This window comes from Lygodium microphyllum, chromosome 19, assembly GCF_053477565.2.
Source record: "Lygodium microphyllum isolate KBCC chromosome 19, Lygodium_microphyllum_v1.1.10, whole genome shotgun sequence".
NCBI lineage: Eukaryota > Viridiplantae > Streptophyta > Polypodiopsida > Schizaeales > Lygodiaceae > Lygodium > Lygodium microphyllum.
Window position 1 is genome coordinate 29,152,636 of NC_141153.1, and position 72,089 is coordinate 29,224,724.

Below are 72,089 nucleotides of genomic sequence, written 5' to 3' on the forward strand. Positions count from 1 at the left end.
AGATGATGGAAGGCTTCACCACCACGATCCCTCACCCTCACACACTCACACTTCCTCCCTCAAGAACTCACAACAAGCAAAGAGAAGAGTATGAGAGAAAAAAAAAGAATCCACTTTTGCCACACACCAAAGAATGAGCTCTTCGTTCACTTTTTAACTTTATATACAAAACCTTAAATCCCTTTTGGGCGGTCATCCCCTTTTTTACATGGCCGATTGTAGCCTAGGCCCTCTTTCCCATAGTCCTCTATCTTCCTAGCTTCCTTTCCAGTGCCCACCTATCTTTAAAATTTGCACACAAGGGAGCCTGGCGCTCTTTTACAAAAAGTACCTTGCATTTAAGAATGCACTTCCGCCTTTGACACTTAGCTTGCACGTTTCCACTTTTTTCACTTTCTTTTTGTGTTGAGGTTAACAATTGACATAATCATTCCATGTTGCCCATCTTCCCAAATTATTACAAGGCAATAAGGATACTACACTCATGATAATTAAAAATGCATAATTAAGTGTGGCATACCTTCAATTGAGTAGTGGGCTAATGGAAGCTCTTCCTTCATTCGTTGCTTGTCTCAACTGTGCCAGCTGGTACTCTTGTGGCACACCAATTAGACCTCGATAGCTTACTTTCTCCTCCTCTTACAACTTGCAGTGGTGTTGTGGTAGCAATCACAATGGCCCCCCTCTCCTCATGGAATCTTGGGAAATGGATGAAGAAAGGGGTGAGAAGATTATGGTGTGATTTGTGGTCGAAGGGGAAGAGGGTGGAGGTAGGGAAAGTAAACAAGGGTGGTAAAGATGGGGATTATGGGTGGAGGGAGAAGGCGGGTGTGGAAGGGATAGAATTTGTGGAGGAGGTATCGGTGGAAGGAGTGGATTCTAGTGGGAAGCAAGGAGGGTTTGGGACAAGGGTAGAGAAGAAGAATGGTGATAGGTGTGGTAAGTGGGTGGAGAGATTTGGGTTATGGATGGAGGAGATACGGTGAAGAAGTGGGGATAAGAAGGTAGAGATGTTTGTTGTGGTGAAGACAGCGGGGGATTATAATATTGGGGGTTAAAGGCCATTTGTGCCTAATTGCTTACATTTACTATGTACATTGTACATGCACACCTGTACACCACGAGTGGCAAGCACCCATCATTCTCTTTATTATTTATTATTTACACGACAATAGAATAAGGAAGGAAGGTCACACATTGTGACTATTAGAGTTTCCACACACTGGTCTCTCTCTTCTTGCTTGAATATCCATAGCTCTTGCATTGTTCTTGCTCTCGCTTGTGCTACCACTTCCGGCTCCATCTTTCAACTAGTATTAGAGTTGGCATTCAAGGAGCTTCACTAACATTCACTTCAGTCTAAGAATAAGGCTTCACTCAAAGTTTCCATGGTAAACACTCATTGAGGTATACATCAGTTCCGTTGCTTTTCCAATCACTCCCACCCTTTCCAACATTCATCAGGGCCTTTCTCTGAAACATTTGAGCTTTGCAAAGTGAGCATTGAGCTCAATAGCAGTAGTAGTTTACCAATAGCACAAAGTATCTTATTACATTCATATAAGATTTTTTGCATAAGGTTTTGGCCTATCCCATTAAGTAGAAATCATATGTTTTGCCTATGTTTCAATGTTTTCTTACAACGGTTGAGAACTAGGCTACGTATAGACTGAAATACATACAATCTAACTCAAAGGCTTTTGAGCAGCTATGTGATGAGAGGGGGTATTAAGCATCAGGTGATCGCCCCATACACCCCACCCTAGAATGGTATTGCAAAGCACTTTAACATGACTATTCAAGAAAGAGTCCATAGTATGCTTTGTCATTGTTGTGTATTTGATTAATAAAACCTATGCACTACTCTTGGTAGTAGAGTTTCAGAGGAGGTATGGTTTGGGAAACCTTCCTTGTAGGCATAATCTTTGGATGTGAGACTTTCTACCATATTCCCAAATACAAGCGCAATAAGCTAGATCCAAAGTTTGTCAAATGTATATTTCTTGGATACGGGGATGTATATAAGATGGGCTATTGTCTTTGGGATATCCCCATGATTGTTATGAGCCCTCTATGGATTATATCATGGTGATAGACTCTGTTGAGCCACTTACGTGGATTTAGCTTTCTTGATTGATGGAAAGCGTACATTGCCACACAAGTGGGTGTACACCCTAAGCTAGCATATAAGGCCAGATTAGTTGCTAAGGGCTTTAAGTAGGAAAAGGGAGTTGATTTTGATGAGGCATTCTCTTTTATGGTGAAAATGACTACCCTATTCTTGGTCTTGCCATTGGTTGTTGTGTTGGATTTGGATCTTTACCACATGCATGTTAGGACGGCTTTCTTACATGGGACTTGCATGAGGACATTTATATGCAATAGCTTAAGGGCTTTGTGGAGAAAGGCAAGGAATACCTAGCATGCAAATTGAAAAAGAGTATCTATGGGACTTCTCTACTTATCCCAAAAGGAGTACATACACATAATATTTGATTGGTTCCATATGCATGATGGTAAGCTTATTAGTTGTCCTTTACCTTCTAATGTGAAGGTTAGTTAAATTGATTGTTTGCAATCTAATTATACAAGGGCCGAGATAGCCAAGGTTTCGTATGCATTTGCGATGGAAAAATTGATGTATACCATGATAGCCACTCATCCTAATATAGCATTTATAGTGGGAGTTGCAACATGTTATATGGCTATATTTTGCAAGTAATATTGGAACATTGTAAAGGTATCGTGAGATATCTTAAAGGCACTATAGATATATGCATTTGCTATGGTAGCTAGGATACAAGAGTTGTGGGTTACACTAACTCAGATTATGCATGATATGCTAACAATAGGAAGTCCATCTCTAGGTACTATCTTTACCTATCCTGGAGATACTACCTCTTGGATATCTAGAGTGCAAAAATGCATGCCCTTGTCTACAATTGAGGCTAAATACATTGCAGCCACACTTGCAAGGAGGCCCTATGGTTAGACTATATGGTTGTAAATCTTAGTATGACTATGACTTCTACATTGTAGTCGAATTTGATGAGTGACATTTAGTTGGCCCATAATCAGGTCTTCCATGTGAAAACAAAGCACATTGAGACACACTATCACTTCATCATAGAGGTTGTAGAAGATAAGTTCATTAAGCTTATCAAGATACCTACAGATACAAATCCTGCAAATCTCGTTGATGTATGCTATCACTTTATCAAAGAGGCTATAGAAGACAAGTCCATTGAACTTGTCAAGATACCTATGGATATGAATCCTATAGATTTGCTTACTAAAAGTCTCCTAGTGGAATGATGTGCCTTCCTTTTAAGTGGTTGATAGGCATAGAGTAAGATAACAACTTTCCTTGTCCTATTGTGCTCTATGTACAAGTTATATTTTTTTTCTCCTTTTTTCTTTCACTTCCACTGAGGCACATTCGCCTTTAAGTTGGAGGTTATGAAGGATTAAAGGTTACATGTGTCTAGCCGCCTATATTTACTATGTACACTATGCCTGCACACCTGTATATTACATGTGGTGATCACCCATCACTATCACTTTAAACTTTACTCTTTGCATGACAATAGAATAAGGGAAGGTAGGTCACACATTGTGACTATTGGAGTTGCCACACACTGGTCTCTCTCTTCTTGCTTGAACCTCCATAGCACTTGCTTCTGCTTGTGCTTCCACTTATGGCTCCACCTTTCATATAAGTGGCATAAGAAAGTGGTAGAAGAGAGTGAGGAGAAGAGATGGAGAGGATACAAAAGGAGGTGGTGATGGAGTAGGGTTGGTGGTAGTGAAGATTTGTAAGACGGTATTTTAAACCTTATAATGGTATTTAATGCCCAGGGGGAGCTGGGTTGATGATAGACACTGAAGATCTCCAGTTCACATCTAGGCAAAGCTAGTAGGTTGTAAAGGGACGCAATAAGACCATGTGGCTATTTTGAACCACCATGAGGTGGAAAATTTCACCATAAGTGGCGATGCTTGTTGCTATTGTGGAAATAGAAGAGAAAATCTTGGCGACAACAGGGCATAATGATGGGACAGTTTAGGATGGGGTTTGCACGTCATGGTGATGCTAAAAATCATTGGTGGCATGAAATGCTTGGCTAGGTGGTGCTTTGGTATCAGTGAGAGGTGCCACAAGTAGGAAGGCTAAGACCACACTATAGAAGTGGAGCCACAAGCGTCCCTCAGCAGTGATAAAAGGGGTTGGAGGCAACATGATTAGTAAGCAAGGGCCTAAGATTAGGGATCCTCCCTCCCCCCTTTCTACAAAGTTGGTAAATAATTTTTTTAATTTTAAAAAAATATAACGATAATTTTTTTCTGAAAGGCCCAATAGATGTGTGTTTCCATGCAGGGACCCTTATTTCTTACTGGCGAGTGTTCACAGACATAAGCTCCCCATTCCTCCACTATGGCTTCTCAAATCTTTTTAGTGTATGGAGATATCTATCCTTCTTCCTCATGTCAACCACAAGTTAGCCCCTCTCTCACATGCCCAAAGACTTTATCCTCTCTTCCTACTCTTAAGACCCCCTATTTACATGCAAAAAGGTCCTTTAAGTGACTGCATCGAATAAAGGTCAAAATAATAAAATTGTTACTTCTAGAATCCTTCTCCCAATGAATCAATGCTCCTTTTCCTTGTTGTATTTCATATTTTTTTCTTATCTTCATTTACATTGCATTTCAATAAAAGACTTTGCAAGCAACAAATTTCATTTCACTTAGAAGTAATACAAATCCAAGCGCTCGATCATTAACCAATAATTAATAAAGAACTAACTATTTGCATACATTTTGGAGTCACCATTGGTGTAACTCCTCCTAATCTGTATTATAACATGCTTGAGTAACCTTGTGACAAGGTGTTGTTTGGTCTTAACAACAAAATAAAAAATGTATTTTGCTCTACAAGCTCAATGCCTAGATTTAGGACACAATCCTTACTAATTCAAGGGCATTATGCACTTAGTCATAATTATCTCTACTAGCTGACTTGCATGCATGGGGACCTTCGACAAATTTATCTACTGCACATGTAATAGAATAACTCAAAGCACAAGTGTAGTAATCATGCTTACCAACTTGCCTCATTATAGTCATGATGTCTCAGCAAGCACATTCCGTGATCCATGCATTGTTCCTTGGTTGCTTCATGTCTTCATGTATATCTTCGTATGTAATCTAAATAGGGAAATAAGAAGATGAAGAGTGGAAGTAGAGTAAAGTAAGCTTCTCAATATGTCTGTCACTCCCTCTCAACTCTATATCTCTCACATTCCCTCAACCTCACATCTCCCATGAAAGGAAATAAGAGGATAAAGGTATAGCCAGAGCTTCTCTCCATTAAGTCCCTTCCTCTCACTCACACTCACTTCCTCCCTCTCTTTCACTCATAATAGCATGAAAGAATAAGCAAGAACGATGATGACCACAAGTTTGCAATAGGTTGGACATGGGTATCCATGTGCTTTGGATACGGATCTAGGTGTAAGGGATGGAATGCCAAATCAGCATTGCACCTTAGAGAGAGTGTAGATAAACACATTAGTGCTACTATTTTCTAAAGACGGTTTGATATGGTCTTTATGTTTGTGATTAAATTACGTGAATGGACCTTGTATTAAGAGCTTAATTAAATAAGTTATTTTTATGTATTGAACTAAACATGGTAGATAATGAAACAACCAAGCAATTCCCTCATAAAAAAAGTGGGAGTGCAGATTCCCGATGGATCTGTCCTATGGTTAGTTGGTCTCGAGGTTGAACCAAGATTTTTTCTTTAAAAGCGTAACTTGGAAGATTTTAGGAAAGAGCTAAACGATGAATGTCCTAGGAAATATTATACATCTCAAGATCATGTCATTTTAGGGGATTGGGGTGCATGGTAACCATGAAACACATTTTAGTAGGCATGAAATGCAAAACATGTTTCGCTAATGAAATGTTTCAGTATGCAACATTTCACATATATGTTTCATTCCAAGGGGGCAAAGAAATTTCTATCAAAACTTGCTAAATATATGTACTTTGAATGTGTTATTTTGATGTTTCATGTGGCGTTTCACTTAGCACCTACCCAAGGGTGAAATGTTTCATGTTGAAAGGCAACATTTTGAGCATGAAATGTTTCAAGGGTGAAACATTTCACGATTACCTTGCTGGGGTGAGACATTGCCTTAGGGATAGAGAGGTTGATGCACTAGCTTCCCCTCATTTCTCACTCTATTTGATTCAAGTGTGACATAGGTCTGCTTCAGTTCGGGCTAATTTACACAAATAGCTATCATGATTGATGATATGAAAATTGTTAGGTGACCTTAATATTGTTTAGGATCCTTATTTTCAGGGAGATTCTCATGGGATTGGGGCGAAGCTTTCCCTATAAGGTAGACTCGAACAATCCTAGGCAATAAAGTCCCTAATATTCCAAGGAATTCTAGATGGCATCACCTAAGTTTGTTAGGCTATCAAGGGAGCGTTTGATAGGTACATCACACATGGGTGGGGGACAGGGGATTTTGGCTTATAAAAGGAATTGATATTGGAGGCCAAAAAATTCATTCATCTTCAAGGTTTCAAAAGAGAGTGGAAGATATATTTAGTTGACTATAACTTACATCTCATTCCAAGTTAGACACCACATTATCAAGGTACCATTATTTCCACCAAAGTCTAGCTTTAGTGATAAGGTAAACATGTTTCCATAGAAGTTGATGCAAGGAACATAATCCAAACTTTGAAAGCCTTTGCAACTTAGATTAATACAATGTTGAATGCATGAAAATAAGATATATGAGGATGCGGCACTCACTAATGTATAGGGAGTGGAAGAATGACATTAAGAGGATCAAGCCGCTTAAATAACCAAAGAACCTTTATGACCATTTCTCAAAGTTTCTTAAAGATAAACAAATTCAACGATGATTTTTTTTCACATTGAGCTTGTCATGGCATGCATATTATCTTCACACATTGAGTCTACAACATTACATGAATTTGACAGTCCATTAGCTACATTTAGAAATTGTTATTATTATTCTTCTCATGTCTCTCTATAACATAAATAATCATTAATAATATATACATGCACATATATAATACAATAATTATATATATATAATTAGATATATTTTATTTATACTTAATTGATATATTAATGCTTAATCAATTACAATATTATATCATTATACATATTCCTCATTACTTATTGAGGAGAGAGGAAACAGGTTTTGGGGGGGTGATGAGAGGCTACCACATGACATCCACAAGACCTTCTAGTAATAAGTTTAGAATGTGTGTACAAGTAAGAGAGATAATAATACACACATTCATATGTCTCTTAGTGTGCGTGTATATGCATGTGTGTGTGTGTGTGTGTGTGTGTGTGTGTGTGTGTGTGTGTGTGTGTGTGTGTGTGTGTGTGTAATACATGTGCATCTATTTATGGGGTCTCATAAATGTATGTCCTCTCTCTTGCTCTCATCATTTTTATTTTCTCTCCTTTCTTTTACTCCCTCTTGTCTCTCATCTTTCTTCATCTCATATGTGTGCATGTTGCATACACATGTTTTTATGTGTATGCATGTGTATATACATTGCATATATATGTATATGTATAGATTTGTTTGCAAATATATATGTTTGTATATGTGCTATGTGCATATTTGTAAGTGCATTTTAATAAGCACGTGTCTATTCTCTCTCCTTTCCTCTCTCTCTCTCTCTCTCTCTCTCTCTCTCTCCATTTTTTCTCACTTATATATGTTTGTGTATATGAGCATGTATATAATACATACATGTGCATAGATATGGATACGCGTATACTTATATGTATTGTTCCTGTTTTTTTATATTCTATGTGCACTTTTTGATATTTTTTGAGAATGTACACATTGTATGCACATGTTCAACTATTTAAATATCCTATCATTTAAGATGAGAGAGAGAGAGAGAGAGAGAGAGAGAGAGAGAGAGAGAGAGAGAGAGAGAGAGAGAGAGAGAGAGAGAGCAACAACAACAACAAGAGAAATATTGTAGAAAATAAATATAACCCCCACTTGCCCTTCAAGAAAAAGCCATCTATTTCTTGAATAATAAACTTCTTATGCTTGTGCCACATAGGCTTGGGAGCCTTTTGGTTGGTGGTCTAGGATCCCTAAGGCTAATATATAGAATGGATTGGAAACTACTTGAACTAAGTTTCTCCAAGCAATGTGAATGAATATCTAATTACTTTAATAAGTTAAAAATGAAATTGTTACCTTTATGCTCTCAAAAATTTATGTTCTTAAAACCTTATACTCCAACAAACTCTTGCTTTGATACCACATGTGATGTACCCACCCCTGGCTAGGCCAATGTAAACTATGTTTAGAATTGCTCTAATACCTCTCCATAAGCAATATATTTCGGACCCCATAGGATTCACAGACTTAGTTGGTTCGGGAGTATAAGAGTTTACCTATAACAAAACATTAGGGCCTCAATCCAAAGGATCAACCTAAGGGTTTCTAAACACCTAAAGTTTCTTGGATGGTAGTCAAATTCCAACCTAAGAAGGGCCACTTTATAACCAATCCAAGGTGAGAGTGGGCTAATTTCAAACTTCCATGGCCATTAGGACCACTACTGAACCACACTCTAGTTTCCTAAAATGATATTAAGCTGTGTTCGATTCAATCGAAGAGGAATCACATTGTAATAGCTCTATCTAATATAGAAAAGCATCCAACTTATTAGATCCACCTAGTGATAAATACTCAATCATCACGATTGAGATCTTTCACTTTTCTTGATGGTTTATTTTAGGCATTTTATTATCAAAGAATGTTATCATATTGTGAGAATATATAAAAGCAACATTCTTTTACTATCCCATTACAAAATGTTCACTAAACAGAATTTAGGCACAAGACATAAACAATCAAAAATAAAAGGCGATTCTTTTTTATTAAGGTTCAATTCCTTATTATGAGCCCTATAAACAACCAAACATTAAAAGACATACTTTTTTATTAAGGTTCAATTTCTTTATACTTTATGAATCCCATAAGGATCTTGATTTTGATAAAGCCATCTCAATCCTTGCAAGGACTCCCAATCCCTCAAGGTTGTTTTACCTCTTGATTAGTATTTGAGGGCATCCATCCTTATCTAGTAGATACTAATCACAAAGTTCTAAATCCCTGGCATATGTTACTAAGGGTTTTACTACCTCAAAGCCTCTCGAAGCTCCTCTATCTAAGGTGATGCAGCCACAACATGCTTAGCCTTTTTCACTACTTAGATCTCGGATGGGCCTTCTAGGTTGATCTTAATCATTCAATACTCCCATTGGACCTTCTAGGTTGATCTGAATTATTCAATACTCCCATTGGACCTCGAGGTGAGTCCAATTGTCAATAGCTTCATTGATCCTACAGATTTAGTAATCGTACATTTGTTAGTCCCATGGACCTAACAACCATATATCCTCTTAAACCTTCTTATTAATTCATAATCAAAATCATGAAGCAATCATACCACTTAAACTCAATTATCATGACTATATTTGGTATGGTCTAAATAATTGATGATGTTCTTTAAGACCATCACTAGAGTATTCTCTTCAAACTCTCTACAAGTACATTCTCAAACAACCTCCTTTACTTAGCGACATCTCTTATGGACCATGGTTTAGAGTAAATTTGATAGAGCTTCTATGATATTATGGAGAATAGAGAAAAAGATGGATGTAATTTGATAGAGCTTCTATGCAAGGGCGGAGAAGAGGAAAAAAAATTGATGGATTTTGATAAAGCTTTCACATAGTAGTTGGAGAGAGAGAGAGAGAGAGAGAGAGAGAGAGAGAGAGAGAGAGAGAGAGAGAGAGAGAGAGAGAGAGAGAGAGAGAGAGAGAGAGAGAGAGAGAGAGAGAGAGAGAGAGAGAGAGAGAGAGAGAGAGAGAGAGAGAGAGAGAGGGGGTCTCTAGATTTGCTTACGCTTGTCGCATGGTATTTCCTCCGAGAGAGAGTGTGTCTCTAATTCTACCATGGGTTGTTTTTATAGATAGAAAGGAGGGTTTGCCTTAAGCTTGAAGCAAGCTAAGAGTGTGTCTCTAATTCTACCATGGTTTGTTTTTACAGATAGAAAGGAGGGCTTGCCTTAAGCTTGAAGCAAGCTAAGAGTGTGTCTCTAATTCTACCATGGGTTGTTTTTACAGATAGAAAGGAGGGCTTGCCTTAAGCTTGAAGCAAGCTAATTTGAATGGTTTTTGAGAGATTTAACCCAAATTTGAGACAATTCACATGTTTATGAATTTAGGAGAAAAAAATAGCAAAAATATGGGATGTCCATACTATACATAGAACAAAACTTTAAATGGCCATAACGTTTGATCGAGGACTTGGAATTACAATTGTTTGAGCCCTTGCGATCATAATGATGAGTTCTATAATTTTATTGCTTCATCTTAAGTGTTTGAGTAATTTTTAAAAAGCTAAAATTTAATCTTCATGTTTTACTATTTAAAATTCTCATTAATATTTTAAAAGAACAATACTTTCAAAATTTTTGAATGTTATTACTTTAAAATCTTACTTGTCTGGAGCAAAACACACAACATCCTTGATTACTCTTATCGTTGAATATTACATAACATTGAAAGTGCCAAAGAGGGCACATCATACATTGTGTGCATTAGAGTATGCATATTGGGATGCTACCCCTCTCCTTTTACAAGCAAGGGCGCCCTTGGGATTATTAGCTTGTGGGAGCTCTAACAACCCTTCGATAATCTTATGTGAGGTGATACATAATATCCTATTATGAGGACAATGGAAAGGGTAGTTGACTTTTCCAAGATATGCAAGTGGGCTTTTTATTATGACAACCTTCTTTTGAGATAGGAAAATGACGATTAGTTGGTAGGCCAAGCTCCCTCTCCTACTCTTATTCCCTATTTTCATTGTTTTTGTGAAATCAATAAAGAAAGAATCGAGAGCGATGGCTCTCTCTTTTATTGCGAGCACATTACAATGATCTTGACATTTAGGACCTCAACTCATGGCAAGATGGAGGCAACCATCTCAACGCAACCCCATGCATTGCCGATGGCTATGATTTGATGAGAGTGGCCCATTATGGATGATTGTTTTGTTCTTCCCCCATCTTGTAGCAGTAACTTCTCATCCCCATGTACTCAAGGCAAGAGATATATTTGTTTGGCTACTTAGACAAATTACTCAAACACCTTATCTTTGGCAAAATAGATTGCTATTGGAGTGGGTAGTGGAGCAATTGTGGGACATTTATCTACATGTGATGGGCTAGAATACATGGGCAACATTTAAAAGGGACCCAAGACAAGGTCCATTTGCTAGTATGTCAAAAGGAGGTGAGAGGCAACCTTGGAAGGAGGAGAGTGAGGATACCACAAACGCACCAGGAACGTCACTCCATGCTAGTGATAATCTCCATGGTAAACTAAAGTGCTCTTAAATTTTTAGGGTAGATGCAAGTTGCAACACACAAGTCTATAGAGTATACACATATTTAGACTTCATGATATGGACTTCACAAGAAGTTTTTTACATTTTCCCATGTGAGAAAAGGGGCCATTTTTAAAGAAATTATATTTACAATGTTCAACGCCATGAACTTCTACTTAGGAGGCATCGCAGACACGGCTAGTTGCTATTGGGAGTAGGGGTTTGTTGGCCTAAGTGTTGCTAACCACACCTAGCTGGGTATGTGATTCTCTTCCACTAGAAGTTGAGCATGTTGTTGAAATTAACATTATAAATTGAGAATTATAGTAGGTAAGTTGTACCTTGTACCTTGTATGTGCGTGCTGGAAGGATGCTCTTGTCTTCGGCAAGGCATGTTGTCGGGATTCACAATGTGAAGTAAATTGTACAGCTTGTCTGCGCGCGCTGCGACGTCCAAGTATGGTCGTCTTCGGCAAGACAGTCCGTGGTATTGGTCGCGGACCAATTGTGGCGTGGGGCCGCCCGCGGCCGCGGGTGAGGGCCCAGAACGCGCGGGGAAAATTTGAAAGAAACCTCAAGGCTCTCTCTCGAGTCTCAGACAAGCTGCTGTGTTTGAAATAACCACACGCGACAACGAACTAAAATGCAAACATCCGACATGATGATGATCATCAGAGCCACCACCATGGATAGATGCCCCCGCATGGCGCATGCCTTTGCCTTTGCCTGCATATCACGCTTCGCCGTCGAAGGTCCCCTCCTTCGTCCCGAAGAAACAATCCATTTCTGTTGAATCCTTTGTCATCACCTGGCTTCATCGGAGCTTCAACGACGTTCGCCGCCGCCTCCTCCATGGCTTCCTTGCAGCCTGGCATGGTCCTCAAGCTCCTCGAACACATCGACTCCACCGCAAAGCCTGCCGGCGAGCACCGCTCCGTCCTGCTGCAAGTCATCGGCATCGTGCCCGCCCTCGCAGGTAAGGACCTTTTGCCTAAGCAGGGATACCATGTCAGAGTCTCGGACTCCTCCCATGCCGTGTATGTCTCTTTGTCCGACGAAGATAACGAGCTCATCTCCAGCAATAGACTTCAGCTCGGACAACTTGTCTATGTCGAACGGCTGGAGCCTGGAACGCCTCTCCCACGCCTCGTCGGTGTAAAGCCCCTCCCAGGAAGGCATTCGTGTATTGGAAACCCCGAGGACCTGCCTCCCGGGCTTTTGCAGGACCGTTCTACCGTTCGAAAGCCTATCTCTGCGTGCAGTGCTTCGAGCGAGGGGGTTTTGTGCCCTGCCGTCAGGCAGTCTCCCTCCAAAGTTGTAGAAGCGTTGCTTTCTTCTGCAAGAAGCAGAGCACAAGTGCAGAAATCAATGGAAAATTTGAATTTCAACGTATCTGCTAGTAAGCAATTCGACAGTTCGCATTGCCAGATAACGCCTTCTGCAGGTAAAGAAAAGGGCGCTCGCACTTATTTCGAGAATCAGAGACAAGTGGAGCTGAGTGGTTCTGACGAAAAACGGTTCAGTAGCCTGTGTCGGGAAACGCTGGCTTCAGCAGGTAAATCCAGCACTAGGAAAAGATCCTGCAGAGTTTCTTCTGAGAATAAGCAACAAGGCGAAATTGGCTGCAGAATGCCAGGTAAAATGAGAGAATCAAAACTAGTGAACAACGGGCATTCCACATTTGCCGACTTAAGGCCTAAGCGCTCTGCTTTGAAATTGCACTCACCTTCAAATGTTATCCATGCGGATGATAATCTTTCCCGTTCAAGAACCTTTCTGTTTGAGAGAACCCCCTCTAAGAAATCTGCACTGCCCGAAGAGAGAGAAGTTCAGTACAGGGATCTTCCTGCTCTGTCTAAAAGGAAAGTTTCTGACAGGGAAGGTTGCATCACTGTGTCTCTCTCTTCAAAACAGGTTCCTGTAAATAAGCAACGATCATCTTTGACTGTAAGTACCGTATCATTGCATGGCACTTCTAGACGATCTCTCAGTACAAGCAAGGTGCCTTCTGCTCCCAAACCGGCAGATACTGGGAGGCGGAGCTCCTTAAACCATACTAACGGATCGGATGTGAGCTTGCGAAAGAGTTGGGGTAATGTGCAGCCTCTTGCCCGCCCGCGCAAGAGCTGGGACAGAGGACCCAGCAGAGATGTGAAGTCTTGCATACCTTTAAAAGGCAGCAGATGTGAACAGGTGTGATTTTTGTGTGCTTTTCCTTCTAATTTCCGGTGAGTAGGTTTTCTACATGTACACCTGGTTTGAGGAGCCAAGACACTATTCCTGTTTTAACTGTATCAACGTTCTTAAAATTGCTAGGCTGCCAATGCCAAGAAAACAAGTCCAACCTTTCAACAAGGACTTTCCAAAGCGCATGCTAGAAAAAGCTGCAGTGAAAGGAGTTCTGCTTCAGCGGGTCAGCCTTGTCAATCTCAAAGATTAAGCCAGCCGACCATACATAACAGCAGGTGGACTGATGGTAGCGTGTCTTGGGACGCACTTTCCACCTCTTTGTCTGGGCTTGCCAAGGTGATACACATATGAAGACTTTCTCATATGGATAGATCTGTATACAAAGACAACAGATTTTGAGAGCAACGTTTTTTCTATCTATTTCAGGAAGTGTTAAACTTGAAGAACTCGGCATCCCTGGCTGCAGCTCTAGCCTTGCAGGAGGCTTCAGCAGCTGAGAACATCGTGAGGAATGTCAGGCAAGTTTCGTGTTTTGCGCAAATTTGTCACATTGTATTTGCACACGTGTGGATAGAAATTTCTGTCTTTCGATCTGAAAGATTAATGGATAAGCTTTTCTATGATTATACTCTTTTAGATAAATCATGACAGTGCACGCAAACATGTCGTGATTATGCAATCATTACATGATTTTGTGTAATGATTGCATTTTGCTTTTGGCCGATTCAAGTAGTTTATTGATTGGTGCGACTACCTCTATATAGGTACAAGCATTGAGCACAAGGATTGTCCTATACGGTTAGGAGGGAAACACACTTAGCACAAAGATTATGTTTGCCCTCAAGTGCATATCTCCATTCGTTTTGATAAAAAAATCTCCTAAAAAATAGAGGCTACTAGAAGAGTTTCTCCTTTTTTGGTTGCTTATTGAGAGCTACGACTCATTTGTGAATTAATTGACACCAATTTTTGATCCACGATGAAAGTTCATTGCATTATAACTGAAGAACGGCGATCACACTTAGGTCTGCCCCGAAATTTGACCGTCACTGGTGCCAAGGACATCGACGATGCAAGTCAACCACAACCGTTGAGGTTTAAGACCATCCATGAATAAACATCAAAGTTTGAAAAGAAAATGGACAATTATTTGCAACATCATGGTGATCTACTCTCTCTCTCGGACGCGTGGATATTTTCAATATCAAGATGTAGAGTTTGGGGGCTCGACAACGATGCTGCGTCCATGACGCGGGCTGCAGATTCGGTAATATTTATGGTTAGACCAGCAAGTCAGTATTTATAGTCTCCTTGTCAGTTAAGACTCCCGCCCCCGGTGCGAGTCCCCAGATTTAACCAACACGTTTTCTTGTATTCAATGACCAGTTTAGACTAGACGTATTGGCAATAAAATTGCTCATCCTTCAGCCTTTAATGCCTCGTCTTCATTCCCTCTCGCTTGTGCGCATGCGTGGCAGACTTAGCAGAGATCGCCCTTGTGGGCTGCCAGTTACAGTTACAGCAGAGCCATTTTTCAGCATTAAGGGCCCTCTTACCCTTGCATGGAGCTTTGAGGCAGGTGCGATATGGGACAACACAAAAGACTCGGGATTGCAGCCTGTGTTTTCAGTTTTTACGAGTTCAAAAGACCGCACTTTTGCAGCACCTAGCCTGTGAGGTGCCGATCCGCCTGCATTACGGTCATAGAAATGGAATAGATAAGAGTTGTGCACAGAACCTTATCTTCATTGTGATCGGTTGCAAGAGTCCTTATTCCAAGCGCCGAGCACACTTGGTCATCCTATCGCCGGCTTCCACTTCAGATTTGTAACTCTCGATAACCTTGTTAGTTCCCACAAGAGCTTGATGGCAGACAAAATCTCATGGCATGTGGCCCTCCTTGATAATGTTTCTCCATCTTGGCCTGTCTAGGGTACATCCTTGGCAAGGGTTAGAGAGCCTGTCTCTCTTTAGTCTTTCTTACATGCTATATCAAGACAGACTATACAGTTAGACATTAACACAGTTCACTGGGTGCTAGCATTGAATAAAACAAGCTTGCATGAGCGCATGCTGGAGAGCTGCCCTTTTGTGTTTTATTTGGGAGGCATAGGACGTTTGTACTCATGTTTGCTTGTTCTAGTTGCTTGCTTTTAATATTAGTTTCTTGTGACTAGGTATCCAATAAAAATGACATTATCGTATAACCAATATAATGATAATATTGTTGTAGAATTGGAAGTGTTTGTCTTGTGAAGATATGCTAGGGTTTGCATGAAGAAAATATAGAATGATCGAAAACAACACATCTTAAAGAAAAATGTGAAAACGCAAAATGCAAAATGCAAAAGTACAAATAGAGGAGAAAAATAACTTTGAAGTACTTCTAGTATCAGTGATGCAAGTGACTCCTCACTGGTGAGGTGGGGCAATTGGGCCTCATCTATACATGCACACATGGGCTAAGGACCTAGAGAGGGGATTCCTATTGAGCTAAAAGATACATTCTATATTGTCTAGCTCTTTATTACAGGCCCAAAACATGCCTATTATCAAAGTTTCTTTAAATTACCAAACTTTCTTAGAGTTTTTGTGTTCCATAAGCCAAAACATAAAATAATCAAGAAAATGTCGATTGCCATCATACTATCATGACTAGTGTGAATGTGGTCCAAATCCATTGAAAAAGAAATGCAATGAGTTAGGAAATAAGCAGTTGCTTCTTTTGTCAAAACACATGACAAATAGAGTGTCAGAGCTCCTAACATCCATGTTTGACTCAAATCGAGGATCACAAGTAGGAGATGACTATGCATTATAGACATGATTGCTAACTAGTAACAACCCTCTAAACCTTGTTTGTTGCATGACACACATGATAAGTTAAAGATGTTAAGGGAGGACACACTTCACTTTGTAAGACCAAAGGGAGTAGTTTGCACCATCAAGTTAATCTTCTTTGGAGAGAGAAGGAAGCATTTGTATATAAGTAGGAGCCATCATGGCAATGTGAGGACTTGTAGTACAGGCCATGTGAGAAACGTGTAGAGAAGGGGGAGGGAGAAGGGTGCTCCATTCTTCACGACCTATCAAAGTGAAAAGAAGGCTTTGAATATTGATCTTTGCATCACAGTTTATGATAGTTGGATTGATACGATTGCCTATTGAAGAAATATTGAATAGTTTGCTCATCCCAATCATCAAACTTGTCAAATTAGTACTCTATAACTCTTTAAAACTTGCAATACATAAGAATATTTGCATTTTGGTATTGTGCCTTCTGAATGGAGGAGAAATTAGCTACACACTGCAAAAAAAAGTTGTAGTTACCTTGTACACTTGGTAGAAGGCTTGAACAAGGTAGAAAATTAGTGATCTTTGTGACAGATCTGCTTTAAACAGCAAGCCGAGTGTGGTCTTCTCTTCATAGAACCTTCGAGTTCTCACTTTGACTTAATACCATGTGAGAGTGTGCAATGCAAGAGAAAACATGAACATGGGGAGAGTGTGAAGATATGCTAGGGTTTGCACTGAGGAAACATAGCGTGTACGACCAAGATTGAAACACAAAGACTCAAACAGAGACAAGCAAATTTCAAATCCTAAACTCAAAACGCAAAATGCAAAGACTCAAAACTCAAACACAGAGAGAAGAAACTCTAAAGTGAATGAATGTTGTAAATGCATGTAAGAGTGTCTAGAATACCCAAGGGTAGAGCAATGTAGTATCGAAGAGTGACGTCCACCGAAGGTGGATCCCAAGTGTTGTGACCACCAATCGAAGTATCAGACTGCGAGAAACACTAAACGTTGATCACTAGAGTGTCAAGAAACTGAGGCGACAATAGGAGAGGTGTTTGTTAATGTAGATGGTCTACTGGATAGCAAAAATGCAAGTATTGCCACAATTGTTCGATAGAAGAGATGGCAATAGTCTATCGCTTGGCATTAGATGTTAAAAATGCCAGTTGATCAGGTGCAATGATGATGCGGTAGATGAAAACCTCCAAGCAATAGGGTGATGGTTGAAAACAGGCTGTCTAGGCTTAAATAGTGATGGGTTGCAATGTCCGTGATGGTTGGATAATAGATGGTAGGTGGTTGATGGTTGAAATTTGTATGGTAGAGTGAGAAACTTGCACCAAAGCATGAGGTTGAATGGTGGGCAGCTTGTCTATTTATAGATGTTGAAGGATACCCAAAAAATTAGGATTTTGGGAGACCATTGAAACTCTTTTGAATTGTATATCAAATTTGCATTTTTCAGTAATTAAGCATGTTTTGGGTGTGTTTAGAGATGCTAATCGGTTGTAAAGCGTGTTTTACTCAATATCCCTCTCTTAGGCCTAAAATTGAGCCTAAAAGGGAAGACTTGCAATGTTTATCCCAAGGTCTTTCACCCCAAAGCAGCCATGGCATTGGAAACAAAGGATGCACATCGGTTGCCCAATAGTACAAGCTTACCTAACCACTTGAGGATGTCGATGACGAAGGAAAGGTGAAGAAGTATCATGTGAAGAAGGATGGTGGTGTAATCCGCTGGTGGAAATGGCTTAGGATTCGTCCAATGGTGCTCTACACAATGGGATGCATAGTATGCTACATGTTGAAGAATGGTCATGCAGCAGGTGCTACTTGGACAATGTCCCTTGTGGGAAAATTGTTCACTTGCCTAAGCGCCCTAGTACAAAGATGATGAAATCATGTAATGCATAGGGGAAGATACAGCAAGAGGGAAAGGCCGATGTTGAAGACAAGTGTTGAAACTTGTAGAATACCAAGAAGGGTAGAAACCCTCTCTTAACTTGGATGTCTATGCCGAAGAAGGAAGAGGAGCTTGAGGATGTTGGTCTTCATGTGGTGTCGAGAACTATGTGGATGAAAATGATAAAGCATTCTTATTGAAAGAGCAAGGATAGAAGTGTTAGAGATCATAGCCTGCACAGTCGGATCAGTAGGCAGCTGCACAGTCGGACTGTGCAGTCGGACTGCCACGTGGCAGTCCGATTGTCTGCAGCCCAGTTGGCTGCATTTAATGCAGCCGACTTATTCCAGGCTGCGCCCTATTTCTGGCGCCCTAGTTCGTGGCAGTTTTCGACTATTTATAGTCGACATTTCCAGCAGTCTGGACACTCTTCTCTGTCGCAGATTACAGACCGGTGCCGCGCAGTTTTCTGTCTCTGTTCACAGATTTCAGACAGCAGACAGTGCAGACTGCAGCAGACTTCGAGGTGGACAGCAGGTCGCATCGTCGAGGTGGAGACACGCAGTCTAGCGCACTGCGCCCATGTATATCTTTGTATTCAGCATTCTATATACAGCAGATCTTCATCGTCCACTGTCTCTTTCTCTCCCTTCTCTCTCTGCGTTCTCTCTCTCTCAGTCCTACGCTTCCGCACCGCTGCACTCTGACATGGTATCAGAGCAGTGTTTGAGGGCTGACTGAGCGCAGAATCAACTTGAAGAGGAGTTTCCATCGCGACACAAATTTGCGTTTTTTGCGTTTAAGGGCAGACATGAGGGCTGTGCCTTGGAACAAGGCTGAAACGAGTGTGGGCGCACAGGAAAGGAGTACAGGTGGTGGATTTGCTGCTGTTTACTGCTGTTTGACGCAGAGGAAGTTTGAGTTTTCAGCCTACAAGTGCAGGTTTTGCTTTTTTATCGCCTCCGGCGGGTGAAGAAGGTTTAGGACGCGGAAGAGCCTTAACAGGCTGAGTTTTCCCAGTCAGAGGGGGCTGCTTTTGCGTTTGTGAAGGCATTGCAGGTGAAGATGTCTACAGAGATGGACTTGGAGTTCCAGGCGATTATGGACCGGAAGGTGTCTGTCTTACCGGCTCTTCCTACAGATCAGAAGCTCGACGGCGACAACTACTGCATTTGGCGTGTCATGATGTTGGCCATTCTTGAGTCCTATGATTTGGCGGAGTTGGTACAGGAGGAGATTGACCGGCCCTCGGTAAGAGATGAGTCCAAACTCTCTTCCAATGCTCGTGCGGAGTTGGCCAGGGCCCAGTCTCATTGGGACAAACTGAATGCAAGGATTCGATCCTTTCTCTTTCTATCATGCACTACAGCCGTGATCGCTCACATCGAGCACTTGACGGTGGCTCGTGAGATATGGCTGGAGCTTGATCAAATGTACAATCGGATGACCCTGATGAAGAGGGTTTCTTTGGAGGTACAGATGCGGACCTTGTCCGTCAATAAGTCTTCTTCGCTAAGGGAACACATTAACAAGCTAAGGCAGCTTCAGATGCAGGTTCAGAATGCGGGGAAGCCGATTTCCTCCGAAGACATGGCGATCACACTACTGTCCCAGTTGCCGCCACGATTCGGTACATTTTACTTTGCCCTCATTGCTTCGGGGCGAGAGTCTACTCTTCGGTGGGAAGAGTTGGTTCCTATGGTCTTGGACCAAGAGGAACAGTTAAAGGGACAGAATGCTTCCAAGACGGAGGCGCTGACAGGTCAAGCCTCTCAGAAGAAGGGGAAGGACCAAAAGAAGAAGAAGGGGGATAACAAGTCCAAGAAGGACAAGGAGAAGGACAAGGACAAAGACTCCACATGCCATATTTGTGGCAAGACTGGCCATTGGAAGAAGGATTGCCCTGACAAAGACACGAAGGACACCAAGAAGAAGGATACCAAGGATTCTGGAGCGGTGGCTGCACCCTCATTAGCTACATTTCTTTATCTAGCTGTCATTGAGGACGCTTCACCGAATGCTTTTGATGCTGCGATGACGGCTCCCCAAGCTCGAGAGTGGATTGTTGATAGTGGTGCCTCACGGCACATGACTCCTTTATCAGATGGTGTTGTCCAGCTGCGACCTTCGCGTGGGCAGGTTCTCATTGGAGACAGCTCTTTAGTTTCTGTTGCAGGTCGGGGTAAGATGCAGCTTATTCCGGATGGACGAGGTGGCACCCATATCTCAGAGGTTTTGCATGTACCAGGATTAGAGTACCATCTCCTTTCAGTTCATAAGATTTGCTCCCTTGGTCTTTTGGTGGAGTTTGACAGTTCTACTGTGCGAGTCCTTGATCGTGGATCGAGGAAGGTTCTCTCATCTGGATATGAGGAGAACGGCATTTACAAACTGAAGTCTTCCATTGCCCTCTCTACTCGTCTTCTTACCTCACAGTCACAGTCTGAGTTATGGCATGCTAGGTTTGGTCACCTGAACTATGACTATCTTCGGAGGGCGTCACGTGGACAGCTTGTTCGAGGGTTGCCGGATATAGTGGTGAGCCAGCAGCCATGTGTCTCCTGCATACGGGGGAAGCAGCATAGGAATGCCATTCTCCACACAGCTTCGCGGCGGTCTACTTCACCGATGGAGCTAGTATCTACGAATCTATGCGGCCCTATGAGGAATGAGTCCACTGCGAGGGAGCTCGTACTTCATGCTGATCGTGGATGACTATAGCAGGATGACATGGGCCTATTTTTTGGCGCTCAAGTCAGAAGCTTTCTCGCACTTCAAGGATTGGCTTCTCTTTGAGGAGAACCGATCAGGCCGGAAGTTGAAGACCTTGCGATCCGACAAGGGAGGTGAATTTGTGTCTAATGAGTTTGCTCGGTTTTGTGCAGATAGAGGAATTCACCAGGAGTTTGCCAATACCAATACTCCTCAAGAAAATGGGATTCTTGAACGGAAGAACCGCAGTGTGATCGAGATGGCACGCACCATGATGGAGCACCGACAGACCTCTCAGGTTCTGTGGGCTGAGGCTGTGGCTATTGCAGTCCACATCCTTAATCGATCCCCTACTTCGGCCGTGGAAGGGATGACTCCATTTGAGGCTTATTTTGGGACGAAGCCAGATGTTTCTTACTTTCGGGTCTTTGGGTGTGATGCCTATGTTCACATTCCCAAGGCTCACCGTGATAAATTTGAAGCGGCTTCTCGAAAACAGGTATTTGTTGGCTACAGCTCCCAATCCCAAGGCTACCGATTGTATGATCCCGTCAAGCAGGATGTATATACTAGCCGTGATGTGTGGTTTGTGGAGGTTCCGGCTACTTCAACGAGTGAGGAGCATCCCGTTCTTGGAGATCCAGGGGAGAGTTGGGCTCCTTCTACAGTTCCATTGGAGCCCGTGCCTTTTGATTATGATTTTGTTTCTGACACAGAGTCTACTGTTCCACCGGACACCTCTGAGGAGTTACCACCGGTGGATATTCCCGAGTCTTCTGCTGATGGAGAACAACGAGGGGAGGTTTGGCCTCCTCCTCGCTGGGCCCGTGACACACTCTGTGATTCAGGGATCGAGGGGGTTCCTGAGGAGTGGGGACCGCAGGATGGTCCGCGGCAGTCACAGAGGCACCAGGCGCATTCTTCGGAGCTTGTTTGCTCCAACTATTGTTTGATGTCTCGTCTTATGCAGGATCGAGAGCCCACCTCCGTGAAGGAGGCTTTACAGTCCGCCCCATGGAAGAAAGCTATGGAAGCTGAGTTGGAGGCTATTGAGAGGAATGGCACTTGGTCACTTGTGCCACGCCCCCCGAAGAAGAAGGTGATTGGAGTCAAGTGGGTCTTCAAGACTAAATATCTCAGTGATGGTACTTTGGATAAGCACAAGGCTCGCCTTGTTGCTAAGGGATTTGCACAGCGCCCAGGGATTGATTGTCATGACACCTTTGCCCCCACAGCTCGTATGGCAACCATTAGAGTTGTTCTTGCTTTGGCTGGCCATAGGAGATGGCCTGTTTCTCAGTTGGATGTGAAGTCGGCCTTTCTGAATGGTGATTTAAAGGAGGAGATCTACGTTGAGCAGCCTCCAGGCTTTGGTTCTTCTGATGGGAAAGTCTACAAGTTGAAGAAGGCCCTGTATGGCCTCAAGCAGGCCCCGCGAGCTTGGAACGAGAAGATTGATTCGTTCCTCCAGTCTCAGTTGGGATATCGGCGGTCCAAGGCCGATCCGCAGCTGTATGTTCACACTTCTGAGGATGGTTGTGTGTTGTTTGTATTATATGTTGATGATTTGATTGTCACAGGTGATGCTGCACAGCAGGTCCAGGAGACAAAGTCAGCTTTATATCGGACGTTCGAGATGACGGATTTGGGTCTACTCCATTTCTTTTTAGGCCATGAGATTTATCAGTCTTAGAGGGGGATCTTTCTCTCCCAACAGAGATATGTACATGAGCTCTTGGTGTCCTTTGAGATGGAAGACTGTCGGGCCCTCTCTACTCCTATGGATCCGAACTGGAAGGCCACTTCCCATTCCGCTTCTCCTTTGGCGGATGCGTCCCGCTATCGACAGTTGATTGGGTCTTTCATTTGGCTTCTCAACACGAGGGTTGATCTATGTTTTGCTGTTGGTCTCTTGGCAGGGTTCATGAGTGAACCTAAGATGGTGCATTGGCAGGCTGCTCAGAGGATACTTCGGTATCTGAGGGGGACGTCTGATTTGGGGATTCATTACCCCGCAGGGACAGATGGGTCAGATCTTGTACTTGCAGGTTGGAGCGACTCGGATTGGGCCGGTGACGTGGATCACAGGCGGTCTACTACAGGTTATTGCTTTACTTTGGGTGCAGGTGTTATTTCATGGAGTAGCAAGAAGCAGCCCACGGTAGCCCTTTCGTCTACTGAGGCGGAGTATCGGGCCGCGTCTTCCACCACATGCGAGGTTGTGTGGCTTCGGAGATTGTTGGAGGAGCTTGGGTGCCCCCAGACTCGTCCTACATTGCTGCGATGTGACAATGAGAGTTGCATTGCCTTGGCAAGGAACCTTGTTTTTCATGCCCGGACGAAGCACATTGAGATTCAATACCACTTCATCCGAGAAAAGCTTCTGGATGAGACCATCACTGTGGAGTATTGCAAGACGGAGGACAATCTTGCGGATTTGTTTACGAAGGCGCTTCCTCAGGCTCTACTTCGGCAACATTCCAGATCCCTCAGGCTTCTGCCCTGTCCAGGCTCTGAGAGGGGGTGTTAGAGATCATAGCCTGCACAGTCGGACCAGCAGGCAGCTGCACAGTCGGACTGTGCAGTCGGACTGCCACGTGGTAGTCCGACTGTCTGCAGCCCAGTCGGCTGCAGCCGACTTATTCCAGGCTGCGCCCTATTTCTGGTGCCCCAGTTCGTGGCAGTTTTCGACTATTTATAGTCGACATTTCCAGCAGTCTGGACACTCTTCTCTGTCCCAGATTACAGACTGGTGCCGCGCAGTTTTTTGTCTCTGTTCACAGATTTTAGACAGTAGACAGTGCAGACTGCAGCAGACTTCGAGGTGGACAGCAGGTCGCATTGTCGAGGTGGAGACACGCAGTCCAGCGCACTGCGCCCATGTATATCTTTGTATTCAGCATTCTATATACAGCAGATCTTCATCGTCCACTGTCTCTTTCTCTCCCTTCTCTCTCTGCGTTCTCTCTCTCTCAGTCCTACGCTTCGGCACCGCTGCACTCTGACAAGAAGTCACTGCCATGATGGCATAAAGAGAGATGCTACATGATCCACTACGGGAGGGAAAGCCTTCATGTTGGTAGAAGAGTAAGACTCTAAGTAGAGGGAACCATGAAAGAAATAGCATGCATCTCTTGTTTCCAACTCAGGAAGGATTGGTGCAAGCTTATACGCTAGCTTTACATTGAAATACAAAACCTTACAAAAGAGAAAAAATTTTCAAACACAGAGGTGAGTAGTGAGATGCTTCAAAAACAAATTTGAGAATAGAAGGCGGCTACGGCAAGGTAAGAAAGTGGTTCTAGAAGGTGTAGTGGATGTCCTAGGAATGAGTGCGTAAGTGCAATAGGTGAGTCACTACTAGACTAATCAACCAATCCTTTAGAGTAGTAAAGGAGATAGGTTGTTGAGGTTGTCTGCGTGCCACATGTCCAATAGCCATTGAGGTAGATGGAGTAGATGGTGCAACAGTGGGAGACGTAGCTCCTTTGGATTGGCTAGCCGGAGTAGGGGCAATTGTAGAAGCTGTGGTTTTCTAGGAGAAAAACCTTGGGTCTTAGTACGACACTCCTTGTCTATATGGCATGATCTATAGCAATGTGTGCAAAATCTATTTTTCTTAGGAATTTGTTGGCAAAGGGGTCGTGTTTCTTTGTTTTCGTCGGAGAAAGTGGTGTCACCCTTGTGTTGGCTTGCTTTTGCACCTTGCGAGTTCTTGCCATTGTTGGTTTTTCCTCTCAAAGAAGAGACAACCAACTCGTGCTTCCTTGAATGGATGAGTATGGACTTCTTGTGGACTTGATCATGTAGTTTCGAATAACGCAAGAATTGACACTCAAACTCGTAGAAGGTTCGTAATCTAGATAGTGAGATAATGTGTTGGATAAAACAGAAGTATTTGTCGAGCAACTTGTATAAGAAAAACGTGACTTGATTGTGATTTGACTTTGGGGAGCTAGTGTTGAAAAATCACTTTTTCAGTTCACTCACTTCATTTAGGGTTTTGCATTGATAGCTCCAAAAAGGATTGGTGCCTACATTTCAACGACTTTTTTAGTGGATGCCTACATAGTGGTGTGCTACCCTAGATAGCTTATGCCTATAAATATGTAATCACTTCATTTATTATTTACCACTTTTACCATCACTCTCTTCAGTCATTTTTCAACCCTCTTCCTTCGTCATCAAACACCCTTTCCGCCTCTCAATAGTCTCTTTCATTGCCCTCACACTCCTTCAGGAAAACATTGTGATTTGTGGCTCACGGTTGCCTTCACCCTTTCTCTTTTGTTTCAAGTGTCCTATTTCAGGATTAGGCCTTGCATTTGGAGCATCTTTCACATGGTGTCACCATCATCTACTTGGTGCGAGTATCTTTTTCCATCAAGCTCTGCCTTCACCTACGTTTTTCAGTGTGGAGGCCTTCTCCTTGCCTAGCGTCATCGTCTTTAGCTTGGCGTTAGCATCCTAGTCTCTAGCGACAGTCTCCATCACCAAGTTCTAGTGATTTCATCACTTGTCTATCATACGGGTTGTTGGACTTGTGTTTTTGTAGCTTGGCTCCTCCATCACTTGGCATCATTTGTCTATCACAAGGGCTATTGAGACATGTTTTTACAGCTTGGCTGCTCCTTCATCACTTGGAGTCACTCGTCTGTCTCACAGAGGTTGTTGAGACTTGCGTTTTTGCAGCCCTACTCATCTTCCATCATCTGGCATCAACATTTGGATTGCTCTCCCTGCGTTTGACAGCTTCAACACTTTGGGATTTGCGTTTTGCTACCCAAGTCACTCCTTGGCATTAGAGAATTGAAGTTCGCTCCCTCGAACAATTGGTGATTATCTTCCATATCGTTGACGGCATTAAAGGATTGTAGTTAACTCACTCGATAGCCGTACTTCACCTTCGAGTAATTACTTCAATAGTCCGTTGCCCAGAGGATTGCATCTCGCTCCCTTTACTGTGTAGATTTCCATAGGTGAAGCCACTTGATTCAAATAGGACAATGCATTTATCTTTTGAGCTTCGACTCCATTGTATCAACTTTTCTTTTCATAGTATGATTCAATGCATTATCATTGTGTTCTTGTGATCCTAACTTTCTCCTCTCTTAGTGTTTGCTATACACACTCTATATTATTTCCCGCAAACCCTACCATCTCTTTGCATCGTCGCTTATTTTGGTATGGTATCAAAGCATACCTATTATTTGTAATAGCCATTAGTAGCAAACTCGGTGAGTAACTGTTGATGTTCGGTCAACTTTACTTTTAAATCATCCCCTTTCTTAATGGAAAACTCTTAAAGCTCAAAATCGAGATTGATATGTTGAGTGTGATCTCAAGCTGCATAGCAGTCAATGAGATGACTCCAATACTTAGATGTGAGAGAAAAATGTTGTAATTAAGAATGGAACTCAAGAAGTAATCCTTGCATTAACTCAACATTGGATGTGGCATTGCGGGCTCTCCATTAACGGATGTGATTAGGGTGAGCAAATTGAGGGTCCGGCGGTATCAATGACAAGGTTCCAAAGTCCTTGAGATTTGAGCACTTGCTGTATGAAGTTCGACCAAGTGGTGAAATTTGACTCATTAAAACAAGTCTTATCCGTGAAGGCATTCTTAGCCATAGCAACATGAGTGGTAGTACTAAGAGATGGAAACTGTGTGTAATGGAAGTACGGTAGATAGGGAGGATAGGGAGATGGAGTGGAATACACTTGGAAAGTAATCCTAGAGTGCCCACCATGCATGCGAGAAGTGTGCATAGTGGATCCAAATATGGGCAAGGGTGGATTGGGTATGGGCCATAGTAATAGGGAATGACTGTCTCGAGGCCCCGAAACGTGAGAACGCCGTCCCGAACAGACGGGCCAAATGGGGACGCCAAAATGGGATGGGATGTCCCTTGTCCCGTCCCCAACAGCTGTCTCCCCGTTCTGACTGTCCCCTTGTCATGTCCCCTGTTAGGGGACGTTTTTGACTTTTTTTTTTGGAAGTGGGTGTCTTTTAAGGAGCGATTTTTTTGTATGTTCTTTGGTAGTATACATTCAGCCACACACAGAGTAACATGGGACCGGTTTTTTGGGGTGGGAATGGGAATAGGGATGGGCCCACGGGGACAAGAATAATAAATTGCCATCCCTTGTTACCATGAGAGGGGGCTCTAACATGGGGATGGGATTGGGACGGGAAGCTAAAAAATGGGCATTCCCTATTACTATGCCCACACATCCACCACCACATCACATCACATACATTTTCAAGTGCTATTTATGTATGCCGTTTCCTCCTGCGTCCCACCCCCATCTCGGTTCCTTGCTTTTAGCCATCCCCCGTTCCCGTCTCCATTCTCGTTCTAATTAATTAATGCAAGTCTAAGAGTCAACAATTGTTGGGGACCACTACAAGTTGCAAATGGTCTAGCTAATTTAATCATGGATGGGCACATTTAATTTTGGGTAGGGTCAGAAGGGTTGAAATTAGTTTTTAGAATTATTTAATTTTAAAAATCAATGTAATGGTTGGATAATGTTGAAAGTTGGGTTTAAAGGCTACCATTTGGCAAAAGTACCGATGCAAATTGAGAAAACATTTGTTTGGGCTTGATTTCAGTCTTTCAATGAGTTTTCAGCTTCAAGGAGAGAGAGGAGTTGGGCCTCAAGTGGGGTTATGAATGAAAAATGTGATAAGAACGAGGTTCCATTTCGAGAATAGGAAGGAAATGGAGCTTTTAAAAGTAGATAAATTTAGGATTCTTTTCATAATTCCAAAATAACCAATTTTTGTATTGCTATTAAGAACAAAATGAATGATGGATCATATGTAGGATCTTTCAATCCTATAAAATAAGTACATACTAAAAAATTATAAAAAATAAAGACTCTAGAGCCATAAACGTGTGAAGGTTGAAGCCGAAGTGCCAAGGCTAATAGTAGATACATCATAGAAATATCAAGTCAAACTATCAAAACAATGCTCAAATATGGCAAGCCCAAACAACAAGATGCATCTATGTCCAATCCCTAGGTTTATTTCGCCTAAACAAGCATTGGAAAGAAGCAACCATTTATGACTTTGGGCTGTAAAACAAGTGTGTAACACACACACACACACACACACACACACACACACACGTTTTTGTGTGTGTGTGTGTGTGTGTGATGAAAGATGATGCCCAAGCAACAGAGGGAGAAAATAACACCAAATGGGTTGCAAGTGGAGGTCAAGTAAACGGAACGTAGCATTCCCAACAACATTTCTCCACAGTGAAATGTTTTCTATAGGGAAAATTGTCAAGATTGTGATAAGGAATGTACCAAGTAGTTGGAACCTATTCCCTATTCCTATGCATTAGGAAACATCGTTCCTCCATTTGAAGCTTCCATTACCTCTATTCCATGTTGCTATGACCAATCCTTCTTAGGCTAGAGACATGGAAAGCTCATCATTTCTTTGTGGTTTCATCTTTCATGGAGACTTGCTCTTATACTAGCACGGAGACTTTCCATCTTGAGATGGAACTTCAAGCATCTCCCAATGCGACAATGGCAACTATTTTTTCCTAGCTCCTCCAACAAGGGCATTTAATCTTCTTCCTCCATGGTTTTCGGCACCACATGAAGACCAATATGAAGTTTTTCTTTCTCCTTCTATATTGGGATCCATGGTTGAGAGTGTAGTCCTACCCTTCACTTAGTATCTACAAGTTTCGACATTTGCCTTCAATATTGCCTACCGTTCCCTATGCACTCACCCTTTGCATTGCATGATCGCTTGTCAAAAATGGATGCAACAATGGAAGCATAGGAATCTTTTGTAATGAATTACATAACAAAGGAGCAGAGTGTTGGGTGTAAAGGCCCTTTACGTACTCTCTCGTGTACTTCACACATGTGAACTCACCCTAGCGGGTGTAAATGTACCGTACCCTAAGTATAAGTACCTTCTTTTATTCTTTGTGTGTATCAAATTGGTGCACAGTTTTGGGTCATTGAGCTTCTCGATTAATGTGCCTGCTCTAAGCTCTCTTTCTCTATCTGTTTCTGCCTCAACTCTACAAATTGGTATTAGAGCTGATGGCTCACGTTGGTTGATAGTGTAGTCGTCACCGTTGTGACCAGGCGTAATAGTTTGGCAGGCTATTGAAGAGCAGGCGCCAAGCGACAGGGTCGTGTGCAAGCATAATTGGCTAGGCGATGACTTCACAAGAGGCCAGTCGTCTGATTGCTGCACGATGGGACTGGAGACTTCATGAGGGGCCATACGACTGGACTATTGCGTGACGCGTGACAGGGGGCTGCATGAGTCGAGAGGCCGTCACGTGATGCGGCTGCACAGACGACGCAGGTCAACGGCCCCAATACCTTTTTCTTAAAATCAGAAAATTTTCAGTTTGATTTATTTCCCCTCATGTGGGTGTTCATGTGAGCAAGCATAGAGCACAAATTTGTGCCAATTTGCTTCATAAAATTTGGGGCTTTTCCTAGATTCAGTGCTTGATACACCATAAATTGCAAACATTGAGTGCATAGGCCTAAAAAATTTTGGGGATTCTCAAATGCAAGTGAAATTTTTTGCTTAGTTGAGCCAATTTCTTGAAAATTGTGCACTCTTGGACCCTGAAATTTGGGGCTTTTGCAGAAATTGTGAAATTTCTGCAACATTAGCCCGTACTTGATGCTCAGGAAAATGTATTTATGCAATTGGAGCAGATTTGCTGCAGAAATTTGGGGATTTTAGCATTGGTGATGTGTTTTGAGTCATTTTGAGATTGGACAATGAAATTTGCAGCAAATTCACTGTTGAGTGGGAGTGTTCTGAGTTTTGGATGCTTCAAATGTTGAAAAAGGGCAGCTTCTCTTGGTACATGTATTGCTGAATACTCACTATGCAGTGAAACAGTGGTAAATACAGCATTTGGGTCATTGCATTTGGGAATTTTGGTGATGTATTATTGAAGTGGGAGCTGTTCTTAATGCAAATGTATCATATTTGATTTGTGCATATGCTGTAATCAGTACTTGAGACTGAAATTTGCAGCTAAACATATACTTCTTGGACACCTTGGAAGTACAAGAGTATGTACTTGCTGTTACAATTCAGCAACCTTGCTACTGGCTGAAGGCATTCAGCCCTTCATTGTAATTGTGTATTGTTGAAGATGACTGGCAGTGCATCTACGTCTGACACAAAGAATCTCTTTGAGATTCGTAAATTCGATGGCAATGGTTTTGATCTTTGGAAAGATCGTATGCAGGGTATACTCTTTTTAAAGGATTGTGATGATGCTTTAGAAGAACATAAGCTTGTTACTTTGTCATATGAGGATTGGGCTAAAATGAATAAAAATGCCATTACTTACATTAAAATGGCTATCACAGATGATAACTTGGTTGATATAAAGGGGCTTGATATTGCCTATGTAGTTTGGAAGGAACTCAAGGTTATTTATGACAATACAACTCTTGTCAATTAGGTACATCTCATGCGGAAGTTGGTCAACTTGAAGCTTGATGAGTCCAAACCTGTCCCTCAAAGCATTTAATTGCTTTCATTGGTATTTTGAGTCAGTTACAAGATGTAGGTTTGTTAGCTTTTGATCCTAAATTGAGGGCTATCTTCTTGTTCGTGACCTTGTCCGATTCATGAGAAGCATTGGTTGTGTCATTGAGCAATAACCCCAACTTGACATTTGATGGTGTGCATGGTTCTATTCTCAATGAAGAGATTAGACGCAAGGCAAGTGGGGAAAATAGTGGATCAACCTATAATGTAACAGGAAGAATTGAAAAAAGATATAATGTTGCAAATAAAAACAAAGATCATAGCAAAATCAATTAAAAACAACAAGATGTAACTTGTTATCAATGTGGTTGCAAAGGGCATAAAAAGCCCAATTGTAGGTACTTTAAAAAGGAACAGGAATATAAGAAGCATACTAATGCAAAAGGCAAAAGAAATGACAAGGATGGCAGCTCTACCTTTAAAGAGACAGAAAAAGCAAATGTGGTATCTAGTGTTGTTATTGAGGAAATAGAAGAGGATAAAGATGTTGATTTGTTGGTTGCATTTTCAGATCCACTTGCTATGACAGTGGAGGACATGCATATCACTAAAACAGATGTGATAGATGCTTTGTTGTTAGCTCATGATGGTTTGCTATAATTGTGGATTGTTGACATCAATGCTTCTTTTCATGTAACTCCATCTGTGGAGTGTTCTTCTACTTACGTAGAGGGTAATCTTGGAATAGTCTACCTTGGCAACAATCATGTATGTGATATTGAAGGAATGAGCACCATACACCTGGCTCCAGAAAATGGTCAAGAATCGATTCTTTATGATGCTAGGTATGCACTTGGCATCAAGAAGAGCTTGCTTTCTATTGGGCAGCTAGACAACAAAGGTTACTTCACTACTTTTGGTGGTGGTATGTGGAAAATACAGAAATGATCTATGCTAGTTACTAGAGGTGGTAAAAAGGGGACTTTGTATTATCTCTATTACAAGGCACTTCTTGGAAAGTTTGTTGCAGTTGTTGAAGTACAGTCACACATGGAGTTATGGCATAAGCGTCTTGGATATATGAGCCAAAAGGATTTGCAAACACTTTCTTCACTTGGAAGAGTTGATGTGAAAAACTCAAAGCTTGACTTTTGTGATGATTGTATTCTTGGTAAACATGTAAAGGCTCCATACTCTCATGGAGCCTCTAGGAAGGCATGTATCTTGGATTTAGTTTATTTTGATATTTGCACTATGCCAATAAAAACTCATAGTGGTTTCCGTTATTTGTGTCTTTTATTGAAAACCATTCTAGAAAGCTATGGGTCTATTTGCTTAAGTGGAAAAGTGAGGCATTGGATGCTTTTAAAAGGTTTTATGCATTGGTTTATACTCAAGACGGCTTAAAGTTAAAATACATAAGAACAGATAATGGGGGAGAGTATGTATCTAAAGAATTCAATAAGTTTTGTGATGACAATGGGATTAAACGAGAGCTTACAGCTCCTTATAATCCATCATCTAATGGTGTGGCTGAGCGAATGAATCCCATGTTATGTGAGAAGATTCGGTGCATGTTGTCCACGGCTAATCTCTCGCAATCGTTTTGGAGAGAGGCATTTAAAACCGGGTGCATATTTGCAATCGATCTCCACATCGTGCACTTGAAAGTGGCATCCCTAAAGAGGTTTGGTTTGGCAAACTTGCTTCATATGACGACTCAAGAGTCTTTGATTTGAATTCTATGTACATGTACCTATTGATAGCAGAACCCAACTTGACATGGAATCTCATAGAGGCATCTTTATGGGTTATGGAGATGAAGGTGAAATGGGCTATAGAGTTTGGGTTCCAAGCATGAAAAGGTGCTACGCAGTCAGGATGTGGTATTTAATGAGTCAAAGCTGCTAAAAAATGTCACATTTAATGACTCAGACACAAATAAAGTTAAATTTTAGTCTGATTAGTTATTTGAGCGGCCATTCGCTACTAAAAATTCAGCATCCTTTTGATGCTGATTATGACAATCAACGTATATCATTATTGAGTGCCAGATGAAAATAGGCAGGAAGGGGATGTTGAACATTAGCTTGAGCACCAAAATCAGGGATGTGGATCCATTACTTGATAACACAGATCATTGGGTAAGAAGGTCTACACGTGTCAGAAGACCTATACAAAGATTTGATCCTTCTTTGGACTGCATTTTGCTCACAGATGAAGGTGAGCCTCTCACGTATAAAGAGGTCTTATCATGTGAATTAAAGAAAAAGTGGGAGCTAGCTATGGAGGAAGATATGAAGTCATTATATCAGAATGATACTTGGGATTTGGTTACATTGCCCAAGGATAGAAAAGTCATTCCTAACAAATGGGTCTATAAAATCAAGTGTGTAAATGGCAAGCTCAAAACTTGTGGCTAAGGGCTATACACAAAAGGAGGGCATTGATTTTTAGGAAGTGTTTTCTCTTGTTGTCAAAATGACCACTCTTCGAGTGTTATTTGCCATTGTAGCATCTATGGATCTTGAACTTGATTAGATGGATGTTAGAACTGCATTTCTGCATGGTGATTTGGAAGAAGATTTGTACATGAAACAACCTGAAGGCTTTGTTATACAAGGAAAGGAGCATTTGGTATGTAAGCTTAAGAGAAGCTTGTATGGTTTGAAACAGACTCCTAGACAATGATATAAAAAGTTTGATGTCTTTATGCTCCTACATGGATTTAGGAGTAGTGCCGATCTCACTGCTTATATATTAAGAAGGTTGATGATGGAAGCCTTATTATACTTGTGCTTTATGTGGACGATATGCTTATTGTTGGTAAGCATAAAAGCTAGATTAATGCATTGAAAAGACAATTGAATTCAGTCTTTTCCATGAAGGACTTGGGTGTATTTGAATATATTTTGGGCATGTGTGCAACATGAGATAGAGAGCAACAATTCTTATTTCTCTCACAAGAGAAGTACATCAGCAAAGTACTTGATAGTTTTTCTATGGCTGATGCTAAGCCTCTTGGTGTACCTTTTCCACCTTATCTTAAGCTTAGCAAAGCGGATTGCCCAAAAGATGATAAGACAGCCAATACTATGAAGGGTGTTTTTAATACTTCAGCTTGTGGTTCACTCATGTATGCTATGGTTGCCACTAGACTTGACATTGCTTATGTTGTGGGAGTTGTAAGCAGATTCATGTCAAATCTTGGCAAAGCACATTGGGAAGTAGTAAAATGTATCTTATGGTACCTTAAGGGGACACAAAGAAAATGTATTTGCTATGGTAAGGGCACATTAGATCTGCAGGGGTATTGTGATGTAGACATGGCAGGTGATTTGGATACTCGCAAGTCTTCTAGCGGGTACATCTTTACCTTGATTGGTGGGGCCGTTTCTTGGTGCTCTAGATTTCAAAAAATAGTAACACTCTCTACCACTGAGGTTGAATATATTCAGCCACTGAAGCTTCAAAAGAAGCAATTTGGCTTGGTCGTTTGGTCAAGGATTTTGGGCTGCCCACCAAAACACCTTTACTTAGATGTGATAGCCAGAGCGTTGTATGTCTAGCTAAGAATGCCATGTTTCATGCATGTACTAAACATATTGATGTTCGGTATCATTTTATCGGACAGGTTCTAGATGATGGTCTAGTCACCTTGACTAAGATCAAATCACAAGATAATTCTCACTGAAAGTCTTGCAAAGGCTCCACATGAACATTGCATCAGACTTGTGGGAGTTGGTTAAACGTTCGCTTTGAACCTTGAAGCGGGAGGTTGTTGGGTGTAAAGGCTCAGTATGCGCTCTCTCGTGTATATATTACTTCCACATGTGAACTCACCCTAGCAGGTGTAAATGTACCATACCCTAAGTATAAAGTATAAATACATTCTTTTATTCTTTGTGTGTACCACATTGGTACACATCTATCCATCGACTCACTCTCACTCTATCTCACTGTTAAACATTGTTTGGTTCTTGGTCATTGAGCTCCTCGATTAATGTGCTTGCTTTCAGCTCTCTTTCTCTATCTGCTTCCGTCTCAACTCTACACAGAGAGAGTCTACAAAGAAAAGACAAACATTGCAAAAGAACTCAAAAGACTACTCGAGAAACAAAACACATATACCAAGTCAAGAGATAATGCAATATTAACAATGAGCCATTGCCTATGGGCACTGGCTCTCTCTCTCTAATGGATCCTTGTGAGCATGGTTACACGTGTACTAATTGAATGAGAAAGCAATCAATCTATAAATAGGCTATACATCATAAACTAGTCGACTAGCATTAATGGGCGCAAATATGCACAACTAGCCAATAAATAAACTAGAGCCATAAATGAGACAATCACACTCAATTAGAAATAATAATATAATAAAATGACCAACCCACTAAATGGTCAAGCTTGCTCATGACTTGACTTATTAGCTAACACTCTCTCTCAAATCATGGGTCATCTAATACGATACAATATACAATGATAATGACTTGTCTATATACAAAAATAACCATCAAAATGAAACATGAATACCAAAACAATGAGTGATCAAGCCACCACCAAGGTGGCTCAAAGGGAATCTAAGATCAAGGTCGATCATATCAACTCTTGAAAATATAAAGAACTCATAGCAACTCTCAATGGCTATCAACAATGTTGGAAGTCATTCAAATGCTAGCCTCTAAAGTCACATGTCTATGATCCAAGTGCCAAATGTTGTAAGGCTCCCAAATGACGAGATGCCATGGCGGGCATTGAGTATTGGCAAGATTAACTATTTAGACACTTGAAGGGGGACTAAACTTGAAGACCCAATGATTATGAGATGGCTTGCATGGACTTGATCATTGGGTCAAGTGGAAAAGAGTTAATGGTATACAATAAGTGGTGAGTTATATAGGGATTTGGAGAATTATCCTAGGAATATTCTCGTGTGATGATCGGTGGGTCGAGTGGATCATGTGGGCACAGCGTTAAGGTGAAAAATGTGAGTGGTGAATTAAAGGGAACCTTGTTGGAGAATACTTAATATCCTACATGTTGATGGAGGATATTTAATAACCCACTTTCTAATGACCTTATCCATCCACCTCTCTCTCACTTTAATGAATCCTATTTTATGGATCCACCTTTTTCTCACCTACTATCCACTTTATGGATTCACCTACCCATTATGGATACACCTACCATCCACTCTATGGATCCACCTTTCTTTCACCTACCATGTTGACCTCTTTATGAGGCTATTATGTATATAAATACAACATAGTTGTTGAGCATGCTAAGAGAGTTGTCACATATCTTCTGAAACAAGCCTTCCTTCTGAAATAGGGTGGTAATTATTGATCAAGCACTTAATTGCAGCAATCAATAAATAAACATAAACTAAAATACCTCTTTACCTTCATAATCTTAGATAGTAGACACCCTGTTGGTCCCAAAATTGGCGCCCCTTTTGGTAGTACTTATACTTTATTGACTAATGGATTGGGCAGAACCTGAGATTCCACAATCTCCTTGGTTGATCCAAAAGCCCCTTGTTGTAGATGCAATCATTAAACTAATTGGGCAAATTGCTTCTTGAATTTTACTTAAGACTTGCTCTTAAGGGACCTTGACTGGCCAAATGTTTCCCCAAATACACAATGGATGGGTTAGTATTTGAATTCCTTGATAATTCCACAAATTTGAGGTGTTGAATTCAATGTACGATGTCTTCTATTGATGGAAACCCTAATTTTTGCGAAAATTTAGGGTCTACAATAAAAGTCCTTGGATTGTCCACCAAATATTGTTGATGTCCGCTTTAACGGTTGAGATAAGCTGAGATCTTCTAAGAATGGGTTGGAGAAGGTGAGAGAATCCACAGAGAGAAAATTCAAATATTTTTCGCAAATAAACCCTCCGAAATGGAAAGAGATCTTTTTGTGGACTTAATTGAGAAGCAACTTGTTTAAGAAAAATGTGACTTGATCGTCATTTGACTTCGGTGAGCCAGTAGTGGTAAACTTTGCGAATAACCACATATATTTAGCCAACTTGATTTTTAGGTCATTCCTTTTCTTAATAAAAAACTCTTCTAGCTCATAATCGAGATTGAAACAGTGGGTTTGATCTCTCACCACATAGTAATGGTCAAGGAGATGTCTCCAATGATTGGATGCTATGGGAAAGTGGTGTAACTATGAGTGAAACTCAAGATGCAACCCTTGCGTTAACTTGATATTTTTAAAACATTGGAAGCTCTCTATTGATAAATATGGTTGGAGTGAGCCATTTGAGGGTCTAACATAGTCCAGACCAAATACTAGGTCCCAAAGGCCTTGAGACTCAAGCACTTGTTCCATAAGACTAGATCTAGTAGTGAAATTTGACCTGTTAAAACGAGTCTTCTTTGTAAAGGAATTCTTGGTGAGAGCCACTAGAAGTGTTAGTGTTGAATGAGGAGTAGGATGGGTAGTGTGGGGGAGTGGAGTACACTTGGGGATTAACCCCAAAGTATCCACTATGCAAGGGCAATGTGTGCATGGTGGATCCATAGGTTGGTGTGGGCTAATTGGGCATGGGCTGGTAGATGTGTATGAGTAGTCCAAGGAGGTTGGACATGCACATTGTAAGTAGAGGATGGAAATCCTTGCATCAAAGTGATGCGTGGAGTGTGTGTCGGTGCACCATAAGTAGAGGATGGATATCCTTGCATCTTAAAGGTTGATGGAATGGGTGCTGCATGTCTAGCAGTGAGGGGGATACCCAATACAACCATCCCAAGATAGATAGGTATGCTCCTTTGCAAGTGTATGAAAGGTACAATGTTAGTGGGTGGTATTCCCAAAAATGATGAACTAGGGTAGAGAGTGTCATTCACATGTGGGTAGCAAACATGTGATATTGAAAAAGAAAGTGCTAAGAATGGAAATGGATGATCCTAAGCCTATGGTGCTTGATGAAAATATGGAATTTAAACCTAAGCTATTGAAATCAAATGAAAGTGAATTTGCAGAAGAGGGCAAGATGTGAGGGAATTGTGAATCATCAATAGCAGCTCCATGCTCAAATGAAACAAAGGGTACAATGTTCAGTATACTTGTGGATATACGTTTGCATGTCTTGATTGAAGAGGAGGCTAGCCTCGCTGACTGACCTTGACTGATACCCAAGGCTACCAAGAGGATCATAACAGGAATATTTTTGATATGCTGGAATTCATTCGACGTCTCTTCCATCATGAGCCTTACATTGAGTGGCTGCAGCCTGTTGCTTGGCAGCAAAAGCTGTAGATGGAAACAGTAGAGGTGGCGGAAGAGGTGGAGCAGCTGACATTAGTAGTCAGACTGAAAGTGCAGCTGTTGATAGGGCACCAAGGGCTGGAAAAGATGAGGCAGTAGCATGCTCAAAGGCAAAGCTGTCCAACAACCAATGATTGTCATGGGAGCAGGCTGATGGAATAGTTGAAGAATGATGGTGCATACCTTGAGTTGACAGGTGGAAAGTAGCAAATTGCTGTGTATAACTCTTTGAGTCCATCTCTACATAATTGGATCCATAGGTATTGTGCCCATAGTTGTTAGGTACGAAAAGTACGGTACGGTACAGTATGATAAAATACGGTACTAAATGGTACCTTAAGATTTTATAAGGTACGGTACGATATTAGTACAAAAAAAAAATAACTTCATTATTTTGAACTATAGATGACAGATATTTAAAGTCTAAATAGCAATGCTATTGGAGTATATAAGATGAATATTTGAGGGTAACACGCCAAAACCTCTATGGCATATGCCGCATGCGGAACATGTGCTACAACTTACAAGTACATACATAGGAGCGGATACATCATACATGAATGATCATACAAATAAGAGGCATGTATGTTTGAGAGAGAGAAGGTTGAGAGAGAGGGAGAGGCGAGAGAGAGATGAAATGACATGAGATGCTTTATTAACGTCTACAAGAGGCCAAAATGACCTGTGAGACCAACAGTTATCAAACAAACCACCAAAGGTTTTGGTAAAAGATTTATGAATTTTGTTATGGTTTTGTTTGGCATTTCTAAGGCTAAAGTAGCTACCGATGGTACATTCACTAATTCATGTACTCTCAGAAGGTACATTAGGCTAAGCTATCCTTTGGCCTAGTTTTATTAGCAATGTGTACTAATGCTTTGGGTTGGGTGGTGCAAAATGATCTGTGAACAAAGATAAAATCAATAGGATTAAGCTACTTGATGATTCTCAAATGGTGCTGAATTTATTTATTGATGACACTAATATATTGTGAAAAATGATGGGACATCAATTAGAAACATTTGGAACTGCTTGAATACCTTATGTATGGCCTTTGGCTCTAGGATAAATCATAACAAAACATGTATGAGGAGTCTAATCAAGCTTCCACCCCCTTTCTTGGTTGATCGATCAAGGCTACAAAATCACCACCACCACTACAACAACAACAGTCAACAACCCAAACCACCACCAACAACGAGATGGCCCGATCAATGGTGGAGCATAGGAGTCCTCATTTTCTTTGGGGTGAGGTAGTGGCTAGTGCAGTTCACATCTGCAACCGTTATTCGACTTCGGAATTACAAGACATGATTCCCTATGATTCTTTCTTTGGGAAGAAGCCTTTCGTGTCTCACTTTTGCATCTTTGGATGTGATGTCTATGTCCATGTGGACGAGAAGAAGAGGAAGATGAAGCTTGACTCAAAGTCGAGGAAGCTTATCTTCATGGGCTATAGCACGACCATGAAGGGATATTGGCTCTATGACCTGATATCACGGAAGATTGAGGTGAGTAGGGATGTGATCTTCAATGAGGTTGTGGCTTTTGAGGATTCGATTGATGGTTCTCTTACAGGTGATACTTCGTTATCGACTGACTCTCCCTCGCCTTCTATTCCTCTTCTTTCTTCGAGGTTGCCTCTTAGCACCCCTCCTTTTTCGGCTCCTCCCCCTCCTACCCCTCCTCCTTTACCATCTACATCAGCTTTCCTTTCACCTTGGTGGACATGACTACTTCGTCAAGTTGTTTCATCCCTTCAGCCTCCCCTCAGGAGTTTTCTAGGGATGCTTAGTTGTTAGAGGGGGAGACTTCTTTTGATGAGAAGGATCTACCTTTCCTTGGTAAGGGGAAGTCCTTTCCATGGACAGGTGCTTTGCAGGTTCTAGAGGCTACTAGGTCTCCCTTGCAGCAAGAGGAGTCTCTTAGGATTCCTCGGTGGTACAAGCAACTTATGCAGGAGTCCTGTGTTACTGACTTTCAGATCCACACAGATCAGCCCGATTACAGGCCCAACGAGATAGTTCACTTTGTGTGAACTATGCTCTTATGTCACATATTCTTTAGGATTTTGAGCCTTCTACGGTCGCGGAGGCTCTTGCACAGGATGTTTGGAGACAGGGTATGTTGATTGACCTCGATTCCATCAAGCAAAATTAGACTTAGAAGCTTGTACCGCGTCCCAAGAAGCGGAAGGTGATGTGTGAAGTGGGTCTTTAAGACCAAGTACCTTGCTGATGGTTTCTTGGACAAGCACAAAGCAAGGCTTGTTGCCGAGGGTTTTGCACAGCGGGCAGGATTGGATTATTTTGTGACCTTTGCTCCTACGACTCAGATGTCTACTATTCGAGTTATTTTGGCTCTTGTAGCTCACCACCGTTGGCTTGTTTATCAAATGGACGTCAAGTCAGTCTTCTTGAATGGTGTCCTTGAGGAGGAGATTTATGTTTCACAGCCTCTAGGTTTTCTTGTGCAGGGGATGGAGGATCATGTCTATAGGTTGCGGAAGGCTCTTTAGGGTTTGAAGTAGGTTCCTTGGGCTTGGTACCAGAGGATTGACTGCGTCTTCGTGTAGAGTGGTTTTCATCACTCCAATCATAACCCCCAACCTATACTTTCGGTGTGAGGGTGGTCGTTGTGTTTTGTTGATTTTGTATGTTGATGATATTATCATTACAGGGAGTGGCACTCAAGAGGTGGATCACACTCGAACTATTCTGAGGTAGGAGTTTGACATGACGGATCTTGGGATCCTTCACTTTTTTCTTGGATTGGAGATCTATCAGATGGCACATGGCATTTTTATTTCACAGAACAGGAGCATCTTCGAGCTTCTTTCAGAGTTTCATATGGCGGAGTGTCGGACTATTTCTTGCCCCATGGACCCAAAGTCCAAATTTGTGACAGATGGAGCTCCCCTTATAGATCCCATCCATTACAGGTGCCTTGTGTAGCCTACTGTGGCTCTTTCTTCTACAGAGGGTGAGTATCGGGTCTTATCTTCGACCGTTATGGAGGCAGTTTGACTGGTCGTATGTTGGCAGAGATTGGCTTTCCACAGACATGATCTACAGAGCTACGCGTGGACAGTCAAAGTGCCCTTGCTCTGGCCAAGAACCCAGTGTTGCATGATCGTACGAAGCACATCGAGGTTCAGTACCACTATGTTTGAGAGTGGATCGTGGATTCAGAGCTGGCAGTGGTTGAAACCAACCTTCCTTCTTGGAATGGGTGGTGATAACCTGATTTAAGAGTTAATTACAGCAATAAATAAATGCACATAAAATGAAATACACACTTTACCATAACATTCTTGGACAATAGACACCTTGTTGGTCCCAAAATTGGCGCCCCTTGTGGTATTTCTTTAGCTTTCATTCAATTGGAAGGAGTACAACTCAAGATTTTTCAACCTCCTCTTGCTAACCAATTGCTCTTGCTGTCATAAATGACCATCAAGCCTTTTGGGTCATTTGCCCCTTGATTCACCCAGGACTTCTTCTCCAATTTGACCCTTGGCTGGCTAAATGTTGCCCCAAATCAATTCGGGATGGGCTGGCTCTTGAAATCCCTTGATAATCTTCAATTATCAGCTGCTGATTTCAATCCCTTGAACCTTCAATCTTTGGCACGGATCCCAAGGTGGGTGCTAAACCCTAATTTCTACTGTAAATTAGGGTTTACTGCAGAAATTACAGATCAACCCACCAAAAATGGCTGAAATCTCCTCCAAATGGCTGAGAATTACTGAGAATGGCTGAGCATAGGCTGAAGGAGATGAGAGAATGCTGTAAAGAGAGAAAATTTTGAGATTTGTTGCGAAGAACTGATCAAAATCAGTTGGTGCCCTGCTGTACCAGCCCCAAACGGATGCCCCAACAACAATAGGAGCATCAGAGACCGATCTTTAGGAGAAAGTGCATCAGCAGCAATTGCTAGCTTCCCAAGGTCAAGAATATGCAATCTCCATCACCAAAATGGTCTCCAATGGCTGGGAAATGGCCCCAAAAGTTAGCAGCAACAACACCTCTTTCCAACAGCTCCAAAATGAAAAAACGAGATTTTCCTCTTCCTATTTAGCCTTTCCCCCACTTGCATGGAAAAGTTTTGTCAAGTGGCAGCTTTCTTAATCCATTTTCAGCCATTTTCAGCAATTTCCAGCCATTTAATTAATTCTCAGAATTAATTAATTTTGAAAATTAATTCAGCCCTTGATCCATGCTCAAAAAATTGACCTTGCCCATCCAAAAATTAATTGGCTAGGCCATTTGCAACCCAAAGTGGTCCCATGCATTAATTGACCCTTGTACAAGCATTAATCCATTAATTAATGCCTAGTTCCTAGTGTCACCACTGACACTTAATGGCCAATTAATGGTCCTAGGGGCAAGCTGACACCAAAATTCACCTAGAATCTAACAAGTGTAACTTGTTACAACTTTTGCCTTTGACATCCATCTTTTTAACAGGGTTCTTCGGCCTTCAACTGTGAAAAAGTAGCTTGCACCTCACATGTGCAACACATGTGCATCTTTTAATTGCACATTTTATTAATCCTTTAATCAAATGTCAATTAAACATAAACAAAGCATCAAATTTTCACGTCCTTGTGATAGTGGCCTATTGTTCCATGGAGAACAATGCGGTCGATCTCTTCACGAAGCCTTTGCCTGAGGCTTCTTTGCTTCATCACATGAGGTTGCTAGGTCTTTAGACACTCCCAGGATCTGGGAGGGGGTGTTAGCCTGCCCTATTTTGTATGTCAGTCTGCCATCTCTTGGTTGTGAGCTCTTGTCAAAGTTTGGTAGGAGTCAAAGGAGCTCTATAAGTTTGTTCAGCATTTATGTGTTTGTGCATTTCACTCTTGAGTGGCTGCTCGCCCATTTTAGGGCACATTTTCTGAGTCGAACCATTTTAGGGTAGTTGGCCAATTTTTGGTAGGCTGTAAGCTGGTTGGCCAGGTTTAGGAGGAGAGGGCTATTTATAACAGCCCTCTTGGTCACTCTCAGGCACTCTTTCTTGCAGATTCAGCACACACTGCTCCCGCTTCTCTCCAACATTGGGTACCACACATTTCAGCCTGATCAAGTGCTCTCAGTGACGCTTTGGGTTGCGTGAAGGGATTGATTAGTCCACACCTTTGTATTCAACATTCATTTCAGTCAGTGCAATATTTCTTCCTTCATTTTTTGCTTTCTTTTGTGTGTGTGTGTGTGTATGTGTGTTCATGTTCCTTCTTTCGTTGCGCACTCTCATAGTCTTATTGCATGCAAGTCAGCCTTGTTGTAGACCAACAAATGTCTTCACAATTGTTGTCAATTCTCTTCTTTACAGGAACAATTCTTTATGGACGAGTGAAACACATATGCACGCATCCCATGGCAGCCATGATCCTTTCTATTTATATATCTCAAATCAATAATTTCTTAGCAGTAACTCTTCAAGAATTTAAGCCTCAATTGACATGGAGAAGATATGAACAATAGGAGAGAGAATCTAGCTCTTTCAAGCCTTGAGTAGTGACCACCAGCAATTGGCATCTCAGATTGATGCCCATAGTTAGGTTGCCTGTCAGAAGTGGTGCAGCAATGGAAGCATAGTTAAGTGCTGAAATAAACTATTGAACACAAGACAAAAGAGAAAGAAAAGATAAGAACACTAGAAAATAGAAGTCAAAGATGTGCTCGAGAAATCGAATCCATATACAAAACATGAGATAGTTGCGTACAACAGTGAGTCTTTGGCTGCATGGGCATTGGCACCGACTCCTCCCTCCAACGGGAAGTCCACCTGATGAATGATGATGATTGACTTGAGAGGAGGTGGAGCCTCACAATAAATAGGCACAAAATAGGCCATAAATTGCGATTGGTCGGCCAGCATTAAATGTTGGCTATGCGGCATAAAATGTCACAAGTACCACACAAATAAATCACAATAAAGTGCCTAAAATAAGGACAAGTGTGCCCAGCCCTAATTGGCATACATTGACTCACACATTAGCTGATGATCTTGCTAACATTGTCTCTCAGATCATGGGTGATTTGATACAATATAATGATACAATGATAATGACTCATCACAATCCAGACAACATAGCGCCACTAGAGTAGAACCATGGACACCACCCAAGTAGTGGGTGATCAAGCCACCACCAAGGTGTCTCGAAGAAAACTTGAGGTTGATGTCAATCGTACCAACTCGTGAAATTAGAGAAATACCATAGCATGTCTTTGTGTTTGTCAATCAATATCTCACAATACCATACAAGACCGCGTCTTGTCAAAAATGCCTTTGAACATATGCGACCATGGACTCTTTGCCTTTGGCTAGACTACCAAAGTGTCTCCTCATGTGAGCACAAGACTAGAAGTGAAGCCCGATCTCTATCAAATATCCAACTCATGATAAGCACGATATCAATCTTAGCTCTAGGGTTCTAACCTGCCAGGATGTGTCAGGGATGTCTCTCTTTGGAACCTATGCACTTGTATTCCTATATAGATGAGGTTGGGTTGCTCCATCTGACCACCCTCTCATGCTTCCTCTCTTGCATTCGAGAGTCATGAGGGATGATCGCATCATTTGGATTAGAGAGCAACAAAGGAAGAGATAGTCAAGCCCTTTCCTCTATCTGAAGAAGTGGATCTCGGTTGCATCTTTTTTGCTTTTCCTTCTTCTTCCGTGAGGTTGCTAAGTCCTTGTAGTCCTTTCGCTAGTGTCCCTTTTTACTATAATGGTAATATAGGGCCTTTGACTTCTTCTTGTCACTTCTCTCTGTGAAGTTGTAAAGACCTCATTGGAACCTCCACAATGAAACATAAGTCTCCTTTGTAAATGCAAAGATGCCTCATGCTCACAGGTGAAGATGAGGTTTGCAACTTCAAAGCATTTACCACTCCATCAAACTCTGAGGGGAGATTGTAGGTACCATTCCCACAAGATGTGTCTCTAAAAGGGTAGATTACATGTGTTGAAGTTGGTCTTGTACCTGTGTAACATGGAGCAAAAGTGATTGAATGGTGTCCTTAGACTCAAACTTCGTTTGTTGAAGTTGGTCATAAACGGTCATTGCACGCATGGTGAAAGGTGCCTTCTACAACATTTGAAGTGGAAAAGGATGTTGAGGACAAGGAATAGATCTACAAACAATGTACCAAATTTGCTTTTGCACAAACCAAACTTTCATCATAGCACTCCATGTAAGATAGTCAAGTCCATGTAACTTATCATTTGCAGAAGCTATGGAGGAGCCATATGGAGGATAAGAAGAGAAGATAGAAGGTAGACAGAGAGAAGATTGCCAACCAAACAACATAGATCGCACAAAAAGAGTTCAAAGGTAGTATTCACAGGCTGATCACAAAAACACAATGCTGCTAGTATGAAAACTTGCAAGAAAACCCTCACAAGATGTTGCTTAGCAGTAGAGAAGTGTTAGATGCTGGAAACACAGAAAATCTGGGGTAAAACAATAGACGACACATGAGCCGCCGGATGGAGTAAACAGCAGTGCAGCTTGAAAACGCAGGTCTTGTAGGGGCTGATGCTAGTTGACGCTGAAGCAAAGGGAAAACTGCACGATGGACAGCAGCAAACAGTGGCCTGATCAGCAAATGAAGGGGAAGGCCTAAAATGAGTAGAGAAATCATAGCAAGAACCTAGATCATGCAATTTGATACTGTGTCAGAAGTGGTGCAGCAATGGAAGCATAGATGAGTGCTGAAATAAACTGCTGAACACAAGACAAAAGAGAACGAAAATAGAAGAACATTGCAAAAGAAGAGAACTCAGAGATGTGTTGGGGAAATGGAATCCATATGCCAAACATGAGACAATTGTGTACAACAGTGAGTAATTGGCTGTGTGGGCACTAGCATCGGCTCCTCTCTCCAATGGAAAGTCCACTTGATGAATGATGATGACTGACTTGACAGGAGGAGGAGCCTCACAATAAATAGGCACAAAATAGGACATAAATAGCAGCTGGTCAGCCACACAAATAAGTCGCAATAAAATGCCTAAAAAAGGATCAAGTGTGCACAGCCCTAACTGGCATGCACTGACTCACACATAAGCTGACAATCCTGCTAACAGCCTGCTCTAGAAAGTATCCCAGATCAGGTTGCCTTAGGTCAGGTTGCTTGCTCCAGTTTGTCCAACAGTTGCTGTTGCCTGCCTGAGAACATCACCTAACTACTGTCCACAAAATGACCTCCCTTGCCCAGAACAGCCCTGCATGGCTGTGTTCATGGCTGATTGCCACATGGCACACCTGCCCATGCAAATTCAGTTGCTAAAACTCATTCTCCAGTGAATTTTGATTGAGCACGATTGAAAAATAATAGGGTCTTGCCCAACGTTTTTGACCATTGCCCAGCTTCAGTTTGAAATCTCTAACAGTTCGCAAAGACAGGTAAGTAATGGTATTTTGCATACAAGTCTGAGATAGGTAATTTGAGCCTCCGACTATGAGGATGCTTACAAAAAGATAGGTAAGCCACAGCATTTTGCATACAAGTCTGTCTGGATGCTCCAAAACTTCAGCACACTTTATTTACCTTGCGTTTCCTGGAGAACATCCTTGTGCTATATGTTTACAATGCTTGAAACCTATCAACAGTTCATCCCAAGGGTGGATTTCTTTGGTTTGAGATGTATTATGTGACTTGAACCTAGGATGTTTCTAGAGGCTATGACAACAGTCAATCTTAAGGGTTGATTTTAGATTTAAGTGTCTTTCCTTCCTTGCAGCCTGGATAGACTCTCAGCTTATTTATGTAAGCCATATTTACTGCTTTTCACATTCTAGTGGTGAGTTATGCCCAAAACTCTGTCCTTTCATGAATCAAGGGTCAATGCTTAACATGTACGATCTTATATGTGCAAGAAAGAAGATGCAGAGATAGACGTTCTCTTGCTCTTCTATCTGTATGTTGCTTATGTTGCTAACAAACTTGCAGTTGCACTATGCAGTGTGTATGCAGAAATGCGCTCTTTGGCAAGGCCTGAATCGCCAAACGAGTCTATGGAAAGATATTTTGGTTTTTGCACTTCTCTTCAACAGGCGAAGGTTATTTCCGATGCTCTGGTGAAAAGCTATAAGCAGGGTAGAACTTTTGAACCGCTAATTTCTTCAAAAGAGGCAGACGACGCACAAAGCATTTGCATATCGAGATTACAAACTGCCACTTCTTGGATCTCTGCAGCACTATCAACTGATCTTGTATCACTATCATCAGCATGTCAGCCTGTGAATGCAAGCAGCAACCGGTCCTCAAAAAACTTGCAGGAGCCTCTGCAAGGTGGTACTTTGAAACAAGCTCTTAAATCAACCAGCACGCCTCTGAAACTTCCTTCAAAGGGGTGCAGCCCAATGCCCTCCCCTAAAAGACTCCAAAGGCAACCTAGCAGGACGCATGGAAGACCATCACCCTCTCCAAACAGATCGACTGGAAGACGTATGGACAATCATGAGACAAAATTTTCCCCAGCCACAGCTACACTGAAAGCCCTGCCACGAGCAAGTGCTGATATGCTGTTTACAAGGAATGCCTTGGAAGTCACAAGCAGGTCGACAACAGAAATGCCATGTAAAGGGAGCAGCATGGTACAGATTTGGCTCAAGGAAAATAGAGTGCAAGGCATAGCAGAGTTGGCAAGGCAGCTCCAGAATGAGTCTCAGAGTTGGTTCTTTGAGTATTTAGAAGAGGCCCTGAACCGCGGATTTCAATTCAAACAGACGAAGGCAGCTGGTAATGCCGATGCTGAAACTGTCAGGAAGTCACAGAAGGACGGTGGAGCATTGGCTTGGGCTTTGCCGCAGCTCAGGCAGGTGAATGACTGGATAGGGCAGCTGGACTACAGCACGCTGGACTCCAGAATGCTGGAAATCCTGGATAGGCTCAAGAAAAAGGTCTGCGAGTTTCTGCTCAAACATGTAGAAACAGGTTCAAGTATGCGCCGTCAATCCAGATGAACCAACTCGCTGTTGTTTTGTTTTTGCGAGGGATGATGGGTTTTTCACACGTTCTCAAGAGACATGTTCTGCTGTTCTTGTTGAAAAGTCTCAGGATGGTGCACAAAATAGATCACAATTTCAGAAATTCCATTCTGGTGTAGTAGGCAGAGTGCATACGTCCAACTTTAGGTCTGTATTCTGCATACAACAGTGAAACATCCAACTATAATTTCAATCGCATGGTTGGCAAAGGCCCCTGCCAAGGAAGGTCGGAAAAAGAATAGGTGAGGTAATTTCTCGGTAATTTTCAACTGAACGTGCCTCCCGAGAGCGATAAGATTACATAAGGCATTTGAATTAGACCTGACAAAGGCTGTATGCCTCTCTGATACGCCTTACTTCTAACTCTGCAAAATTTGAAGTATGGCACGAAGGGGGAAGCTGCTGTAAGTAAAAAGCCAGTGTTCTGCCTCCATTAGAGTTTGTGTGAGATATTCGTACAAGAAGTAGGAATGGCTTTGTTGGGGAAGGCTACCTTTAATCGGGCCATGCAATGACAATTGTGGACAATGATCATTAGAAATATGCATGGAAAGAGTAAGTTTGGGAGTTTGGGGTTGGCTTCTCCCTTGTTTCTTATCACACAATACGCAGGATGTTCTTGATAAGTGCCATTTGGAGGTACAATTATTGTGCTGAGCTACTCCGTCTTTGTGTATAGGCAAAAGCCAATGCTCCAAACTCACAAAAAGATTCAGGCCATTGGGCTTGGTTTCCAAAACGCACTTTTGATGGAATGATACGGTTTAACTGATTTGGAAACTTTTAATTGTGAAACTTCAGAAAAACCTTCTAAATTTAAAGAGGAATGTCTAGAACCTTGAAATCTTACAGAGCTTTTAGTTATAAAAATGGCAAATACACTCAGCTCGTATTGCCTTTCACTTCCCATACAAATTTGGCAAGATAAGTTACCAATACTAATGAATGCTCATAGTGATAGCTTCTGCCAATTTGCCCTTTTTCCCAATTGAAAAATATCTTACTTCAGAAAAAGAGGTCGTAGCTCTGCCTTTGGCATATAAAAACTTGACCAGCACCTTACGTACAATGTGGTGGTATTTAATCAATATGTGCACCAGTGTAAATTAATGAAAATAAGATACACATTTAGGTCTTGTGTGTGTGTGTGTATAATGGCAAAATTCATTATTGAATTGTGAATCAATATAAGAGATATGCTAACAATGTGGTGGTATTTAATCAATGTGTACATGTAAATAAATGAAAATAAGATACACATTTAGGTCTTGCATATATATATATATATAATCAAATGGCAAAATTGATTATTTAATTGTGAATCAATATAAGAGATACTAAATAAGGATATAGTCATAATACTAGAAATGAATACTTTTGATGCAAAGTTTGCTTGTCAATGTCTCATAGGATGTGGAGACATCTAATGTATGATGCTTAAGTGTCTCAGTAGATGCATGTCTTATGAGATTTGATGTAAAGTAGAACCAAATGATGAGTTGGTATGGAGTTTGAACAAATTCTAAGTAAAATATAAATCAAATGGCAAACTCTATTATTGAATTGTGAATCAATATAATATATATGCTAATGCTAATTAAGGATATGGTCATAAAACTAGAAGTGCATACTTTTGATGCAAAGTTTGCTCGTCAATGTCTCATACAGTGTGACAATGTCTAATGTATGATGCTAAAGTGTCTCAATAGACATCTAACATGGTGAGGGAAATTGGCTTGGATCCAGTGGTGATGAGGGTATGGAGGCTCTACCCTTGCGAGTTGAGCATGGCTTGCTTGGTGTCTTTGGGGTTTTTTCTTGTGAAGATAATCTTTGGAGGTTGGCCTAGTACTAGTTGGGTTGAAGATGGTTGCAAGTAGATTTTGTTTAGGTGAGTTTGAAGGTGTTGCTTCTATCCTTGAAGCGAGTCTCTTTGAATTTGCATAAAGAATAATTGGCTCTTTTTTGCATAAGCAAATTGAACATCCACTTGCTTTTATTGGATGATAGGGTGAAACATCAAAGGGATCATCATTTTGTTTCATTGTTTCATTTCACACTTTCTTTCTTCATCTCTTTACATCTACCACATTCCTCCTATCAGTTACGATGGATGCTTGCACATACTTTGGTGAGTGAAAGTCTCTTTGAATTTGCATATAGAATAATTGGCTCTTTTTTGCATAGGCAAATTGAACATCCACTTGCTTTTATTGGATGATAGGGTGAAACATCAAAGGGATCATCATTCTGTTTCATTGTTTCATTTCACACTTTCTCTCTTTATCTATTTACATCCACCACATTTCTCCTATCAGTTATGATGGATGCTTGCACACACTTTGGTGAGTGAATCCATGAAACTGTCTTTGCCAGCCCTAGGGTAATGAGATATTTCAGGTTTTCTCTAAGAACTTCAATCTTAAAAGCGTGCTCTTATCAATGAATCCCTCCCTTCAGGTTTTGGAAGACTTTGTGAGTACCATTGCTATCTGCACATACTCTATCTAGGGATTCGACACAGCTTGGGTGCCTCTAGAATAGCTCATGGTATTTCAAGCAAGGAAGAATCACCAAGAAGTGGTGAATAGGTGTTCGGCCCATGTGGATCCTTCACATAGAGTATGCATTGTTTCCATGGGCAGTGTACCATGTACAACACATTTGGATCTCGTGGAGTTTGATTGCATATTGGCAATTCACCTCATTGTATTGGATACACCCCTAGAGGAGGAGAGCATAACTTTCTTTTTGGATTTGTATAATTGAAAAATAATTTCATTGCATCATCATAAGGTGCATAAACGAGGCCAAATTCGATAAAGATACAACTCCACAGGTTGTTGCTATCACGTACACATAGGAGAAGAGCTGATCGAAGAGCTCATAAATGTTAAAGAGGAACATTGGGTGGTGTCAGAGCAAGGGTTGGCTCTCATGATGCCATCTTCAGAACAACCACAACTCGACAAACCCAACCTTGCCTCCTTGATGCCCATTGAAGTAGTTGGCGTGCAGAACTTGTTTCTGTTGAATGGGTTGTAATACTTGGAAATGAGGGAAGAAAAATTGTTTTCTATCCTAGTCAGGGATTTAATGGAAGACTTGATCGATTATGATTACATGGATGTACATTCGATGATGGTGCAGAGATTGGAAGATATGATGGTACAAGCTTAAATATAGTGAGTGCCATCATAATAGCACAAGAGTAGATTATCTCGGTTAAAGAAGATTACCTTGTGTCGGATGCTGAATTTGAAGTACTACAACATGATCTCTTTGGACCAAGGTCCCAACTTCTTACCAAGGAGTTTATAGATTTTTCTTCTCAAAGAGGTGCCTCGTTGACACACGAGGAAATAAAGATAAATGACGATTTGGAGAAGGTGATATTTCTAACTATCATATATTTTTATGCAACAAACTTGATTGTAGGGCGCATTAGGTTTCTCGAAGTCCACCAATGAAATCTTTGCAAAAAATTATGCCTATAGCTACGGTCAAGATGCCAGACTTTGGACATGGAAGTTGCATGCATCATTTTTGGCCAAGATTTCACCAGTGGACTTCGGGGGACCTGATGCACCCTATGGTCAAGTTTCACCACTTTATGATAACTCTAGGTTAGTTGCTAATTATATTGTTTGATTTAACTTTGTTGTTTAAAACATGCTGTATATAGATGAGTTTGCATCGAGGCAAGAAGGAGCTTGGCATGCGGATCAATAGAAGGATTCAGCTCAAAAGGAGTACATTGGCAATCTTATTGCAAACTTGGTGGTATTTCATAAGAAGTGTTCACCATGAGGGTAGGAAACAATCATGAAAATTCGGATTTTGACCAAGTTTGGACCTTTTTGAGCGATACCTATGACATCTAGCTTAGAGAAGGTGATGCTAGTCAAGTGGTCAAAGCTCTTGTACTTGTTTGACCAAATGCATGGTGGAGCAATGTATGTGCTTGCTACATTAGGTGACCTTATTAAAGTATTAGATCCAGTTCTCTTGGAGAAAGAGCTGAAGGGGGAGCATGTCATTTTTGAAGTAAAGAAAGAACTTTTATTTTCATCAGAAACTGGCCCCTCCTCTCCACCGATGAGAAAGCCAAGGAACGAATGAGAGTTCTTATCGGCTTTTTGTATCTACCATCACTATTAGTCATCACATGTATTTTTCTTGATGAATATAGAATATTTTACTTTGTCTCTATAAATACATGTTTATTGAATAAATGTGTGGTTGGTGTAAGTGTGACGATAATGTGTGGTATGTGAATGATGCATTTGCATATGTTAACATAATCCAATTTAATTATGTCAACACGTAGTACTGTACTTGTGATTGTGTATAGGTGATAATGTAACTCGTATTCGTACGTATTACTACTTTTGATGCGTGTCTACGTAAACAAAAATTAAGAGTTGTGCATTTCAAGAAACAAAACAAAACAATTTTACTCAATGGGTTTATAAATGTGTTTGTTGTCCTCAAATGGATTGATGTCCTTAAATGAGAATTGGCAAAGTAATTACTCAATGTACTTTGATTGTTGCATAACAATGGCCCATCAAGAGTAGCAACTTGAGTGTGAATGTACTAATGAAAATGTCCAAAACTTGTCACAACAAAAGGTTGGGATACATCAGCCTTAAAAGTTGTTTTTTGTATGCTTTCTCAATCAAGAAAAAATCAATGAAGATGAGAATGAAAATATCATGTCCATCATGTTTGATGATGTATAGGTTGCTTTCTATGGGGTTGTTGAGATTAAGGACAATCAAGTATGAACGTCTCCTTTCATATCAATCTTATGGAGCTTGCTTTAGGCCATTAAATGGATAACACAAATCACACAATTTTCTTTCTTGAACTTTTGAACTAAAGTGCGAGGATGAAGTAAATGAAGCTTGTGGACCTTACTTCAGGTCATAGAACATAATTTTCTTGCTTGAACTTTTTGAAATTTCTTTCATACCAAGTTTGTGGAGTTTGCTTTCTATGGGAGTTTTGTTTTGAAAACCAAGGATGTGGATGTCTCTTTTCATATTGAGCCTTTGAAGCTCACCTAAAGCCATATAACCTAATGCAAATGATGATGTTTTTTTTAAAACCCTTGAATTAAACTAGGTGTTTGAGAAACATAAAATCCATGGAAATCTCCATTTATTTGATTAAAAAGCATAGTGGTTTATTGTGTATGGTTGTTATGGATGAAGTTGATACATTGGTTTTTTGATACTCAATCCCTTCTATGCATACCTATTGGCAATAATGATCTATGCTACTATTTGCTTTATGCTTCATCTCACTTTGTGCTTATGAAAATCTTGCCTTGTGGCAAACCACATAACTCCCAAGGAGCATTGTCATGAATGTTATTTATTTTGTGAATTTGTTTCTACAAACTAGTTTTTATCATCCCTAATGTATCCTTGTTACTTAAAATGGCATCTACAAGGTGAAGAAATAGTTGGTCAAAGGTAGTCAAAGTTAGGTTAGGAGTCAATGGATACTAATTGTCATGAGACACATATATTGAGCTCTTTTTTGCTCTTGGACATTTCGGATTTGTTTCCATGGGAGCATTTTGATATTCTCATTGTAGATCTTGGACTCTTGAGTCAGTGGAACTCTTACATGCTTATTGGTTTATGCTTGCATGCATTGTTCTTGTTACAAACATTAATGATTGTGTGTTAATTAAGTTTTGGTTAGTGCACTTAGTATTGTATCAAGTCAGATGAGTTTGTTAGCTTTGTATGCACACTTGGTTATGTACTTGAGCTTCATTGTTCATATGTAGTGAGTCAGTTGTAGATTAGTGGATCTTTGTTGCTTTTAGAGATCTCTTATGTATAATTGGCTTATGTACATGCTACTTTTTTGTTTGGGATTGCATCTATGTACTTGACATCATTGGGTCTTTGACAATATTTAGGTACCTTAGTGGTTTATGTACTTGAGCTTCATTCTTCATATGCAGTGAGTTAGTTGTAGATTAGTGGATCTCTGTTGCTTCTAGAGATCTCTTATGTATAATTGGCTTATGTACATACTACTCTTTTCTTTAGGAACATTTGGGTACCTTAGTGGTTTATGCTCTATCTTGCATTGTATATCTTGGTTGCTACTTTGAAATCCTTAAAGTGGGAGCTTTGTATTTTTACATTTTCCCTAGAGTTATACACATATTTATTGCAATTTTATGGATAGCCATGTAGAAATTCAAGTTTGAGCAATTTCTTGGAGAATAGACACTTGTATTGCGTACTCTACTACTTCTTACTTGTGGATAACTGTGGATTTGCTAAGTTTCATTTTTTATGTACACTTTTTGGTTTAATTTTAGGGTGATTTATTGTCATTATAGTAGCATGGTAGCTTTTCCTGATGTGACCATCTCCATGAAAAGTGTTGTTGAAATATGCACCACGAGCTCGATAATGAGGATTTTCCATACCTTAGATGCTCCACATTTCCAAAGATCCATATTTTTCCAAAAAATATGATCCATGAGTATATAATGTGTTGCAAAGGTATGAAGCATTGTCATTAGATTTGGAGCATCAATGTATCCAAATATTAAAGAATATACAAGTAGTAGAATTGAGGGTGTACCATGTGGTGGGTGATATTGGTTTCTCTCCATGCATTGACAACTAGTAGAACACGTGTGGACACCCTCTAAGAAGGGACAGAGAAGGATTTATTTTAAAGAGTCTCCCTCTCTTTCTTCTTCTTCTTCTTTTTCTTCATCTCTCTCTCTCTCTCCCCCTCTCTCCCTCCCTCTCTCCCTCACCCTCTTTCTCTCTCACCTGTGTGTGTGTGTGTGTGTGTGTGTGCAACGTGCCATTCATTTAGGTCCTCTCTACCTTGCGATTGGGGGGGTTTTATAATAGTGAAGGGGGTTATTATTGAGGGTGGGGGGAACGTGGAGAGGAGACGGAGGGTTTCCACCACTCGGTCGTTTGCATGATAGTGGGAGTTCTTTTGAACATTGTTGCATATTTATCCTCCAATTGAAAGTGAATATCTCTCTTTCTCTTGGTACATCCTACACTTGCGTCATGTAAAGAAAAATATATGCCAATTTTAACTTGGATTAACATTCAAATCACATAATTATACCCCTTTGATTCACTATATCTGTGTTCTTTTTTACCCAGTTGGATCATGTCTCTTTCTCTTGATTTTAGCCATGATAGACCCTAATCAACCCCTAATCTGCTTGTAATCTTAGCTTTTAATCTACCTCTAATTAGTATCCAATCTTATCTTTTGTTCTATTCAAAATATTCTCTCTCTCTCTCTCTCTCTCTCTCTCTCTCTCTCTCTCTCTCTCTCTCAGGAAGAATTGATCAAAGATATTTAAACACATTTATACAAAAGCTTGGCTAGTGGAGAACAATAACATTATCTTATCTTCTACCGCAATTTACTCTCTGTCACTCTATCACTTATTTTCTTAGTTCAACTCACATAGTCCTCTCTCTTCCCCGTCCCTCCCCCTTCTCTCTCTCTCTCTCTCTCTCTCTCTTTATGAATTGACACTTAAGGATGAAATAACAACTATGAAGAATAATAACATCACATAGATTAAAAAAATAAAGATATCCCCATTATCACTTGATTGCTTGTAGTATAGAGTGTTGAAGAGAAAGATATCTTATAGCACAATACTTAAGAGGGAAATTGCTTGTAGCAAGGTAGAGAGTGTTGTTTGCATAACTCTAGTACATTTGCATTCTATTTTGTAAACATGCATGTGTGTGTATCTATCCCTTTCCAGTCTTTGGAGTGGTTGACTCTGGATCCACCATATTCATGGCATTGCAGATGGCAATCTTCCTTGCTTGCTTAACTTGTTTAGCTTACTATCTACACATCTTTTTTGCCTCTCCCTATAGCCACCATAGATGCTTCCCACATTTAGTCTTTTTTCTTTATCATCAACACCTAGTAGTGGTGGTTGAGATATATTTGTTTCTTTTGTGAAAGTCTTGAGGCTTACCATCTCTTTATCTCCTCTTTATCTCCCCTTGGGGCACCATTACTTAATCAAATGAAAACTTATTTGAATCCCTCACTTAATGATAAATCTTTTGTAAAACAAAACAAGCCTTTATTTTTAAAAGATATATTCCATTGTGTTTCCATTTGCATTTGTAGGACTTAGTAGGCCACTGGGCAACCGATGAGCTCCCTTTGTTTGATAAGTTTGTCCTCTTTTGGGATGAATACTTAAGCTTCCTTGTTAAGATAACTATCACCTCTATAGTCTTGGTAGGTTACTAGGCAGCCAACGTGCACCCTTTACCGCTTGATGTCCTGAGTGCTTTGGGGTGTGATGCCTTGGGAAAAAGAAAAGAAAAAGGACTTGGGCTTGTTTGCAATCCCTTTCTTGTTCCAATTTTGGGCCGAAGAGAGGGTGTTGAGCTAAATTACCATTAATATTCATTAAACATTCCCTAAACTAGAGGAATACATTTTTTTGAGCAAGCTTTTTGAGTGTAAAAGAAAAATTGTGTAACATGTGGCAAAGTATCACATCTAACACAACTTCCTAGCCTCTCCATTTGTGGAGAATGCTAAGAAACTATCCCTCAAAAACATAAGATGAAAAAGTTACAACTAAATGAACAAAAGGTATGCTTTTAGGGCTAGTTGTCTAAATCAACACATGAATGAGACACATGGATGAGAAGTATGCTTGTAGATTTGATCCTTTGAATGTTCACATGTATATAACATTTTAATGACAACAAAACATTTGTTCAAAGAGTTCTAACTTCAAGAATACCAAGATCATAACTTCATACACAAGAGCCATGCTTTTAGTGTTCATCTTCAAAACCAATACAAGAATGTGACATCATGTATGAGAACAATGCATGCAGATCTTACCTTCAAAATGATTGCATACCAAAATGAAGTAGATACATAGAAGAAAACTTTCATCATAGTGACACAATCTCACAATGCTGCACATTTATCTTAGAAAATTTGGTGTTGCACCACAACTTGTCCCTACAAGTTCTTATAAGAATCAAAACTATCTACACAAAAAGAGGTAGTGTTATGTGTAACTATTGCTATTGCACTACATGTCTCTCTAAATGGGAACATTGATGCTTCATGCTCCTAAAGCTGGAAATAACTCAACCTTTGTCAAATTAGCCTAATGAATAAACTCATAACGGGGGGTCCAAGCCTAGAACATTAAAAAATACATAGTAAAAATTCTTGCATGGAGTGTAAACTTGATGGTTGGTTTCTCTCTTTTGAAAATCAGTGTATGTGCAACGAGGAAACTTTGCAATTGATACAAAGTAATTGATGTTGAGAGATCTACTTCTGTGCTAACTTAGAACACATGTGACTTGTTTCTCTCAACACAATGGCCTCACAAATAATATTTGCATCCAAGGTACTACCCTTTTAAATATTTTCTTGAAATTCCTTTGTCAACCTTGATCTCTATTTGACTAGTTTCCCACCTTGATACTTTGGTTGATATCCAACCATTAGGAATAGTTGTAAGAATAGATGCAAATGGAGCTTGCTTAGTCATAAGGCTAGTATCTTATAAGACAAACCATTTTTTTGAAGCATTATCACTTCTGATGGAAGGAAAAATGTGCCTTAACCTGGTCACACTCTTGGCATTAGGCATGGTGGTCCCACAACATGATGCTCATCAACTACCAACAAGGAGTGTGTGTTCGGAGTGTGTGTTCGAGATGTTGCAAAACCAAATGAACCCCTCAAGGACACCACCAAGATACTTTTCTCAAACCAAAAGCATGGTGTAGGTACAACATGACCATCTTTCACATCATTATTTCATATATACTATCCACATTGCCATTCTGACTAAATAGTCAACCAAAACATGTCATTTTCCTATTTGCTTCGATTCTACAAGTTGCCACAATGTTTTTGGACCTGTCTCCTTAACAATGAGCTCTTTACCTGTTTGTGATGAGGCAAACTGATGGGCATTATGCTTGTACTCTATCATTGTAACAAACTCTAGCCTGTGTGACCATCTTCATCCAAAATAATTGACGGATGCACATGATCTGAATGCTTTCTCTAAACATTGTGCAATTCCACATTTTTCTATTGCATCTCAGGGGAGTCCACAACCATTTCCTCCATTGGAGCATGGGTCAAATCCACCAACTTCTTGCAAAAGGTAGAAGAAACACATTGAGCATAAAATTTGTTTGCCACATCTTGCATGCTTGGGACCTATTCCCTTTTAGGTACACATTATACCTTATACTCTACAACAATGCCAGGGGACATGTCGAAAATCGATGCTTTAAAAAAATTCAAATGTTCTTTATATTCAACTAATAGAAGCCCTAATTCTAGCATGCTTTATCTTAGCAAGGTTTGTATGCGACACAAAAATACCAAAATCATCTTGGGCAACAAATCTTTGCCACCCCCAATAAAATGATCTTGTGTCCCACCATGCCAACCATATGTCAAGAGCATGGATCTCATTGTCTATTGCATGTCCTATGGCCCAAAAACTTCTAAGCTCATGTTTTCATACAGTGGTTGCATTTTTAGATGATGCAAACACATGCTCTCGCCACTTTAAAGCTAACACATGATATGCTAACTAGACCCCATTTTAAAGAAAACATATGCTCTTGCCACAAGTCAACATGTTTTGGGTCCAGAATATTAAGGATCTACAAGGAAAAAAAATCTCAATAAAACAACCCACCAATACCCATGCTACACATAAGAGTAACATATGGATCATGTACATTTCCAACTCTATCACCATATCGCTTGGCAAGATCCCCCAACTCCTTTTCCTTCAATGTGGCCAATTGCTCAATAGACATGCTTGCTTTTAATTATTCAAGTTTGTAGTTAAAAGCCTGAGTAATATACTTCTAAAATTGCACCATAGCCAACAATGAGTCATGGCACAACATTTCACAGGCAAAACTTCCTTACATTCCAAATTCAATCATCAAAATACCATTCACATGCCCCTTAGAGAAGTGAGAAACCCATCGCTTACATTGTATATAAGTTTTCTAAGTATCATCACACCTAAGCAGGAACCATGTTTAGCTCTCTGTAAAAACTTCTTTCTAAGGTGAACAATAAGCTTCTAGTCCTTGTCTAGAAACTCATCCATATCTCCCCATGGTTTGCAGAATAGATGTTTGCCACATTAACTAGCTCATTATGGAGGGTGAGAACTACGAGTGCATATGTTTAGACTACATGAAACAATTCAGCATTATATGGACTATTGAAATGCACTAGCAAAAATACAAAAGAAATGGCAAAATCTACTAGTTTAGTCATTGAAGACTTGATAGAAGTGCAATCTCACTAACCCTTTTGGGGTCAATGAGAGTGCAAAGCACCATGCAATGCGTTGGTCTTGTATTCATTAAAATTTTTGCAATTGTAGTCATCTAAGTGATGGTCCTTTGATTCCACTCCGAGATGTGGAATATCTTTCTTCACAAGAAGTAAAGCTCATGCCTAGATCTAATCTCACTCTCAAACTTATCATTTGATTTGATGTTGTTAATCATAGCATAAGAAAAAGTGGAAAAAGTGAAAAAGCACAAGTTGAGACCTAGAAGAGGTGGCCCAGAAGGAAATCGAACACAACAGAAGAAGTAGGAAGGGAAATGGTTGAAAGTGCAAGGGCGGTCTCAAAAGCTAAGGCAAAGGCAAAAGCACACTTTTAAATGCGAGGCACCCCCAAAAATTCATGGGAAAAAGGGCCTAGGCCACAATCATGTAAAAAAGGGGATAAGGGGATGACCGCCCAAAAGGGATTTAGGGTTTTGTATATAAAGTTGAAAAGTGAATGAGGAGCTCATTCTTTGGTGTGTGGCAAAGTGGAGTTATCTTCTTCTCTTCTTCTCTCCTTCTTGCTTGCTTGTGTGTGCTTGAGAGAGGGAGTGTGAGAATGTGAGGGAGTGAGGGTGTGAGGGTGAGGGATCAAGGAGAAGAAGCTCTCCATCATCTCCTCTCTTCTTCTCTTCTCTTGTATTGTGTGTGGCTATGGAGGATGGAGCTTGAAGGTGGAGGCTTGAGGTTTCTTGAGCTTGCATCAAGAATCATGGAGCTACTAGCATGCTTGAGGGAGGAGGCAACTCGTTTGGGTATCAAGGTAAGCTCACTACGCCCCGGTAGGATCGAAGGTGTGTTGGCGGCTAGGTGAGAGATAGCCATAGTTGTTCAGTCCGTGGGTCTTGGCAGTTGAGCATGAGCTTGCCTGTATAGATGCCAAATGGCATCCCCTCTTCCCATTATATTGTTGTCCACCATCGTCATTTTATTGTCACATTGGCACAATGAGACATGAAAGCACCCTTTTTGAGGGCATACCCCTCCTTAGCAAATGTAGACTCCAAGCCTGAAAATTTATTTCCAAGGTGGTCACAAATCAAGGAAATGAGCAAAAAATATTATTATCAATTACAAATGTTGATACAAACTTAAAACATTGTCTTGCAGTCCTCTAACACAAGCACGTAGGATCAACCTACAAAATGGTATGGTTGGGCAATGAAAATAGCTCAATAACCAAATTCTTTTCGTGATGTCCTCTCCTTTGTCCATGTATAGCTTGGCATCATTTGTCTCATTATCTAATGAGCCAACTTCAAGCTGAAAGATGTAAGGCACTATCTATAGGTTGGCTTCCAACAAAGCTTCGTTGTCTTCATTGTCCTATGCCTCCTCATATATGTGTGATAGTTTACTATTTTCTCCCACTCCAAGGAATCAAAAACTTCATGAGGCATGATGATTTTTGTTTATCTTTTCACCATGTGCCGCCATGGAGTGAAAACCTACCATTTTACCATGGTCGTGAATGACACTTCTCATAGGCACAAGAGCATTGTGACAACCATGGCACACACCTATGACAACCATGACACTTCTCACAAGCACATTGTGAAAAACCTCATTGTGCCTCTTTTGAAGGACATGAAGTTCTTTGAAGAGGGTTTCACAAGGAGCTATGTGACATGGAACTTGTGATTTGATGCCTAGAACGAATGTAAAAGGAGTGTTCTCCAATTGTCTTGGAGTTTGCACTTGCAAATTGACTTTTGAAATAATTATGTTTGAAGTCAATATATTTGGCTTTGAAAGAATTATGTGCCTTTGCAGCAAGCCCATACTCTGTGCAACCTTTGACAATCATATTCCATGCAATTGCATCATAAGCCATCCATTTAAACACATCCTTTGCTTCTGTAGCCATACATAGTTGACATATATCTCTCAATGTCAACCCATCCAATACATTTTCTACTTCATCAAGTGCACCAGACTTGGCACCTCTACGGCTAAACTTGGCGAATTGGTGGAATTCATTTTGCACCAATGCAAAGTGCGGTAGGGAGAACATTGTTATTATGATCTAGATAGTAATACAATTGGCAAATTGGTGGAATTCATTTTGCATCGATGCAAAGTGTGGTAGGGAGAACATTGTTATTATGATCTAGATAGTAATACAATTGTTTTATCACATGGATCACATCATTGAAGACCTAGCTTGACATGATGCACATGCAATTTCTTGATGATCTGTATGGTTCCCTTTTCTTGAGTCCTATCCTCAAGATGTTCGATAATGCCATGACCTAAGGTCATGGGGTCAAAGAGTTGAAACTTGAAGCTATTAAGGATTTTCCTTTACCAAGAGGTCATGGCTACTCTGCTCTTGGTTTTTTAGATGCACATTCAACCTTCTTGGGCATTAGGAGTGAGCCATCTTTGCTTCCCATGTTGCATGTGTCGACCAATTAGCTTCTCTTTACATTGATAATCATTAGTCCTCAATAATGGAAACTTGGCAATCAAGTCCATGCAAGGAGCATTAACTGACACATGAGGGGAGTCATCCATAGAGCATGGAGATTGTATGAAATATATTCTTTTGTTCTACCCAAAGTTGTGCACCTCATAATAGAATCCATGATCCACAGTCAATGAATTGAGATCTACCTCTTCAATGTTTAAGCTCTCTAGCTCTTCATTTGTATGAGGCTTAATGTTCCCAGCAACAGCCAATCCAACAATTTAGGGACGAGAGTATGTATCGTGGTTTATTATTTCCCACACTCCAAGGAATCAACAGCTTCATGAGGTAATGATAATTTTTTTGTAGCATTTTCACTTTGTGCCACAAGGAGTGAAAACTTACCATTTTACCATGGCATTGATGACAATAAGAATATCATGATAATCAATGATGCTTCTCATAGGCGCATGAACATTACGACACCATGGCACACTTATGACAACCATGACACTTTTCATAGGCACATCATGACAATAGTGTGACAAACCTCATGTGTCGATTTGATTCCGCATTGGTGCATAGTGCACAAAGGAGGTATGTGAAGCATTGATCATATAGTGGAGTGCATGAAACAATAGATTCTCTAGGATTCCAAAATCATTATGCTTCACATATCTCGTTTGCATACTCGGCACTGGCACGAAATTGAATTGGCACATCAACTTCATCATGAATCAGATTCTTAGTGATTGGATTCATGAATCACTGTGCTTCACATACCTCTGTGTACTCTGTGTAGGTGGGGAATCAAGTCAGGACGACATGAGGTTTGTCATTATTGTCATGATGTGCTTCTAAGAAGTATCATGGTTGTCATAGGTATGTCATGGTTTTCACGATGTGAGTGCGTGCGAGAAGCGAGCTTTTTTTGGCAACCTCGAATTTTATTCCACATAGTTCACTTAGTCCTCTTTTACTTTTGGGCATATATCAAGCACCAATGCTGCTCCTCCATTGCCACCACCACCCCTACCACCACCACCCCTACCCCTACCCCTACCCCTACCACCACCACCACCACCACCACCACCACCACAACATCTTACTCTCCCTCTCCTCATTAGAACCACAATCAATTCTCCTCTCTCTCTCTCTCTCTCTCTCTCTCTCTCTCTCTCTCTCTCTCTCTCTCTCTCTCTCTCTCCTCATATGTTGGGAACCAACCACTGACATCTCACTCGCTCTCAATAACATTACCACTGGTGCACTGCCACTATATCACCACATCTTACTTTCCTCCTCCTCATTAGAACCACAATCGATTCTCCTCTCTCTCTCTCTCTCTCTCTCTCTCTCTCTCTCATATGTTGGAGACCAACCACCACCGACATCTCACTTCCCTTAATAACATCTCTCTCTCTCTCTCTCTCTCTCTCTCTCTCTCTCTTAGCACTAGTAGTTCTCTCTCCTTAATTGCTTTACATCACTATATTAAATTTATGTGATTATTTTCTATAATGTTATCATAATGTTAGTGGTTGAATTACACATACACAAGCGATATCACACTCCATATATATTCACATTCCCCTGCTCTCAATTATTTACATATATGTTATAATTACATCATGATGTATTTGTACTTCAATTGTGCACACATGAGAAAAACCAAATACACTTACACTTACACATTCCTCTCTCTCTCTCTCTCTCTCTCTCTCTCTCTCTCTCTCTCTCTCTCTCTCTCTCTCTCTCTCTCTCTCTCTCTCTCACATATGTTGGGGATCCACGACATGCATCTCCCTCTTCTCCTTTTGAATAACAATCTCTTCTTCTCTCTCTCTCTCTCTCTAACAATACATTAGTAGTTCTCTCTCCTTAACTTATTTGCATTACTAGATTAAGCTTATGTTCTTATATTTGATAATATTATCACAATGTTAATGGTTCAATTATGTATATATATGAGATATCACACTACATATACATTCACATGACCTCTCTCCTTTCTTTGCATGTATTTTATAATTACATCTTGATGTGTTAGTACTTTAATTATGCACACATGAGCAAACTGCAAACATATCCACTCATACTTGCACATTGCTCTCTCTCTCTCTCTCTCTCTCTCTCTCTCTCTCTCTCTCTCTCTCTCTCTCTCTCTCTCTCTCATTTGATTAGGCTTACATATGAATTGAAGTTATGGATTCGTTTATAGTAGACCCTTGCAAGCAATTGCTTCACAATCTCCGTAATATATAGCTCCATATTGCTTCATTACTTATAGTTGTTATTCCTTTCAAGAATTCTTCATTTTAAACTCCAGACTTCAACAATCAAATATTTTAATATACTGATATATTTCACATTGTATTGCAGGAACTTACTATAAAAACTACAAAAAATACTAAATCCACAAATGCATTTGCAAGTTAGTGAACTACTATGCACAAAGCAAATGAATATATTTATTACAAATATTAAATATCAATCCAATTGTCCATTGCTAGAGGGTGAAATGGGTGTTCTCTAACAAACTCCTAGACTCCCTCATGGAAACTTGTTAGCTCAATCAAACATGGAAGCATGTATTCCAAGAGGATAGTATTGAAGGGATTTTTCTAAATCAAATAGGGAAGCATGTGTTTGAAGAGGATGGTATCCATGGGATTTTCTTGAAATGTAAATTTATATGTAAAGGAGTTAAGTGGGTTACATTGTATCTTCTTTATGTTATCATCCACAAATAGGATCATTGTAGGGCTAAAGTGTGGCTAATCAGTATCATCCAAACATTTTAGAAATTGTGGCTTCGCCCTGACTCCTTACCGAAGAATGATTTACAAGAACAAATGCACTCGAGGTACCACTTTCCTACGATCAACCATATTCTCTTTAGAAAAAGACATAAAAAGTGGGACATATTCTAAAGAATACATGTGAAATTACTTATCGAAATCTGTATCCTTATGTCTCTTGCACCTTTTTTTATTTAAGTATTTTTTGTATAATATCTTCTCATTGGAGAGGAAATCATCTTTAGGTAGTTGAGGAAGATAGGACATCTCTGGTACACCTCCTCATTCCACTGTTTCTCAATCCGGTGATCCTTATATATGAGTTACTCCTCCTTCAAGTTCACCTAATTTGTGCATTTCCCTAGCAAAGTTTACAATATCCCCTTCTACAACTACCCACACATGAACCTACCATTCATAGTTCTATTACATATAGAAAACACATCAATAAGATACCATTGCAAATATACATCTATAGAAGGATACCAAGTTATACATGTAGAGAAGTTTCTATGCTACTAACTTGCATGACTTTTGAGACTCAAATATCATCATCTAGTTTGAAATGCTCTTTATCTCCTATGTGAACGAGAATAACAAATCTTTGTCCACTTGAATGTTGTAATAGTTTCCTCATTAAGAGAGAGAAAGAAAGAAAGAAAGAAAGTTATATTAACGTCTTCTAAAGACCAAAACTGGCCTATGAGACAAACTGTGATACAACTGATGAGGTCTAGCTATCCAAAATAAAAGTGCTGAATGAAAAGCTAAAAACTGGAAACTGAAAATACGGGGCTGTGAGTGTGATAAGTGTCGTGTATGTGTATGTGCGTATGTAGCTCTGGTACTCCAGATAATGGCTACAAAAGGGGAACAAATGTCGGCTGTGATAGGGGAACAACTGTCGGCTGTGATAAAGTGGTGCGATGTGTATATGTAACAGATGCAGGGAGATATACTATCCTGGGATGTAGTAGCAGTCGTCGAAGTCGCTAATAGCAGGTGATCCCTCCTGGATGCAGGATGTGGTACATCGGCGGTGGACAAAGAGCAAACTAGAGATCTGAGATCCAATGTGTCGAGTGTCGTCGGATCTCAGTCTGCTGTTGATGTAGATCAAGAATCCTCCGGATCTCCTGTCGGTGTGGTTGTGGGGTCCGAAACCCATGGATCCTCGTGCGGCGTCGGGTACGCTGGTCCTCAACCTGCTGTAGTGTGAGCCCGGAGGTCTGGCTGGAGGCTGGTACAATAGCTCTCACTCTGTCTGTCTGAAAGAACTGTGTAATAGTCGTCTGGGTGGGCCCCTCTCTGACTGGGACCCGCTGTGTGCTCTGCTCTCTGATGTGCCATGCTCCTCACTCTCCACCTCTGATCTGCAAAGGGGGCATATCCTCTCCTCCCGTGGGATGCCACTAGCTCTGCCACTCTCAATCATAAGCTGATGTGATGATACCCTGAGCTGTCCAATAAGAACTCTCAATCGATGTGGCATATAGATCTGCATATATCTCGGAATCTCTATGAATCCCTGCTCTGATATGCTCAAGAACTGTGTATAATAATGTGCCATCTTCGATGGCAGGCTGTGCAGGGCTGACCCATGTCCTCTGTATATAAATATGCCATATCTCCTGTCTGATGACTCTGTTCCTCTCAGAGAGAGAGAGGGTGTAAGTGGGAGCCTGAGTATCATATAGAAGAGGTGGGAGTCTATCAATGTCCAGCCCATGTCTGTCAAACCAAGCTCTAGTTTGTGCATACCATGATGTGGTATCCCCCGCTCGAGCCATCTCCTGAGATGCCATATATGCTCTGTATGCAATGCGATCTCTGTCCATATCCTGAAATCTGTGTAGGAAGCAGACTGTCTGAAATAATGTCATGTGGGACTGAGGCCTTGCTGCGAATCAATCTAGATATCATGATCACCTGAGGTCTCTCCATCAATGTCCATACATAATCGGCAAGGCCTGGCCCCCACATAGCTGCTCCATACATCAGTGCTGGAGTGACTAGAGTATCAAAGAGCCACCCCTTGGTGTGGGGCTCCTGGAAATGTGCCTGATGACACTGTCGCTCCATAAGAGCCAATGCTGAGTATCCCCTAGTGAGGCAGTCACGAGCTGCCTGTCTCATCGAGAAAGTCCCTGAAGCTGCTGTAAAGGTGACTCCCAAATATACATATGATCCAGTGACCTCAATACTCCCTCCTGCTGCCATGAAAATACTCTGTCTGCGTATCTGAGCTGATGTATGGAATATAAGAACCTTGGTTTTACCAAGGTTCACTGTCATGCCTCTCTGTATGCAAAAATCATCCAATGCTAATAAATGCTGCTGTAATCCCTGAGCTGAGTCTGAGACCAACACAATGTCATCTGCATATAGTAAGATATGAACTGTGGCTCCACTGAGATCTATACCTCCACCGGCTCGCTGTTGAATAAACTCTGCTATCTCATCAATGTATAGCCCAAATAGAGTCGGTGAGAGTGGGCATCCTTGTTTCACACCAATGGTGCTCACAAGGGGATCTGATATACCTCCCGAGAGAGAGAGAGAGAGAGAGAGAGAGAGAGAGAGAGAGAGAGAGAGAGAGAGAGAGAGAGAGAGAGAGAGAGAGAGAGAGAGAGAGAGAGAGAGAGAGAGAGAGAGAGAGAGAGAGAGAGAGAGAGCGCTTTGAATCGCAACTTTCCTCCATCATCTCTCTAAGGGAACATAAATTTTTTTGTCACTAGACAAGGGTTGCCAGCAATCCCTTCTAGGCGAAAAAAATTCACAAGTTACCTCCATCTCTTTGAGGGGACTTGTGGAATTTTTTGTGGTTGGGAAGGGGTTGGTGACAGCTCTATGTTCAGTGAAAAAATGTTTTAGAGAGGACTTGTGAAATTTTTTTTGCCGAGAAGGGATTGCTGGCAACCCCTTGTTCGGTGAATTTTTTTTTTCACAAATCCCCTTAAAGATATGATGGAGGAGACTTGTGAAAAAAATTTCATCTTGAGAAGGGGTTGTAAGCAACCCTCTTCTCGATAAGTTGCTGGTAACTTCCTTTTCGACAAAAAAAGTCAAAGTCACATAATCTCTCTCTTTCTCTCTCTCTCTCTCTCTCTCTCTCTCTCTCTCTCGTTTATCTTGCTTTCTCCTTCTCTCATTCATCTTTGTCTCTCTTCCCCCTCTTTTTATATTTTTTAGTAATTAACTTAAAATAATTAGTAATTAAAATTTTAACTAACTAATAAATTAAGTAGTGCATGTGTGCGCCTTACACTAACATGATGCTAAGTTAGTAAAGACATGCACAATGAGATATCAAGATGATGCTCTCTCTCTCTCTCTCTCTCTCTCTCTCTCTCTCTCTCTCTTTAAACATATCGATTGAGCATCAAATTTATACTTATTTTCACCAATCAATATCTCTTCTTGCCATCACAACAAATAATTCACAAATGTGTAAGCTTTAATAATAAGTTTTTACTTTTTGACCAATGTTTAATGAGGTTGCTAGAGCCATGTATAAAGAAAATTATTTAGTGAGTATTTGGAATGGATGCAAATATAGAAATGTTTATACATTAATCCATGCTTACTGAAGAGAACTTCCATCTCATATTTGGAAAGAGAAAAACTTTTCCAACATCGCCTATAGTGTGACTAACAAAACAAAGACTGCTAATTCTTATAGCAAATGCATTTTATTTTGTTGAGAAAATATAGGCATACATCGCTTGGTTAGCTATGATCAAATTTATGATAATCTTTTACTGTCATTGTCTATCAATTTGTGAAATAATAGCACACTTCCTAGAGATCAATGTAATATAAATCTAGATTCAGATTGCTTATAGAAATTATTTTGTATTGTAAATGAGAGAGAGAGAGAGAGAGAGAGAGAGAGAGAGAGAGAGAGAGAGAGAGAGAGAGAGAGAGAGAGAGAGAGAGAGAGAGAGAGAGAGAGAGAGAGAGAGAGAGAGAGAGAGAGAGAGAGTGTGTGTGTGTGTGTTTGCGTGCGTGGTGTGAGAGGAGAGAAAGAGAGAGATAGAGACAGAGAGAACGAGCTACTTATATGTAGGGGGGAGAGAGAGAGAGAGAGAGAGAGAGAGAGAGAGAGAGAGAGAGAGAGAGAGAGAGAGAGAGAGAGAGAGAGTGTGTGTGTGTGTGTGTGTGTGCATGTGTAAGTGAGTGAGTGCGTGAGTGAATGAGTGAAGGTGATAATGCAAGTAATGATAGCGGTGGTGGTTGTAGAGCTAGCACCGAGGGCGGAGATGGTGGTAGAAGTGGAAGTGGAGGTGGGTACGTCTAAGGTTGGAATAAGTGAACTATGTGGAATAAGAATAGAGGGGTTGCCATAAAAAAAAACTCGCTAAAAAAGCTCGCTTCTTGCCCTTCCCCTCATGATGTTCTTGTGCCTATGAGAAGTATCATTGACTACCATGGTAAAATGGTTGGTTTTCACTCTGTGGCAACATGGAGTGAAAACACACAATAAAAGTCATCATTGCCTCATGAAGTTGTTGATTCCTTGGAGTGGGGAAAAATAGTAAACAATGATACAAACCTCCTTTATGCACTCTGTGCCAACTCGGAATCAAATTGACACATGAGGTTTGTCATGATTGTCATGATGCACTTATGAGAAGTGTCATGGTCACGTGTGCCATGGTCATCGCAATGTTCTTGCACTTGTCAAAAGTGTCATCGACTATCATGGTGTTCTCATTGTCATCAATGGCCATGGTAGATTTTCTCTCCAGTGGTAGCATGAAGTAAAAACGCTCAATAATAATCATCGTTGTCTCATGAAGCTATTGATTCCTTGGAGTGGGGGGAAACACTAAACCACAATATATACCTCCTTTGTGCACTTTGTGTTAACGAGGAATCAAATCAATACATGAGATTTGTCACACTTGTCACGACACACCGACTATTGTTGTACGTACTCTTGTCTTCGTGCATCCCTCGAGATACTTAACTTGCAAACAATTTATGGATGGAGTAATGTCAGTTTGAATGCGTTATTGAAGTAGGTATCAATTCAGTTTGGCTTATGAATCATAATATTAATTGTTCTATTTTGAAATTAGACAGAAATATATGTTGGTGGTTTTTTAACTCACTTTTAAAAATATATATAGGTTATTATCACAAATGCTTTCAAAAGGAAACAAATTGCCAACTAAGAGAGAGCAAGCAAGACATTACTTGACATCTCTGGGAGGCCTCGATTATGTCAAGATCCATGCATGTGTCAATGATTGTGTCTTATTTCGTGGGATTTATGAGTTTGCACGAGAGTGTCCTGTTTGTGGTGAATCAAGATACGAAGTGGAGATGAAGTCAATGGATGTGCCTCGTAAGGTTTTGCGACATTTTTCGATTGTTCCATGTATTCAACTTATGTTCAAGTGTAAGTCTATTGGAAACCTCATGTCATGGCATGCTAGTCATCGTTCAAGTGATGGAAAATGGAGGATCCCTGCAGACACACCGGCATGGCAACATATAGACGATTTGTGGCCCATTTTCAAAGAAGAGCCAAGAAATTTGATATTTGGTTTAGGTATGGATGAAATCAATCCATTTGGCATCAAAAGCACATCATACAGTGTATGGTCAGTGGTATTGGTGAACTATAATATTCCTCCATCCATGGCAATTAAAAAGGGACATGTAATGTTGTCCCTTTTGATTCCTAGAAAGCACAAGGTAAAAAACATGGACATTTACTTAGAGCCTTTGATTGAAGAGTTAAAAATGTTATGGGAAGGTATTGAGGTGCAAGATATAAGCGCATCTGCATCCTCTAGAGATTTCACTTTGAAGGCCATGTTGTTGTGGACCATGCATGACTTTCCAGGATATGGAGAGCGTTTAGGTACATGCATATAACTCTATATTTGAAATTCAAGACTTGAATCAATTGCATGTTATTAATTCACTTGTTTGTTCAGGTTTAACCACATTAGGATATCATGCATGTCCTATTTGCGGTTCCTCTCTAGTTTTCTCTAGGCTGACACGTTTAAAGAAGGTTATCTATGACAATCGTCATCGATTTCTTCCTATTGACCATCCCAAATATGTTCTCCCTACTAATGGAATGACTCCACAATCTCTAACCATTCGAGATTGGCAAGAGAGATGGATTAATGCCGACAGCCACCCTCCACTCGGCATGAGTCGGTAAGAAGTATATTTCTCTCGATTGACTTTAAAGTATTTAGCATGATGAATTGTTTACATAATATATTGTTTGTTTGTTAGGTTCTCTATATTTTTTCGTCTTTCGTATTGGACTGAACTCAAGATCAATCACCTATTGGACCCCATGCACATATTCAAAAATGTTATATCTACATTATGAGATCACTTGATAGGGGCTCGTGATTCAGTCAATCACCTATTGGACCCCATGCACATATTCAAAAATGTTATATCTACATTATGAGATCACTTGATAGGGGCTCGTGATTCAGTCAATGTAAGGGAGGATTTACGTAACATTGGTCTCATGAGACGATCTTGGCCACGCATTGGACCCAGAGGAAAGATTGAGCTACCCCATGCACCTTGGATATTGTCAAAGAACGAGGAAAAAATAGTGAAGGAACATATATGTAGCTTTCGAACACCCATAGGATGTATGAGATGTCTCAAGGGAGCCTTCATAAAGAAAAAGAAAAGAGGTGTGGAGCAACTATCTGGTTTGAAGTCCCACAATTGGCACAAAATGATTCAAGTAAGGGTATCTCTAAACATGAATATAGTAATTAGTGGAGTAACTATGTGTAAACTTTGGGGTATGATGACTTTTTCTCAACTAATCATTTGATCTATGAATATTATTTACATTCAGTTTGTACTTCCTACTTGCATATTCCATTATGTATCCAAAGATGTACGTGATATCATTTACAAGATGGGAGAGCTTGTGAGGTGTGTATACATTGTATTTTTTCATTATATATTACATACATCATGTAGTGAACCTCTTTGAATTTCGACACAAAAATAAACAATTGTCAAATACATCTTGACAGATACATGAGCTCGAAGGAAATTGATCCAAACACATTGCAAGATGCTCGAGTATTATCTGTTGAGGTGGTTTGTTTGGTGGAGGAAATTTTTCCTCGCTCTCTTTTGACCACTCAATTACATTTACTTGTACATTTGATTGATGAGATCGCACTTTGTGAGGTAGTTCATGCAAGGTGGATGTTTTTTCTTGAGCGCTTCATGAAAACCTTGAAAGATTTTGTGAGGCAAAAAGCACGGCCTGAGGGAAGCATGGCTGAGGGTTGGTTAGTGCAATTATCCCTTGTTTATATCTCTGAATATCTTGCTGAAGTGGACCCCTCTCAACCACGACTATGGAAAGACAATGAAGACTTGAGGATGACCTCTATAATGCCTCAAGGAAAAGGAATGAGTAAAGTGCTAACAAAAGAAGAACTTCGTAAGTTAAATAGTTTTTGTGTGCTCAATAGTGATGCAATGAGCAAATGGGTGACACTATATAATAAAGCAAGGGCAAGAAGAAAAAGCGAAAGACAAGCATTTCGCAC

The 72,089-nt window shown here is 40.7% G+C and overlaps 1 protein-coding gene across 1 annotated transcript; it reads left to right on the top strand.

Moving 5' to 3' along the window:
• The first annotated feature begins 12,099 nt into the window (after positions 1-12,099).
• LOC148019692 (protein CORTICAL MICROTUBULE DISORDERING 2-like) lies at positions 12,100-48,845 on the top strand. Its single transcript, XM_087699825.1, has 4 exons — positions 12,100-13,688; positions 13,812-14,021; positions 14,112-14,203; positions 46,878-48,845. Exons 1-4 carry the CDS (start codon positions 12,189-12,191, stop codon positions 47,878-47,880), a joined length of 2,805 nt encoding a protein of 934 aa, XP_087555951.1. The 5' UTR covers positions 12,100-12,188; the 3' UTR covers positions 47,881-48,845.
• The last annotated feature ends 23,244 nt before the right edge of the window (positions 48,846-72,089 follow it).

What these genes read in the sequence shown, in the direction of transcription:
- LOC148019692 (XM_087699825.1), top strand. Translation starts at nt 12,189, where the DNA reads ATGCCCCCGCATGGCGCATGCCTTTGCCTTTGCCTGCATATCACGCTT. An exon ending in CTTTGTCTGGGCTTGCCAAG is followed by an intron (nt 14,022 to 14,111) that starts GTGATACACATA and finishes TATCTATTTCAG; the next exon opens with GAAGTGTTAAACTTGAAGAA. An exon ending in AACATCGTGAGGAATGTCAG is followed by an intron (nt 14,204 to 46,877) that starts GCAAGTTTCGTG and finishes TGCACTATGCAG; the next exon opens with TGTGTATGCAGAAATGCGCT.